Below are 72,089 nucleotides of genomic sequence, written 5' to 3'. Positions count from 1 at the left end.
ATTGGGATTGTTAGAGATGTTGAAGTCTTGTGTGGGAAAATTAAATATCCTACTGATTTTCTTGTTCTTGGTTCCCCACAAGTTAACTTTTGTCCCATTATATTTGGTAGACCTTCTTGAATACTGTTAATTCTAAGATAGATTGCGAAAAGGATATTGTTACTATTGGCTTATTAGCGGAGATTCACTGTAGCTTAGTTATCCGGGCGTCACACGCCTTTCTCACCACCACCGCCACCTACTCCGACCATGGCCGGAGCTGGCTGCAAAGGCAAGTGGGAGGCCTCCCGCGTGACGGAGAAGGAGATAACAAGCACCAGCTTACCCCTGAAGGTCAAGTCATTCCCACTCCGAAGCCCGGAGAATGGGTAATATTCCTTCTCCACCTCCTTAGAGGGTTAGGTTTTCCACTCCACCCATACGTCCGCGGACTCATGTACTACTATGAGTTAGATTTTCACGATCTAGCCCTGAACTCATTCCTCCACATATCAGCATTCATAGTTGTGTGTGAGGCTCTCCTCTGCGTCCACCCACACTTCGGCCTATGGCTCAATGTCTTCAATGTGAAGGCGAAGGTGGTCGATGGGCAACATGCGGACTACGGTGGAGCTATGATTAGCAAGTTTCCGAACACCACTTGGCTAAAGGGGGCCTTTGTGGAGACCGTGAAGATCAGGCAACAAAAGTGGTCCTGTATCACCAAGCCGCGCCGCCCTAATTGGGCGGCTATTTAGGAGTTCAGATCCGTACCCCCCATGAGGCTAACCTCCTGGAACGCGAAGGGCCTCGACTGGGGGTCCCACACGGAGGTGCTAGCGCTCCAGACGTGCATCACGAACTTGCTGGGGAAGAATGTTGGTCTAACCAACATAGTTCATATCATGCTCTTCAACCAAATTCTTCCCTGCCAGCGCTGGACTTCCCCCATGTGGGAATTCAAGTTGGAGGATTCGCAGACGCTACAACACTTACTCGGCACCACGCACGAGGGAATGTGGAAACTGCTTTCAAGGCGCAGAAGAGCAACTGGCCTATGGAGACCGAAGACATCAGCCTCAGCGTCACATATCTGGACTCTACAGTAAGTATTTGATACCTCCGAAGACATACCTTGTATATATATATATTCGATCTGTGCCGAACTTGTCAACCCATCTTACGTTACAGGGCTGGACCAAGAAGTCTGAAAGGATTAAGTGTCCGGCTCCACTGCCCGAAAACCCACTCACTCCTCAGCTGGAGGAGATGCTGGTCCCGACGCCTTATCAGCCGCTGGAGAAGAAGGCCAAGAAAATGAGCAAGGTGCCCAAGAACGGGCCCCGCTGCAAAGGCCCTCCGGAAGCAGTGTCCAGAGAGGCCGAGCTCGTCTCCTCCCGCGAGGAAGACAAGGACGAAGAAGAGGAGGAGGAGGAGGTTGATGAGGAGGCAGAGAGCGACTCCTCCCTCAAGACGAGGAGGGGAAAAAGGACATCCCCCAAGAATCTGGAGGGGGCGACGCCGAAGAAAGGGCAAGTGATCCTCTCGGACAGTTCGGTCACGGAGTCCGAACACAACCCGGGTCGGGTCCAAAGAGAGAAGCCCCTGGCCGAGACATAAGTATTAGAAACTGCCTTTGTCATGCTCAACTTCCTTTATGCTTTTTTAGCCCTCCGCGTGAGATCCCGATCCACTCTTCTTCGACGGGGAACTCTTTAGCACCTGGGGAGGCGGAGAGTGATGGCCCATCCAGCGCCCTCTCTCCCCCTACCATGGAGGATACCGGGGTGTTATCCCAAAGGCCATCTACTGGCCGGGGAGGGGTGGACAAGACAGTCCAGAAGGCGCCCGAGGACAACACCTCGGACGCTGTAGAGCGGGCCACGACGACCCCCACAACCATCAAGCATGGAGGACTTCAGCAGTCCGGCCCTCACCGAACACCGTCCCGGAGGCTCGTACGGCACCGGGTTTGGATCAACATCCCCCTTCGAAGGAGGGTGGAGGAGCACGAGCTCCGTCGGCGGCCTCTGTAAATCCGTAGGCCGCTGACGCTATGCGGGAGGCAGTGGAACGTGCCTCCATCATAGAGGAACAACGCACCCATAAGGGTGCGGTGGGTGCGGATATGGAGAAGGTTCAGTCCGCGAAGAGCGGACTGACCGAAGCCTTCCACAGCCTACTGCCAGGCTTCGAGGTAAGCGGCGTAATATTCTTCATAAATATTTTGTGTATATATGAATAAGGCGAAGCCCATGTGTAGATAGTAGCTCCTGAGACTCTGTCCGGATTAGAACAATCCGAACAGAGGTTCATCAACAAGTATATAATGCACTGTATTTTTTTTGACAGGCTTCAAAGCTGGCAGCTACTGCCCAGGCCGCAGAAATTGCCGAGCTCAATCGAAAGCTTGGGCTATCCGATGCGGAACTCGACCGTACCAACAAGCAGTTCGATGAAACCCAAGGTATGCGGTATTTCAGTATATCTGAAAATTATATTCATATGTAGTTGGTTTGAAACTGACTAAGAATGTTGTGAATATACTCGCAGTTGGCCCAGCCGAGGTCGAGTCCCTCAAGAGCGCCCATGCCAAAGCCAGAAGGAGGTAAAGGCGAGCAAGGTGGCCACAGACAAGGCGGCCAAGGCACTAGAGGAAGAGCAAACCACGGGCCGAAGACACGAGGGGCGGGTGGGAGAAGTAGAGCAGGAGCTCAAGTGCGCAATCGCAAGGTGCGAGTCCTTGGAGCAGAAGAGTTTGGAGCAGGCCTCTGAACTTGCCAAAGCTCTTGAGAACCTAAAGGAGGCCCGGGTTGATGCCCAGGGCGCTCACTAGGAGATACAGGAGGCGAAGCAGATTGCGGCTGGTAAGGCCTTTATCATGCAGAGTAGATATAGTGCACTAAAAAAAGACACATCTGTGACATTTTTGGCCAAATGAATTTTTTTTCTGTCATGCTTATGATACTTCTATGATGATAATTGTGACAAAACCCTGTATCATCATAGATGTGGTGGGCTCCTATTTCTATGGCAAAAAATCATGACAGAAAATGGGCTTTTTGTCCTGGGCGGGCCGGAGACGCACCTGCATGACATTCTTTTGGCCGTGCATGACGGAAAAAACCGTGGTAGAAGCGAGGGCGAGGAAAATATCAGGGAGTTCCCGATTACGGTGGGTGGTCGGGGCACGAGTGATGCGCATTTCTCCCGTACACGTAAGTGCGTAGGTGCGAGGCGTTGGGCTCTAACTGAACCCGAGCAAGGCGTCGCCTAACTGAACCCGAGCGATTGCACTGCAGGCTACGCGTTACTGAAACCGAGCAATCGATCGATGCTGTTAGCTGAACCCGATCGAGTGATTCCTTCGCTACTGCTTCTAACTGAAGCTGATCGATGCTACCTCTAGATGAACAGTCAGCCTTTTGGGGGGGGGGGGGTGATACGTCTCTGTCGTATCTATAATTTTTGATTTTTTCATGCCAATATTATTCAACTTTCATATACTTTTGGCAACTTTTTATACTATGTTTGGGACTAACATATTGATCTAGTGCCCAGTGCCAATTCTTGTTTGTTGCATGTTTTATGTTTCGCAGAAACCCAATATCAAACGGATTCCAAACGGGATAAAAATGGAAGGAGAATATTTTTGGAATATTTATGATTTTCCGGAGGAAGAATCAACGCGAGACGGTGCCCGAGGGTGCCACGAGGCAGGGGGCGCGCCCCTGACCCTCGTGGGCACCTCGTAAGGCGGTTGACGCTCTTCTTTTGCCGCAAGAAAGGTAATTTTTGGAGAAAAATCTGGGCGAAGGTCTCAATCCAATCGGAGCTACGCATCTCCGGATATATAAGAAACGGTGAAATGGCAGAATCTGGGAACGCAAAAATAGAGAGAGACAGAGAGACAGATCCAATCTTGGAGGGGCTCTCGCCCTTCCCAAGCCATGGAGGCCATGGACCAGAGGGGAAACCCTTCTCCCATCTAGGGAGAAGGTCAAGGAAGAAGTAGAAGAAGGGTCGGGGGCTCTCTCCCCCTTACTTCCGGTGGCGCCGGAACGCCGCCGGGGGCCATCATCATCACCGCGATCTACACCAACACCTCCATCATCTTCACGAACCTCTCCATCACCTTCCCACATTTTTATTCAGTGGTCCACTCTCCGGCACCCCGCTGTACCCTCTACTTGAACATGGTGCTTTATGCTTCATATTATTATCTAATGATGTGTTGCCATCCTATGATGTCTGAGTAGATTGTCGTTGTCCTACCGATGATTGATGAATTGCTATGATTAGTTTAATTTGCTTGTGGTTATGTTGTTGTCCTATGGTGCTCTCCATGTCGCGCAGGCGTGAGGGATTCCCGCTGTAGGGTGTTGTAATAAGTTCATGATTCACTTATAGTGGGTTGCTTGAGTGACAGAAGCATAAACCCGAGTAAGGGGGTTGTGGTGTATGGGATAAAGCGGACTTCATGCTTTAATGCTATGGTTGGGTTTTACCTTTATGATCTTTAGTAGTTGTGGATGCTTGCTAGAGTTCTAATCATAAGTGCATATGATCCAAGAAGAGAAAATATGTTAGCTTATGCCTCTCCCACATAAAACTTGCTATCAGTCTAGTAAAGTAGTCAATTGCTTAGGGACAATTTCACAACTCCTACCACCACTTTTCCACACTCTCTATATTTACTTTATTGCTTCTTTATTTAAACAGCCAATAGTTTATATTTATGTGCTCTTTATTATCTTGCAAACCTATCCAACAACACCTACAAAGTTCTTCTACTTTCATACTTGTTCTAGGTAAAGCGAACGTCAAGCGTGCGTAGAGTTGTATCGGTGGTCGATAGAACTTGAGGGAATATTTTTTTCCTACCTTTAGATCCTCGTTGGGTTCGACACTCTTACTTATCGAAAGAGGCTACAATTGATCCCCTACACTTGTGGGTTATCAAGACCTTTTTCTGGCGCCGTTGTCGGGGAGTCATCGCGTGGGGCGAATATTCTCGGGTGTGCTTGTTTGCTTTATCACTAATTAGTTTTTATTTGTTGTTCTTAGTTGTTTTCTATCTTTAGTTATGGGTAGGAAATGCAAAATACCAAAAAAATTAGTTGTACCTACTGAACCAATGGTTGAAGAACCACTCAAAATCTATCGTACTCCTGAAGCTTTTTACTTGGATCATCTTCGATCCCTTTGTGCTCGTGCTGAAACCCCCACTAGATTAGTTGAGGGCAAATCTTTAGATGAGCATGCTTGTTATGTGCGACACCGTATATCTGGAAAAGGGAAACTTTTACAGGATCAAATTCATCGTTTGCAATGCTATGCTTGGAATTTATGTGAAATATATGATATTACTTGTTGTTCTGAAAACCCTAAGAAACACCTTCCCTACCAATGTGAGTTTAGTGATAATGGAATTATATCTTCATATGCTAAGGGTGTTTATAATTACTATGATGTTCAACAAATTGAAGAATTTTTTTTCTGTTAAGGGTGCTTATGAAATTACTTCTTTGATTGAAACGTATGATGCTACTCTTTACAAACCTGAAAATTTTGCCACACTTAAATATTGTTATGATAATTATGCTTCTAATGCCTATGTTAAACCATATATTGAGGAATTCTCCGCTGTCCAAGAAGAGACTAATATTTTGCAGGAAACTATGGAAGAAGAAATTGAAGAACCTGGGAGCTCATTGGATGAAAAAGATGATGAGGAGAGCGAAGAACAAAAGGAGGAAGAGCGGATTAGCTACCCGTGCCCACCTTCTAATGAGAGTAACTCTTCAACTCATACATTGTTTAATTCCCCTTCGTGCTTACCGAAGGATGATTGCTATGATGATTGTTATGATCCCGTTGATTCTCTTGAAATATCCCTATTTTGATGAACTTGATGCTTGCTATGCTTATGGCCAAGATGCCAATATGAATTATGCTTATGGAGATGAACTTGCTATAGTTCCTTATGCTAAACATTAAATTGTTTCTATTGCACCCACGCATGATAGTCCTATTATCTTTTTTGAATTCTACAAATTACACTATATAGAAGAAGTTTGTGCTTCTTAAGGATTATATTGATGAGTTATGTTTTACTACTAAACATGATGATTTTGATAGATATAATATGCACGTGCTTGCTGCTCCTACTTGCAATTATCATGAGAGAGGAACTTTATGTTTCCAATATGATAAAATTGCAAGAAATTGCTTATACTATGCATTGGCCTTTACTACTTGTACATGAATTGTTCTTTTATGACATGCCGATGCATAGGAAGAGAGTTAGACTTCGTTTTTGCATCATATATATTACTTTGTGCTCACTACTAAATTACAAATCATTGTTAATTAAAATTGGCTTTGATATACCTTGGGATCCGGGTGGATCCATTACTTGAGCACTATATGCCTAGCTTAATGGCTTTAAAGAAAGCACTGCCAGGGAGACAACCCAAAAGTTTTAGAGAGTCATTTATTTCTTTTGAGTTCTTTTATATAGTTAAAAAAACAAAAAAATAAAGAGGGAACCCAAAACTTTTCAAAAAGGAAAATGAAAGTGAGAGAGACAAGCATTGTTGAAGTGGGAGAGCTCCTTGAACTTTGTTCATGCTCACGGAAAATTTGTGAATATTAATTACAGAAACGTTTCATAAAAAATAATTATCCCCTTTTACAATTCCATTGTATTATAAAAATAATGTGCCAAGGTTTGCCTTTAGGATGTTTACAATGCTTGTTGGTTTGTGCGGTGCAGGACAGATACTTTGGCTGTAGTGCGTGATTTTACATTTTTTTACTGGAACGTCAAACGGTTCTGAAACCTTTTGCACTGTCTTTCTGTACAAATTGTTTATTTTTCCAAATTTTGGTAGAATATTTGGCGTACCAGATGTATGGTGAATGTTCCGATTCTTACAGACTGTTCTGTTTTTGATGCATAGTTTGCTTGTTTTGATGAAAATATCAATTTCTATCAGTGGATTAAGCCATGGAAAAGTTATAGTACAGTAGATACAATGCAAAAACAAAATATGAATTGGTTTGCAACAGTACCTAGAGTAGTGATTTGCTTTATTATACTAACGGATCTTACCGAGTTTTCGGTTGAAGTTTTGTGTGGATGAAGTGTTTGATCGAAAAGGTCTCGATATGAGGAAAAGGAGGAGAGGCAAGAGCTCAAGCTTGGGGATGCCCAAGGCACCCCAAGTAAATATTCAAGGAGACTCAAGCGTCTAAGCTTGGGGATGCCCCGGAAGGCATCCCCTCTTTCTTCAACAATTATCGGTATGTTTTCAGATTCGTTTCGTTCATGCGATATGTGCAAGTCTTGGAGCGTCTTTTGCATTTAGTTTTCACTTTTATTTTATGCACCATGCTGGTATAAGGTAGCCCTTGGTTGATTTATAGAATGCTCATTGCACTTCACTTAAATCTTTTGAGTATGGTTTTATAGAATGCTTCATGTCCTTCACTTATATCATTTGAAGTTTGGAATGCCTATTTCTCTTCACATAGAAAACCGCCATTTGTAGAATGCTCTTTTGCTTCACTTATAATTGTTAGAGCATGGGCATATCTTTTGTAGAAAGAATTAAACTCTCTTGCTTCACTTATATCTATTTAGAGAGATGACAAGAATTGGTCATTCACATGGTTAGTCATAAAATCCTACATAAAACTTGTGGATCACTGAATATGATATGCTTGATTCCTTGAAATAGTTTTGCGATATAGAGGTGATAATATGTGGGAGGTTCTAGTATATGGTTGTGTTTAGTAAGGATATTGGTGTTAAGGTTTTTGATTCCCGAAGCATGCACGTATGGTCTACTAACTATGTAACCAAATTGGCGCGCATCGTATTTTGATTGTTTATCTTTGCGTGAAGGTCGGGGGCGTGCGATGGTTAACTCGTACCAACCCCCCCCCCCTAAGAGCATGCGTAATAGTACTTTGCTTCGAGGGCTAATGAAATTTTGCAATAAGTATATGAGTTCTTTATGACTAATGTGAGTCCATGGATTATATGCACTCTCACCCTTCCATCATTCCTAGCCTCTTTGCTACCGTGCATTGCCCTTTCTCACCTCAAGAGTTGGTGCAAACTTCACCGGTGCATCCAAACCCTGTGATATGATACGCTCTATCACACATAAGCCTCCTTATATCTTCCTCAAAACAGGCACCATACCTACCTATTATGGCATTTCCATAGCCATTCCGAGATATATTGCCATGCAACTTCCATCATCGTCATATACATGACTTGGGCATTCATTGTCGTATTGCCTTGCATGATCGTAGGATAGCTAGCATGATGTTTTCATGGCTTGTCCGTTTTTTGATGTCATTGCTACGCTAGATCATTACACATCCCGGTACACCGCCGGAGGCATTGATATAGAGTCATATCTTTATTATAGTATCGAGTTGTAATATTGAGTTGTAAGTAAATAAAAGTGTGATGATCATCATTAAAGAGCATTGCCCCATAATAAAATAAGAAAAAAAGGGGGCCAAAGAAGCCCGCCAAAAAAAAGAAAAACAAAGAGAAAAGGGGCAATGTTACTATCCTTTTACCACACTTGTGCTTTAGAGTAACACCATGTTCTTCATATAGAGAGTCTCCTATATTGTCACATTCATATACTAGTGGGAATTTTAATTATAGAACTTGGCTTGTATATTCCAACAATGGGCTTCCTCAAATGCCCTAGGTCTTCATGAGCAAGCAAGTTGGATGCACACCCACTTAGTTTCAGTTTGAGCTTTCATACACTTATAGCTCTAGTGCATCCGTTGCATGGCAATCCCTACTCCTCGCATTGACATCAATTGATGGGCATCTCCATAGCCTGTTGATTAGCCGCGTTGATGTGAGACTTTCTACCTTTTGTCTTCTCCACACAACCTCCACCGTCATACTCTATTCCACCTATAGTGCTATGTCCATGGCTTGCGCTCTTGTATTGCGTGAAGGTTGAAAAAGCTGAAGCGCGTTAAAAAGTATGAACCAATTGCTTGGCTGACACCAGGATGGGCATGAGAGGTACCTTGTGTTAAGAAAAGGGAGCATACAAGACTATATGATTTTGTAGGGATAACATTCTGAAGCATTGATATTTTGAAAGGCATGATTGTTTGTTGGGATGCCCTAAGTATTATTTTTTTATGTCAAATGATAGACTATTGCTTTGACTCACCCGTGTCTTAATATTCATGCCATGATTAGATTACATGATCAAGATTATGCTAGGTAGCATTCCACATCAAAAATTATCTTTTTTATCATTTACCTACTCGAGGACGACCAGGAATTAAGCTTGGGGATGCTAATATGTCTCCATCGTATCTATAATTTTTGATTGTTCCATGCCAATATTATTCAACTTTCAAATACGTTTGGCAACTTTTTATACTATTTTTGGGACTAACATATTGATGCAGTGCCCAGTGCCAGTTCATGTTTGTTGCATGTTTAATGTTTCGCAGAAACCCAATATCAAACAGAGTACAAACGGGATAAAAACGGATGGAGCATTTATGATTTTTTGTAGGAAGAATCAACGCGAGACGGTGCCCGAGGGGGCCACGAGGCAGGGGGGTGCCCCTGACCCTCGTGGGCACCTCGTAAGGTGCAAGAAAGCTAATTTTTGGAGAAAAATCTGGGCGAAGGTTTCAATGCAATCGGAGCTATGCATCTCCGGATATATAAGAAATGGTGAAAGGGCAGAATCTGGGAACGCATAAACACAGAGAGACAGAGAGACAGATCCAATCTCGGAGGGGCTCTCGCCCCTCCCAAGCCATGGAGGCCATGGACCAGAGGGTAAACCCTTCTCCCATCTAGGGAGAAGGTCAAGGAAGAAGAAGAAGAAGGGGGGCTCTCTCCCCCTTGCTTCTGGTGGTGCTGGAACGCCGCCGGGGGCCATCATCATCACCGCGATCTACACCAACACCTCCATCATCTTCACCAACCTCTCCATCACCTTCCCCCATCTTTATTCAGTGGTCCACTCTCCCGCACCCCGTTGTACCCTCTACTTGAACATGGTGCTTTACGCTTCATATTATTATCCAATGTGTTGCCATCCTATGATGTCTGAGTATATTTTCGTTGTCCTACCGGTGATTGATGAATTGCTACGATTGGTTTAATCTCCATGTCGCGCAAGCGTGAGGGATTCCCGCTGTAGGGTGTTGCAATACGTTCATGATCCGCTTATAGTGGGTTGCTTGAGTGATAGAAGCATAAACCCAAGTAAGGGGGTTGTGGCGTATGGGATAAAGGGGACTTCATGCTTTAATGCTATGGTTGGGTTTTACCTTAATGACCTTTAGTACTTGCGGATGCTTGCTAGAGTTCCAATCATAAGTGCATATGATCCAAGAAGAGAAAGTATGTTAGCTTATGCCTCTCCCACATAAAACTTGCTATCGGTCTAGTAAAGTAGTCAATTGCTTAGGGACAATGTCACAACTCCTACCACCACTTTTCCACACTCGCTATATTTACTTTATTGCTTCTTTATTTAAACAACCCCTAGTTTATATTTACGTGCTCTTTATTATCTTGCAAACCTAACCAACAACACCTACAAAGTACTTGTAGTTTCATACTTGTTCTAGGTAAAGCGAACGTCAAGCGTGCGTAGAGTTGTATCGGTGGTCGATAGAACTTGAGGGAATATTTGTTCTACCTTTAGCTCCTCGTTGGGTTCGACAATGTTACTTATGGAAGAGGCTACAATTGATCCCCTACACTTGTGGGTTATCAGGGGGTTGGATGAACAGTTCCCGGTGGGGGGTTGGATGAATAGGACCCCGTGGTAGTAGAGGTCATTGCCGCTAGATGAACAGGACCCCGATTGATCGAGCCGGTTGGGGGGTGGATGAACAAGACCCCGTGTAGGGCTGGATGAACAGGACCCCATGGAGAGCTGGTTGAACAGTAGCCGGTGGAGGGCTGGATGAATAGTAGCCCGTGGAGGGGTGGTTGAACATGACCCCGTGGAGAGGGGTGGTTGAACAGTAGCCGGTGGAGGAGCGCGCGGTGGAGGCTGGATGAACAGGAGCCCGTGGATGAACCGTCGCAGGTGGAGGCTGGAGGAGGTCGACGGTGGATGAACAGTAGCCCATGGAGGCTGGAGGAGGTCGACAGTGGAGATGAACAATATCCCGTGGTGTCCTGTTTTGCAGTACGCCACACCCCTCCTGATGAACAGGACTCCCGTTTCCACCATAGCACTCCAACACAAGTCCATTTCCTCCGTTTTGCGGTACGCCACACCCCTCCCAATCAACAGGATCCCGTTTCGACCGTAGGAGGTCCAACAGAAGTCCGTTTCCTCCGTTTTGCGGTACGCCAGACCCCTCCCGATGAAAGGATCTCGTTTCGACCGTGGCCGGTCGAACACAAGGACATTTCCTCCATTCTGCGGTACGCCAGGCCTCGTTTCCATCGGTTGTTCCATCCAAGATGGTTGGCTCCTGATGAACATGATGACGCATTCCGTTCCGACCCAGCCGATGGCTCCGCATGAACACGACGACGATGTAGTTTCTCCATTCCGACCCAGCCACGTACACGAGCCCTGGCCGTACGTATACGCAAGTAGGCATTCGAGACCCCGCCCGTATGTAAGTACGTGGCCGTACTTACTTTCTTGCACCCTGGCCGCTGTACGAACGTGTACATGCTACGTGCACGTGCCCTTCCTTGCACGGCCACGGTTCATCACTGCAGCCTGCAGACAGACCGATCGACCTGTATGTACGCACACGTTCGCGACCAGAATGACAACACTACGTACACTTCGACCAGGTGGGTCCTGACTGTCAGACACTTCCTTGCGTGCGAAGATGTAGCTGATGGGTCCCAGCAGTAAGGGGGCGAATCGTTTTTTGCCCGTAATATGGACGCACTTTCTTGCATGCGAAGATGTAGCTGGTGGGTCCCAGCAGTTAGGGGAAACGTTTTTTTCGCGAAATACGGTGGCTCATCCGATGGGTCCCTGTTGTCAGGTGAAGGAATAATTATTTTACATGTAATAAGGAGGCACTTCCTTGCGGCTGTCGTGGACCCAGCTGTCAGCCTCTTCACGTACAGTACTCTTTCAATGGAAGTCGTTCCTTGACCACGTTGAATACACCGCGCTGAGAGCACCTGGGCGGTGGATGACGGCAAGGCCTAGGAAGGGGATTAGGCGGAGCCGGGGAAGACGCGGCAGTGGAAGCCCACGCGGAGAGGAGTACGAGGGTTCACTGGTTCGGCTGTAGTGTGAGGCTGCCGTCGCCGCAGAATAACAGGAGTGTGGGCGAGTAGAGGGATGGTCTGGCCAGCGGTGGGAGTAGTAGGGGGCGGTGAGGCCTCCGCGGCATCACAACTGGCCACAGGAGGCAGGAGCACGCGACATGACCAGCGCTAGTTTGGCGGCTGGAGCAAGAAGACCAGAGGTAGAAGAAGCACTACGGCCGTTGGATGGACATCGTACGGTCACTGGAGCTAGAATCGTTCATAATGACTAAGTTGACAAAGCCCTCCATCCCCGTCAACTTAGTAGGCCCACAAGTTTCATTTTTTTGTGCGTAATAAGGAGGCACTTCCTTGCATGCGAAGATATAGCTGGTGGGTCCGACCTGTCAGCGGGGGGGGCATTTTTTGCAGAATATTGAGGCCCTTCTGTGGGTCCCAGATGTCAGGTGGAAGAATCATTATTTTGCGCATAATAAGGAGGCATTTCCTTGTGTGCGGTCGTGGACACACCTGTCAGCCTCTCCACGTACAGTCCACGTCTGATGGATGTCATTCATTAACCACGTTGACCAGGCCGCGCCAAGTGCACCAGGGCAGTGGACGACGGCGAGGCCTAGGAAGGGAACGACACGGAGCTGGGGAAGACTCGGTAGTGGTTGCCCATGCGGTGGGGAGTACGAGGGTTTACTGGTCCGGCTGCCGTCCCCGGAAAATAACAGGAGGTGTGGGTGAGTAGAGGAATGGCCTGGCCAGCGATGGAGTGGGGTGGGGCAGTCCGGCCTGTGCGGCAGTATAGCCGGCCACGGGAGGCGGGAGCATGCAGTCCCACCGGCGCTGGTTTGGGCGACTGGAGCAAGGAGATCAGATATTGAAGAAGCTGAACGGCCGTTGGATTAACATCCAACGGTCACTGCTGCTAGAATTGTTTGTGGACTAAGTTGACAAAGCCTTTCGTACACGTCAAGCTAGTAGACCCACAAGTCAACAGCATACAGCCCAAAATTTCTAACCAGATTCAAATTATTTTTAAAACTAAATATACGTTAATTTAAATCATATGAAATTTTACCCGCACAAAAACAATGAAATTAAAAATATCAAAATCTGAAAGAAAAAAGTATTTTGAAACTAATTGCCTATTTGCTGTATTTTTTCGTTTTACAGCCCATGTATTATTCCTTATAGCGCATTTCTTTTTACTTATAGCCCATTTTTTTGGGGAAAATGCATCCCTCCTCGTCTTGAAAGATTTCCGGCCCAGCAGGGCGTAGAAAAGCAAGTAGGCCTATGTTGGTTATTCTACAAAAAAATAGCTGGCTAGCCATTTTCAGAAAGGAAAAAACAAACTGGGTTGGTCATGTGCTAAACATATGAAATAAAAGTCTGGGCTTGACGGGCCACAACTCCCGCACAACCCAGTTCATAACCTTCTCCATCCCGAAAAAACAAAATTATTGCGTGCGCTACTGGGTCCCTAGTGTCATCCTCACCATATACAGTCATCTCCTTATTCCTCTCGCTTGTTGACCATGTTGAAAACACCGGAGGGCGGCGCCGCGGTGTGCGAACCAAGGCGGAGTACGATAGTGAGGCCTCTGACGGGAACAAACAGGAGCCGGGGAAGATGCGTAGAGTTTTAGGGTGCGATGTGGCCACGATGCATGCGCGACAGTACAGCCAGCCGTGGGAGCCGGGAGCAGGCGGTCACACCGGCGCTAGTTTGGCTTTGGTGGCTGGAGGAAGAAGAGACTGAAGAAACACGACAGACGTTGAATGTCAATCCAACGGTCAAGGTTGGCACAATTGTTTGTTGACTAAGCCGATACCAAGTATCATACTTTTTTATATATAGGAAGAAAAGAAAAACTGGGCTCGTTGGCCTGATAACATTCCCGAAGCTGTGAACGTTCGATCTTGTGTCGCAACTAAAACTGCAAGGAAAATGCGTTCGTCTGTCGTCCTCCTCCCAGGGAACGTTCGCAACACAAGTGACTAGCACTCTTGGTTTTCACTCGAGAGTTCTTTGGTTCGAGTCCTAGGAACTCTCAATTTTGTCCTCCTTCCTTCCTCACAAAAAACAGAAAGAAAATCAAAGACTTGAGAAGGCGTACAGAATAAGCTAGTGTACTAGTAAAGAGACGTTACTGAGTTATAGAAAGAAGAGAGACATGCTCCTGTAGCTGGTTTGACTCCAAACCTAGACTATGAATATATATGGTGCTATGCTACTCTACATGTAATGAAACTGACATATCCAACGTTTGCTTATCCTCTTCTCTATTACTCTGTCTAGCATCATAAGCTCTGGCTGCAGCAACCATGTCCGCTGGCTGCTCGTACACCTGCTCTTCAGCAGGCAACAACCACATATGCACCAAGTCGCCACCCGTACCATCGCCTGTGGGTCTCATCACACCCCCCGTCGGCACACGCACTGCAGCCGGTTGCTAATCGCAACTTGCTGGCATTAGTGTGGTGCCACTCCTGCAAATCACGCAGAGTCATCCGTCGCGTCTCAACCACAATCCTCAACCCTGGCCGAGTCTTCTACAAATGCCTGAATCATGGGATAATAATATGTTTAAGTACCGTTCTGCTGCTTTCATTTGCTGTTTTTTTAATAGTTTGGTTGATGATCTTCCAACGGATTCGTGCAGAAAAGGGAAGATTTGCGTGATTTATATTTCTGGGAAGTTGCTGATGTGGGGGAATGCAACTACGCTTATTATTTGGTTAGACGAGGCATCCCAATACTAGCATGTTGGGGCGTTGGACAAGTAACTAAAGGAACGGCAGAAGAGGAAGATGTAGAGCAGAAGGTTAAAGATGCAGTTCCTCTGATCATGGCCAAGCAACAGCTGCTAAACGGTCTTGACAGCAATGAGGAGATGAAAGAGCTTGTGAAGATAATGAGATAAATCGATGTGCTCTGTAGGATGATTGTCTCTTTATTTGTAGTGTATGTAGCACTCATGATGTATTTAGTGGCTATGACATGAGAACTTTGCTGAAACTAGTAATGAATGAAACATGTGTAGCAGGATGGACGTATTGTTGTGAACATCTAATGATTTCTATTAATGGAAATTGGGGGGTATCCCCTTTTGCTCATAAATAAATAAATAGCAGAGGCCCTTTTGGAAATAAATAAATAAATTAGAAGAGGCCCTGTCGGGTCAGCTTTGTTCCCATTCGAAGACGTCGAGCAAATTGCAGTCCAACAGCAAACTATGTCATCAAATTCAAGTTTCACAGCCAAATATGAGTACAACTAAGCAACAATGTCATCATGTTTTAGTCGTCATACAATCATCAAACACAAATCATCATACATAACAAATGATGTTCTCACAACAAAATACTAAACAACACGTTCATCAGTTTTCCGTTGTCATAGCAAAAACAATTTCACATGGTAGATAGAAAAACGTCTTCTAACAGGCAAATACGACAAAAGCAATCTAATCATCATCCGCAGCAGTAGCGTTAACATCTTTGCCATGTGTATCAGTCTGAATCGTAATTCCCCATAGTGTCATCTTCTTCTTATCCTCAATGTCCTCGAATGTTGGCTTCTTCTTGTATGTCCACAGCACGACAGACAATCTTTTCGCCAGCGTCATTGACGTGATGGTTCTCAAAGATATTCTTCTTATCCTCAATTTCCTCGAACATCTGTGGAATCTTGTACATCAGGAGCAGTGTAAGCATCATCGTGTTGTGCAACTTCATTAAATGAATTCCTCTGCTCAAACCTTGCAATACTCTCTAGTCATCGCTACGTGCAAATGTGTCTTCCAAGAAAAATATATGTGTTGCTTGATTTGCCAAAATAAAAGGCTCGTTGGTCTGGTACGCCGCCTTGACATTGATGGATTTGAAATAATCAACAGCTCTGGGTTTCACGATACTGGAAAACAGGTTATACCAACGACAACACAACAGAACCACACACCAATGATCCTCGAAACTAGAGATATACTGCAACTTAACAATGTCTGTTATGTTAGCATACATTTTAGTTGTCTCTCTGTCGTCCGTATCCATGATCATGATGGCACTGTTTTGTGTCTTCTTGCCTTCCTCGCGTGCAAGGGTGTTGTAGCGCACATCTCCAACAATGCAAGATTCATAATGTCTTACCCGAGTATCAGGACCCATTGCTAGTGTGTAAAGGTCATCATCAACTGCCTACCCATCCTCACGGATCTTCTTGACCTATGGTTAGAAAATAGACAAGTTGATCATCTTATGTACTCAATACATTTAAAAACTGATAGGGCAATTCAAAAGCTTACATGGCTCTTGAGCCATTTCGCAAATCCTGCCATAACCAGTTTGTCAATGTTTCCTGGATTTTGCGGCAGTAACTCCTTTTTGTAGATGCTTCTCAACATAGTGATCGCATCAAACATCTAAATATATAAGAATGTGCTGCAAATTTAGTAGATTAAGATGTATAAGCTGTAGTACTTAGCACTTACTTGATATAAGGTAGTATCTCACGACAGTTATTCAACACATACTAAACCATTTTGTCCAAATCTTTAGGTTTGTCCTCTTGTCGGCTCTTCCCTGTAACTAGAACATAATAATCGAAAACATTGAGACCAGGATTGTCTTCACCCATCTCTTTGCTAAGCTGATATGTCGTTTCAATGTATTTTGAGAAGAATATCAACGCTTTTGTAGGAACGTAGGACTCTGCAATGGAACCCTTGGGTCTAGCTCTGTTCCTAACATAGCCCTTGAAAGTGCCTAGCCGCCTTTCAATGGGTACATCCAGCCATACTGTACTGGACCTCTAAGTAGTGCCTCATCAGGTAGATGAACAGCTAAATGCACCATCACATCAAAGAAGGCTGGAGGATATATCTTCTCAAGGTTGCATAGGATAGTTGGTATCTTGTCTCTAAGACGCTCCAAAGCATCTATCCTGATATTTCTACTGCGGAGTTCCCTGAAGAATTGTCCCAACTCTGCAACTGCTCCATATAAGTCAGCGCAGCCCAACCCTCTAAGGATAACAGGTAAAACCCTTTGAAGTAGGACATGGCAGTCATGAGTTTTCAACCCTTGTACCTTGTTTCCATCTGCATTGACTCTCCTTTTAGGGTTGGAAGCAAATCCATGTGGGAATCTCACACGTGACAGGACCTCGCAAAATTCTTTTCTTTTTACCTTGTCCAAGACGTACACAGCTGGTGCCATATACCGTGGTTTACCTTCATCTTGCACCTGCAAATCCTGTCTGATACCCAAGTGTGTCAAATCAATCCTAGATTTTAATGTATCTTTCGTCTTGCCTTCAATATTAAGAAGTGTGCCGATAATGCTGTCACATATATTTTTTCCCGATGTGCATCACATCAAGATTATACACCAGATCCAAATATTTCCAATACTCCAATTCCCACAAAGTGGACCTATGGTGTAAACAATAATCTCTCTTCTTCCCTGCCATGCTTCCTTTTCCTGCTACCATTACCAGGATGGTTTCCTGGTGTAATATGCCTGACCTTCTCTAATTCCACTTGCAACTCATCGGCGGCGAGCCTCTTTGGAGCATCATGTTTTCATGCTTTGCATTGAACACATGCCTTCGACATTTTGTAGGATGCGACTTGTCATTTGCAAGGAAACGACGGTGTCCAATGTAACTGTTCTTGCTAAGTATTGCATATGACAGTGGATTCCTGTCACAGCGAACACATGCATTGTAACCATGTGTCATTCGCCCTGACATAGTGCCCAAAGCCGGATAATCATGGTTGCACCAAATTATAAAAGCACGCAGAAAGAAATCAGCTGGTGGGCTGCTATACAGGTCTCGAGTGAGAAAACCCCTCCATAGCTGTTGAAGTTCCTCCACAAGAGGATCCATGAATAAATCAAAATCCTTTCCAGGACTTTTTGGACCTGGGATGAGCAAGGCCATCATGTAGTTTGATTCTTTGGTGCAGACGTTTGCAGGCATGTTGTAAGGGATAACAAGCACTAGCCACATGCTATATGTGGCGTTCTGGTGGCCAAATGGGTTAAATCCATCTGAAGCTAAGCCAAGTCTAATGTTTCTCAGGTCAGCAGCATAGTTTTTGTGTTTCTGATTGAAGCTTTTCCACTCGCTACAATGAGATGGATGGCCCATCACTTAAGTTGGCATAATCCTTCCGGAACAGAACACAATTATTCTTACAAACATGGATCACATCATATCCAATTCCAACTACACAAAGGAAATTCTTCATTGTAATGTAGGTGTGTGGCAGCTCAGACGCATCTGAGAAAGATTTGCGGAAAACAGCCAACATTGCATCAAATGATTTGTTGGTCATCCGCTCAGATGTCTTCACCTGAAGATAGGTGGCCATAGCTGAGAATACTGACAGCTTATTTCCTGGGGTGGCAGCCACGTTGCATTGTTCCAACATGCGGGACCACCGTTTTTCTTTTGCAGGTGAAAGTTCACGAAATGCATGAGCATTTCGTAGAATTGTTTCAATGTTGGTCAAACTCACTGGCTCCGCCACTACCACCTCCTCCTCCTCTTCCACCTGAGCATCAGGCAGATCAAGATGGTGATCTACTGCTTCCACGTAGTCAATAACATTGACATTCACAGCTTCACCATGATGAACCCACCTAGTATATATGACCGACATTCCATACAAGTGTATATGATTTTGCACAGTTGACTAGGGTCTTGTAACAGAATTCATACAATTGCTACACGGGCGGAGCACATCTGATTTCGGACCACCGTACTCAACTCTGATAAAGTTCATGAAGTTTTCAAGCCCCTCGACATATGTAGTAGAGAATCTGCAAGCAGAAGTTATCCAAGTCCTGTCCATCTGTTAGACATACAAATTAGTTCTTCTACTAGATATTACAGGAAAAACATATATGCTTTTTTATGAAGTCCAGAAAAAAATACCTAGGTCGATGTCTAAAGCTATGGAAAGATATTTGGATGAGCAGATCTAAGTAACAAAATATATGTAAAGCTAATTCAGCAAACATATTTGAGTGCTAAATTATGGTAGTTTGTTTCAGCAGTCAATGAGGACGAGCACACATCCATCAAACTATCGAAGGCCATCGCAGCAACAAAGATCGAGTATAAAACGGTGTAGAGCTATTTCACCTAACAGATTGGCTACTAGACCATGGCAATCGACGTCACAATAAATATATGGCACGATATTTTAGCAACTAATCGGCCTTGGCATGCCATCTCAGCTAAGCAGATTGAGTGCGGGATAGAGAAAAGAAGCTTCTTAAGCAGAGCATATTGGCTGTAAACTACTTTGGCAAACAGTGAGATTAACAACGTCTATCAGCTAACATTCAGCGCTACACCAACATGCACGGGGCCTCAGTCTAGAATGCGCGAACCATGGGAGAAGCTGACCGCCGTGCGTCTCACACGAACATCGCCAGCAGTGGCGGCGCTGACCGCCGTGCGCCTCCACAAGAACATCACCAGCGGTGGCGGCGCGGCTAGAGGACGGCAGTCCACGAGAGCGTACTGTGGGAGCGAGAGGATCACCGTGTGTCCCCGTAACGAACCGCGATGCTGACGTATCGGCGCGACGGGGAGGGCGGCTTTGGCGGAGTGAATGGAGTGGAGGGGGACAGGGGGGAGGGGGTTTGGGGAATATTATTCGCTAGTTGGCCGAAGGGCGGTTGAATTTGGGATTTGGGGGGAATTTTTTCGGAGGGGTGGGGGGTGGGAGTGGGTGGGAGGATTTTCGCACGGTTGGCGGGGGGAGTTTGGCCCATGGTCGGTTTCTCCAAGTGCAGTACCACGTGTCAGTGAAGAGGTAAGCCGAAGAGCTTTCCGTTTGCGTGAGCTATGTGTAGGACCGAACGTGTGTGGGGTGCAATGCGATCACGGCAGGGGTGTTGTGAGTGTACCGCCTTTTTTCCTTTTAAACTAGGTGCTTCTCCCCCTCAAAAAAAACTTGGTGTTTCGCACGACCCATCAATACTACTACTAGTAATCTGGTAATCCCGATTAAAACGGCACGGCCGGGTCTTTTGCCGCGCGATATGCTCGGAGGTTGGCTTAGTTCGGTTTTTTAGGATGAGTAATGCTACACCTACGTAATCCCAGTTACGTAATTAACGTAATGTGACAAGTGTGAGCTGTTGATTGTAAATTGGGGGGAGGGAGGGCCCACCACCATGAAAATCAGGGAGGAGAGAGAGAGGCAATTAACGTTAACTCTTTAGTAGGTCCTCGTAGATGTCGAAAGATGTGAAATGCGTGAATGTGTAGTGGATGTACTATTGGAGTTCCTAAGATAAATTGTGTATGTAGACCCTATGTATTTATTTACTTCGCATGTTAGCTTTGTCTCGGTTCAATAAAAAGCAGAGTTGGTGATGATGGTGTGCCTGTCATCCTGCAATATAGGCAGTCCGATCTATATCTAACGGATCGGAAGGAAACTATGACAATTTACCCCCACTCCTCTCCACATTTGCAGATAAGGCCTTCCCTCGTTCATCCTTTTCTCCCACAAGATCTTGATGTTCTGTGCAACGCACGGGCATCTTGCTAGTACTCCTACAATATACTATATTATTGTGAAAGTTCATATACACCGGCCGAGACTAATGGAAACACGGCAGATTTTCATTACATTTCAAACTTTTATAGGACAGAAAAATAAAAGAAACCCAACCCTAAACCTATTCTATAGCGGCGACCGACGTCCTCCATCTGCGATCTCTATGTACGGGGGCGGGGTTCAAGACCCGTGAAGTGAAGGTGCGGTCTCTGGCGAGGAAGAGTAGAACACGGGATACGGACCGGCCAGTTGGCACACCATGCCCTGCCACCTCCCATGCCCGTGAAGTGAAGGTGTCGGACGTTGGACGACGGCAAGTAGGACGCATGGCTGATGGTGCACCCGTCGTCGGTTGCCAGCATGGCCACCGCTTGCATGGTCGCGTCCACGTCCGACTACGACGTTATTGTGTCGCGAGCGGCGACATGAGCGATGGCGGCGACCTCGAGCTTCATCCCCAAAGATAAGCTCTCCCACAGAGAGTTCGCGCTCGCGGTTATGGCGGATGTGGTGCCAGGTAGCAGGACGATGCGCTATGGTGTGGAGGTTAGCTAGGCGTTGCCGCTTTAAGTAGCGCATGCCGGTGAGGCCAAGCGTCCGGGTGCGTCATTAAGTCGCCGGAGTTGGTTCCTCGGGCACCCAGCCTCTTAACAACGGCATACGGACGGACGGCATGAATGCGGGCAGCTGGTGCCGGCTGGGAACGCACCGCGTGATGGCGCGAGGGACGAGGGTTTTCGGTGTGCCAGGGTAGTCAGCCGCGGTCCTAGCAACGTCGGAGATGCCCTTTGCTCACATGCGATCCCCACATGTCATTGAAAAAGCAAGATGACCTGGCATGGTCTCAGGTCCTGGGGATGCAGTTGGCCACGCTACACCACTCCACGGATGCGGCGCAACGCACACACACTTCGGCGCCCCGTGCATCCTCGACGAGTCGGTTGTTGATCTGCTGGTCGTGCCTGATACTTCTCCAACCTATCTATAATTTTTGATTGTTCCATGCTATTATATTATCTGTTTTGGATGTTTAATGGGCTTTAATATGTTGGCCCAGTGCCAGTTTCTTTTTTTGTGTGCCTATTTTTGAGTTTTGAAGAAAAGGAATACCAAACGGAGTCCAAATGAAATGAAACCTTCGGAATGATCTTTCTTGGACCGAAAGCAATCCAGAAGACTTGGAGTTGAAGTCTGGAATGCCACAAGGATGCCACGAGGCAGGAGGGCGTGCCCAGGGCGGTAGGCATGCCCCACACTCTCCTGGGCCCCTTGTAGCTCCACCGACGTACTGCTTTCGCCTATATATACTCTTATACCCTAAAAACATCAGGGGGAGCCCCGAAACCACTTTTCCACCGCCGCAACCTTCTGTACCCATGAGATCCCATCTTGGGCCTTTTCCGGCGATCTGTCGGAGGGGGAATCGATCATGAAGGGCTTCTACATCAACACCATTGCCTCTCCGATGAAGCGTGAGTATTTTACCACAAACCTTCGGGTCCATAGTTATTAGCTAGATGGCTTCTTCTCTCTCTTTGATTCTCCATACAAAGTTATCTTCGATGTTCTTGGAGATCTATTCGATGTAATATTCTTTTGCGGTGTGTTTGCCGAGATCCGATGAATTGTGTATTTATAAACAAGATTATCTATGAATTTTATTTGGTTCTTCTCTGAATTCTTATATGCAAGTCTCTTCGAATTCTCGGTTTAGTTTGGCCTACCAGATTGATCTTTCTTGCAATGGGAGAAGTACTTAGCTTTGGGTTCAATCTTGCGGTGTCCTTTCCCAGTGACAGTAGTGGCATCAAGGCACGTATTGTATTGTTGCCATCGAGGATAAAAATATGGGGTTTATATCATATTGCTTGAGTTTATCCCTCTACATCATGTCATCATGCTTAATGTGTTACTGCGTTCTTACGAACTTAATACTCTAGATGCATGCTGGATAGCGGTCGATGTGTGGATTAATAGTAGTAGATGCAGAATCGTTTTGGTCTACTTGACACGGACGTGATGCCTATGTTCCTGATCATTGCCTTAGATATCTTCATAACTATGCACTTTTCTATCAATTGCTTGGCAGTAATTTGTTCACCCACCGTAATACATGCTATCTTGAGAGAAGCCACTAGTGAAACCTATGGCCCCCGGGTCTCTTTCCTATTATATTACATCTCTTCTCCAATATATAGCATCTCGTTTACTATTTTGCAATCTTTACTTTCCAATCTATACAACAAAAATACCAAACATAGTTACTTTAATACCAAACAAAAATACCAAACATAGTGACCGTGAAGGGATTGACAACCCCTTTATCGTGTTGGTTGCAAGGCTCTTGATTGTTTGTGCAGGTACTAGGTGACTTTTGTGTCGTCTCCTACAGGATTGATACCTTGGTTGTCAAAACTGAGGGAAATACTTAAGCTACTTTGTTGCATCACCCTTTCCTCTTCAAGGGAAAAACCAACGCAAGCTAAAGAGGTAGCAAGAAGAATTTCTGGCGCCATTGCCGAGGAGATCTACACCAAGTCAAGCCATACGAAGTACCCATCATAAACTCTTCTCTCTCGCATTACATTATTTTCCATCCGCCTCTCGTTTTCCTCTCCCCCACTTCTAAAAAGATTTTCAAAAACGTTTGCCTTTTCTTCGCCCCTCTTCTGTTCGTCGCTTTTTGCTTGCTCCCTGAGTGTACATGTGTTAGATCGCTTGATTTTCCTTCATTGGTACTCCTATCATTATTAGTACTCCCGATAATGAAGTTCTCAATTTTAAACAAAGGGAGGGAGGAAATCTAAAAGACGCTTGGTATAGAATTTGTAATGCTCAAAATAGATCTACTACAAAGCAATCTACTTCCGTTCTTCTTTGCAATTTTTCTGTAGGCATTACTCCTTGGAATAGATATGTTCTTGACACCATTACTGGAGGGAATTTCTTGGGAAACCATACTTTTGATTCTTATAATGCCATGATATATTTGTTAGGCCCACCACCTCTTTTGATCAATGGAACTAGTTTAACCTTGGAACATGTGATGCAAAGGCTTGATATTATTGAAAACAAAATTGCTATTGTTGAATTAATTGAAAATTTGGATAAAAAGATCCATAACCAAATTACTCAACATGGATCTAAGCTGGGAGTTACTCTGAAAAATCTTAGGGAAAAGGAACCCATAGTTAATGAAAAGATAGATCAAGATTCTACTAGAATTGATAAACTCGAAGATATTATTACCAACTTGGGTTCCACTTTTTCTACTGTTAAAAACATCTGAAATCCTCCTCCTACCAAAGTCTCCAAGTTTATTTACGTTCCTAAGAATAAGGGTGAATCTTCTAGTAAGGAAAATGAAGATCTCAAATCAATAAGTGTTCACCAATTTTTTATATCATTAAATAACCTTAATTTTGCCACAAATGAATTTCTTGATTTCTTGCCTAGGATTTTGATCATTAACAAAACACCTCCCAAGGATTATGTGTTTTTAATTGAAGAATTGCATGCCAAAGATTGCAATACCTAGATCTAGTCTTGTTTTTATACCTAGCTAGGGGCGTTAAACGATAGCGCTTGTTGGGAAGCAACCCAATTTTATTTTTGTTCTTTGCTTTTTGCTCCTGTTTAGTAATAAATAATTCATCTAGCTTCTGTTTAGATGTGGTTTTATATTTAGTTAGTGTTTGTGCCAAGTAGAACCTTTGGGAACACTTGGGTGATGCCTTTGCGATCTTGCTGTAAAAAACAGAAACTTTTGCACTCACGAGAATAGCTGTCATTTTTTACTGGAGAGTCCTTTTATTTCAGAATTAATAGACAAATTCCTAACGTCCACCAATTTATTTCAGAATTTTTAGAGTTACAAAAGCATTATAAAGTTACAGATTACTACAAATTGTTCTGTTTTGGGGGGTATGAATCATAAAGAAGTTGGAATAAAGTAGGTTTAACACCAATATAAATAAAGAATGAATTCATTACAGTACCTTAAAGTGGTGGTTTATTTTCTTATGCTAACAGAGCTCATGAGATTTTCTGTTGAAGTTTTGTGTTGTGAAGTTTTCAAGTTTTTGGGTAAAGATTTGATGGATTTTGGAATATGGAGTGGCAAGAGCCTAATCTTGGGGATGCACAAGGTACCCCAAGGTAAAATTCAAGGACAACCAAAATCCTAAGCTTGGGGATGCCCCGGAAGGCATCCCCTCTTTCGTCTTCATCTATCGGTAACTTTACTTGAGGCTATATTTGTATTCACCACATGATATGTGTTTTGGTTGGAGCATCTTCTATGATTTGAATATTTTTTTTAGTTTACCACAATCATCCTTGCTGTACACACCTTTTGGGAGAGACACACATGTATCAGAATTTATTAGAATACTCTATGTGCTTCACTTATATCTTTTGAGCTAGATAATTTTGCTCTAGTGCTTCACTTATATCTTTTTAGAGCACGGTGGTGGTTTTATTTTATAGAAATTATTGATCTCTCATGATTCACTTATATTATTTTCATAGTCTTTTAGAACAGCATGGTAATTTGCTTTCGCTATAAAACTAGTCCTAATATGATGGGCATCCAAGATGGGTATAATAAAAACTTTCATACAAAGTCCGTTGAATACTATGAGAAGTTTGATTCTTAATGATTGTTTTGAGATATGAGGATGGTGATATTAGAGTCATGCTAGTAAGGTAATTGTGAATTTGAGAAATACTTGTGTTGAGGTTTGCATGTCCCATAGCATGCACGTATGGTAACCGTTGTGTAACAAATTTGAAGCATGAGGTGTTTCTTTGATTGTCTTCCTTATGTGTGGAGGTTAGGATCGCACGATTGTTAACTCCTAGCAACCCTTCCCCTAGGAGCATGCGCGTAGTGCTTGGCTTTGATGACTTGTAAATTTTTGCAATAAGTATCACTACAAGAAATACGTCAACTTGTATTTCCGTGCTAAGGTGCATACGATTGTATTTTCGTGAGGGGGTTATTTCATATCCCTTAATTTTAATACATTGGCATGATAACATGCTAGCTTTGGCAACGTTGAGACAATCAATTAATCTGCACCGAGCAAACATGAATAGGATCGAAGGAATAAATTTTGTTCAGATTCAATTATATATAACACATTCACAACAGATTTAATTGGATGCAACTTAAAGTGCTGCATGAAAGAAACGTCTGTGGACCGCTCCGCCATGTAAACAGATGAATTTTCCCGGTGTTGGTGTACTCTGGCGCCATGTACCTGCCAAACCAGTCAATGCAATTGTGTTTTATTCAGGTCTGGGATGGTTTAACGTAATGGGAATGAAATTGGAATGGTGGACTTCGTACCCGAAAGTCCCCATCACCCGCGTAGACACATGGCTGTGTCGTCTTCGTGCTGGATCTTGGCCAGACCAAAGTCAGCAACCTGCACAAGACAGAAAAAGGCCCATCACGCTCTGAGATGAACATTCAGAATATATCTTCCAAGCACATGTACGCATGCATGTCCCAGTTGAATAAAAGACTTCATTTTAATAGTTGGATTCCAGAGACAATTCTTAGTGCTTCAAATCGTTCAGTTATCTGAGTTAAAAGTACAGAAAAGAATTGAAGATCTCAATGACAGTAGTAACTGGAGGGATAAATCAACACTTGTTCTAAGGACAATAAGATGATTGGTGCCACGCAATGTGGGGTCTCATCAGTCACCAAGATGAACATGAGTGTTTAAATTTGCCAACTAGCACTAACCAAAGTACCAAACAGAGCTTTTCAGGCTACAGCAGCAACATACTAAACTAGCCATGGACCTACCTAACTCCCAAAGCACTAATCCATCCCAATTAGTTAAAACAAAAAAATCCCACATGGCTAAATGGGCATGCACCTCTCTGTACTTCTGGAGATAAACCTTGAGGTGCTCAATGTACTCCTGAAAGCCTAGCGTGGCCATCGCCCAGAGCAGGTCGTCGACGTTGATGGTCTTGCGCTTCTCCCTCTGGCACTTGTCGCTCTCCCAGCAGTACAGACAAGACAAAACGGCGACATCTCAGCTCCAGACCACAAAACATAATTTGAACCATGTGAATCAATACGGCTATGCTATGCTGAAACAAAGCATCAGATCTAAAACTCTGTAAAATGGGAAGAACGGAAGTATACCTTGCTCTTGGTGACGTTGATGGCGTGGAACAGGAGAGTGCCGGACTCCTGCATCTGCTTGACGCTGGAGGTGGTCTCCTCGGAGACGCCGACGAGCCTCTCCTCCATCTTGCGGTACTTGTGCGGACGATGGCGAGCACAACGGGGTTGTCGGTGGACTCCGGGTCGGCGACCTTGCCGGACTCCTCGTCGGCCTTGACGCCTTGGTGGATGAGCAGCGTGGGGTCATCGACGATGAGGTTAGGGCCACCGCCGATGCCCCAGTCGAGGCAGTGCTCGGTGCACCAACAGCACTCCTCGAGTGTCATGGCTAGGGTTCCGGGCGCACGCGAGGAAGGAGAGAAGATTGGAGGGCGCGGTGGCGGCGGGAGGAGGCGCCTCCTCCTCCTCTGCCGACGGATCTGGAGGACGCGGCCAGCCTAGGTCGAGTCGGTCTGGAGGGGAGGGGAGGGGAGGGGAGGAGCAGATGGTGGGGGGAGCCGGCAGCGAGGTAGAGGGCGGAGTTGCCGGTGGCGAGGCAGATGTGCTCGGCGGCGGGGCTGGATTTGGGGGCACAGGAGGAGGAAGAGGGGATACCAAGAAGGTGGAGAAGCGCGTGGATGCGGCGGCGGTGGCCGCCTTTTCCTCCTGGAGGCCCCGCGACATGCGGCTGCGCCACATCTCGCAGATCGGGGCGGCCCCTGGCGCGTGCACATGTGTAGGGTTCGGCTGTGGAGCGCGGGTGGGATTGGAGAGGAGGGGATCTCCAGCCAGGAAGGGGAGGGGAGGGGAGGAAAGGTGGCGCCGGTGGCAGAGTGGATGCAGTCGCAAGCGGCTGGTTCGTGGGGAATGAGGTTAGGGTGTGTGGTGGGCTGGTTGGTTCGGTTGGGTGGTGAGGGAAGGGGAGGGGCGAGAGGAGGGGGCGTGGGGAGGCCATGAACGACGGCGAGCTCCGTTGGAGGGAGGTGGCGGCGGCGGCAGCGATGGGTCTGGAAGGGAGGAGGCGAGCTCTCTCCATCGGGCGAGACAGCGAGGAGATGGGGGATCTGGAATGGGATCGATGGATGGATGTGGAAACTGGAAAGAAAGGAGGTAGGGGGTGGATGCAAAATGACCATCTAGGGTTTCGGGGTTGGTGTGGAAGGGTTGAGGATGGTCGTTGGATCCGCGAGCATCCGACGATGTTTGATGCACGATCCGCGTGATACGTCCACAGACCAATCAGAATGCAGTACGACATTATGACCATCTAAATATGTCATAGTTGACTAAAAATAATTTGTAAGTGTCCAAAATGAGTTTTTTTTGTGAAGTACCTACCATATATTTGTTGTAAAATTGGACCAAATCAATTTTCTAAAATACTAGGCCATATTTAATGCATAATAGACCACATGGTTGGGTGTCAAAAACTTTTATCCATCTCTCATAAAAAAGTCAAATTTCTGCCGATTCAGCAGGAAGCGGGTCAAATTTGAACTACGGCTGCCTCATAGTTTGCTATTTATTTTTCCAAAAAATCGTTCTAGGTACAAAAGTATCTATTGAATTAGAGAAACACCAAAAGTTTTCCAAGAGTCAACCACTCGCTAGGAACGGTCATGCCCGCCGTTTTGACCGCATTTTGAAACGGGCATGAAAAATTCAAAATAAAAAGATGGAAAACCTTCACGTTTTGTTATTATATGTGGCCAAGTTACCAGGAAAAATAATACGATAAATTTTTTAAAGAGTGTTCTCATAAACGAGCTATCATGTGTGGAGATCAATGGCATTCAAGCCAAATGATCAATCTTATGGCCACATTCATGACATAGTTTGTTAAAATGATCTCATATAGTGCACAAGGGTGCATATTGGAATGGTAAACAATGTTTCCTAAGGAAGTTTTCATTTTCTTTGAACGAAAAAATCATTTTCCATTTTTCGAGAGCCCAAAATGAGGTTTTTTGGGAAGGACCTACCATATATTTGTTGTAAAATTGGACCAAATCAATTTTATAAAATATTAGGCCATATTTAATGCATAAATGACCAAATGGTTGGGTGTCAAAAGATTTGACCAACCTATGGTGAAAAAGACAAAATTCTGTCGATTCAGCAGGAAGCGGGTCAAATTTGAACTACAGTTGCCTCATAGTTTGCTCTTTATTTTTTCCAAAAATCATTTCTAGGTACATAAGTATCTATTTGATCAGGAAAAATAATATGATAATTATTTTTAAAAAGTGTTCTCATAAACGAGCTATCATGTGTGGAGATCAATGACATTCAAGCCAAATGATCAATCTTATGGCCACATTCATGACATAGTTTGTTAAAATGATCTCATATCGTGCACAAGGGTGCATATTGGAATGGCAAACAATGTTGCCTAAGGAAGTTTTCATTTTCTTTGAACAAAAGAATCATTTTCCATTTTTTCAGAGCCCAAAATGAGGTTTTTTGTGAAGGACCTACCATATATTTGTTGCAAAATTGGACCTAATGAATTTTATAAAATACTAGGCCATATTTAATGCGCAATTGACAAAATGGTTGGGTGTCAAAAGTCTTGATCCATCTCCGGTGAAAAAGACAAATTACCGCCGATTCAGCAGGAAGCGGGTCAAATTTGAACTGCAGCTGCCTCATTGTTTGCTCTTTATTTTTTCCAATAATCATTTCTAGGTACATAATTATCTATTTAATCAGAGAAACATCAAATGTTTTGCAAGATTCAACCACTACGGTCATTCCCGCTGTTTTGATCGCATTTTGAAACGGGCATAAAAAATGGAAAACCTTCGCATTGTGTCATTATATGTGACCAAGTTTCCAGGAAAAATAATAAACTTGTAATACGGAAATTATTTTAAAAAAGTGTTCTCAGAAATGAGCTATCAAGCATGAAGATTCATGGCTTTCAAGCCAAATGATCAATCTTATGGCCACATTCATGGCATAGTTTGTTCAAATGATGTCATATTGTGCACAAGGGTGCATCTTGGAATTCGAAACAATGTTGCCTAAGGGAGTTTTCATTTTCTTTACACGGCAAATACAAATCGTTGCTCAAAAATCAAACCAAAGATAAAATACTCTTTCGTTACAACTTCAAGTGAGTGTTACACTGTCTTGTGCATATTCAGTTTCCCTTATTACTCGAGGTTATAATCATGTAACTGATGAGTTGTGCATGCGTGTGCAGCTTCCACTTTATTCTCCTAGTGATTAAGCTTGAGAAGGGAGAAGTACCGTATTAGACTCGAGACGAAAAGATATCCCAAGGACAATGCGGACATGACTGGGATGCTCCAGAAGTAAGTTCAATCGATCATTATCGCACCATATCGGCAACCTTTTTTCATTTCCTGATATCAAGTAATTATTTTCTTTGTCTAGCAGAGTTTGGAAAAAGTTCATCGCAATTTCTCCAGGACTGCCGACCGAGCTGACATTTAAACAACCGAAAGTAAGTACTATACCTAGTTCCGCGCATCTCCCATTGATTGTAGCTAGTTTCATCAATACCATTTAGCATGCTTGCTTATCAGTTTGATTGACCTCTATTTCTCATAAAGTGCTTGTGGCAGGAACAAGGAAATTATTTATGTGGATACTACATTTGCGAGTTCATCTACAACAAGACGGCCAAGAATAAGCGGGGGCTACACTAAAAAATAATATCATGTGCGTAAGCCAAAATATTCACAATTGTATTTTATTACCATCATTTGTGTTGAGTTTCATTCATACACATGTATTGACCCTCTTCTTCGATTTAGATCTGGCAGCTGCGGGGTGAGCTATTGGGGAATGTAGTAATTTCAAAAAAAATCCTACACACACGCAAGATCATGGTGATGCATAGCAACGAGGGGGGAGAGTGTTGTCCATGTACCCTCGTAGACCGAAAGAGGAAGCGTTAGCACAACGCGGTTGATGTAGTCGTACGTCTTCACGGCCCGACCGATCAAGCACAGAAAGCACGGCACCTTCGAGTTCTTGCACACGTTCAGCTCGATGATGTCCCTCGAACTCCGATCCAGCCGAGTGTCGAGGGAGAGTTCCATCAGCACGACGGCGTGGTGACGATGATGATGTTATACCGACGCAGGGCTTCACCTAAGAACCGCTACGATATTATTGAGGAGGACTATGGTGGAGGGGGGCACTACACACGGCTAAGAGATCAATGATCAATTGTTATATCTATGGGGTGTCCCCCTCCTCCGTATATAAAGGAGTGGAGGAGGGGGCCGGCCAAGGGGAGGAGGCGCTCCCAAGGGGTGGAGTCCTACAACCACCGGGAGTAGGACTCCGACCTTTCCTATTTGGAGAGGGAGAGGGAAGGAAGAGGAAGGAGGGAGGAAGGAAAGGGGGGCCAGCCCCCCTCCCAATTCGGATTGGGCTTGGGGAGGGCGCGCCCCCTCCCTTGCTCCTTTCCCCTCCTTCCCACTAAAGCCAATTAAGGCCCATATACCTCCTGGGGGGTTCCGATAACCTCCCGGAGCTCCAGTATTGTCCCAATCTCACCCGGAACCTTTCAGGTGTCCAAATATAGTCGTCCAATATATCGATCTTCATGTCTCGACCATTTCGAGACTCCTCGTCATGTCCGTGATCACATCCAGGACTCCGAACAACCTTCGGTACATCAAAACACATAAACTCATAGTATAAATGTCATCTAACTTTAAGCGTGCGGACCCTACGGGTTCGAGAACTATGTAGACATGACCGAGACACGTCTCTGGTCAATAACCAATAGCGGAACCTGGATGCTCATATTGGCTCCTACATATTCTATGAAGATCTTTATCGGTCAAACCGCATAACAACATACGTTGTTCCCTTTGTCATCGGTATGTTACTTGCCCGAGATTCGATCGTCGGTATCTCAATACCTAGTTCCATCTCGTTACCGACAAGTCTCTTTACTCGTTATGCAATGCGCCATCCTGTAACTAACTCATTAGCTACATTGCTTGCAAGGCTTATAGTGATGTGCATTACCGAGAGGGCCCAGAGATACCTCTCCGACAATTGGAGTGACAAATCCTAATCTCAAAATACGTCAACTCAACAAGTACCTTTGGATACACCTGTAGAGCACCTTTATAATCACCCAGTTATGTTGTGACGTTTGGTAGCACACAAAGTGTTCCTCCGGTAAGCGGGAGTTACATAATCTCATAGTCATAGGAACATGTATAAGTCATGAAGAAAGCAATAGCAACATACTAAACGATCAAGTGATAAGCTAACGGAATGGGTCAAGTCAATCACATCATTCTCCTAATGATGTGATCCCGTTAGTCAAATGAAAACTCATGTCTATGGTTAGGAAACTTAACCATCTTTGATTCACGAGGTAGTCAAGTAGAGGCATACTAGTGACACTATGTTTGTCTATGTATTCACACATGTATTGTGTTTCCGGGTATTATAATTCTAGCATGAATAATAAACATTTATCATGATATGAGGAAATAAATAATAACTTTATTATTGCCTCTAGGTCATATTTCCTTCCTGAGCTCCTACCACATGATCACATAAAAGCAATTCAAGAGGAATTGGCGTGATTCTTTCTTGACCATGCATCAACAAATCCGGAGAATACCTTGTGGCACTTGACTTCAGACATTAAGAATTGTAATAGACCTTATATTGTATATATGTAGCTAGTAGCGTCAGATAGATATACAAAAACTTGTTGTTCGACCAATCTCTCGGAGAAGGAGAGGTGATCACTTCTCTCTGTATATGTTCATGATGATCTTCTGTACTTAATGGTTTCCTTCATTTTCTTACTAGCTAGCGTGTCGAGTCCTCTATACGTATAGTACGTAGCGTCGACCAAGCACGGAGATAAGAGAGGTCTCTTCTCTCCATTAGCTAGCTAACACACAATATATGAAACCCCTAATTAAATTAACCCTCCAACCCCCCCCCCCCCTAAAAAACAAAAACCCCAGCCACTGAACTGCTACCGCGTGGATGCTTTTTGGTCCCAGTTGTTGTTACCAACCGGGACTAAAGGCCCTCCTGCCTGGGCAAGCCGCAGCGACCACGTGGAGCCCCATCTGTCCCGGTTCGCGAGCGAACCGGGACTAAAGGTCATGGGCTTTAGTACCGACCCTTTAGTCCCGGTTTCAGAACCGGGACAAATGGGCATCTGGAACCGGGACAGATGAGGCTTTTTCTACTAGTGTGGGTTGCTAGAGTTACAGAAACTTAAACCCTAGTTTATGCGCTATTCAATAAGGGGCTGATTTGCATCCATATGTTTAATGCTATTATTAGATTTTTTCTTAATTCTTCTTTCGTAGTTGCGGATGCTTGCGAGAGGTGGTAATCATAAGTGGGAGGTTTGTTCAAGTAAGAACAACACCCAAGCACCGGTTCATGCACATATCATATTATCAAAGTAGCGAACGCGAATCAAACAAACATGATGAAACTGACTAGATGAAATTCCCGGCTTGTCCTTTTCTACAAAAAGGATTGGGTACCTTCCTGCACATTTGTTACCGTTACTATTACTTGCTCGCTACAAATTATTTTGCTCTCAAATTATCTATTACCAACAATTTTAGTGCCTACAGAAAATACCTTGCTGAAAACCACTTGTCATTTTTTCTGTTTCTCGTTGGGTTTGACACACTAACTTACCGAAAGGACTATGATTGATTGTCTATACTTGTGGGTCATCACGGCCTTTGCGTTTCCCGTCGAGGTGAAGATACCCCCGAACAAACCCCTCAAAGGATTACTTTTCATAGTAACAAGTTGTAGAACGTCCTGCCCACGCGCATCTACACTGCAGCGTCGCATGCCTTACACCGAACTCCCATGCATCAGGGAACTGCACGTCGTCATGCCCTCATGTGCCTGCGAATGACACCGGTGACCACAACTATCCTGCAACGAGATTTATCTGCCATGCTCGCTGTCAGTGGGAGGACAACACTAAGGGAAGCAGAGGGAGAGTGGTTGCTAGGCCGGTGCGGTGGTCTCCACCTGTGAAGGGATCTGGATGGCTCACTGGAGGGATCTCGCCTGCGGAAGCCCGATGGAGCACCTCCTCCCCCATCTGAACTACCAAAGTGAACTGGGTCGCCTACAACAAACTAATTAATAGCGAAAATGAACTGCAAGCATGGGAGTCATCGGATCCGAGGTTCATGGGATGCAGTATCGCTCACATGCACTTCAAAAGGGAGAGAGAGAGAGAGTTGTCGTGCGCGTCTCTGCAACATGGAGATCGGCCAGCCAGCGGCAGAGGAGGCAGGGGGAGAAGAGGGCCAACAAGTTTGAAAGGAGACGAGGTTGGAGGCTGGGACGGTTGACGGGGGAGCCACTCCTTTGTGTCTTTGGCACGCTAGAGGAGCAAGGTGCGGCAGGTCCCGGCGTGGCCAGCAACACTGAGGAACTCGCATGTAGATGGCCGGCGTAACGGCGGTCGAATCTATTATTGATGGTGGCGGCGGCCGGATGTGGTGCTGGGTATTTGACACCAGAAATAATAAAAACAACGTATGGTTATCATGTTATTATCTCTATACGTGCTAGGTGAAATAAACATTGCGGGCATGCTAGTGTACTATGTACACAAAGAAACATAGGGAAACTTGTATTTTATTAATACGTCACTGGAGAAACAAATTACATGATCCCTTTACATAAGTGCTCCATGCACTATGGGAAAAAACTTATAAGCCGTGTAAAAGACTATACACCGAGATCTATTTTTCGGGTACCCGGCTTACGTTACACTAAGCCGAGTCAAGAAAGAAAAACACGCGGCAACTGCAAAACACCCGGCTTCTAACAACCTATAAGCCGAGCTGCACAAAATAGCTCACGGTTTAAAGTAAGCACACGGTATCTACTGGAAAAGGCACTCGGCTTACAGCTCGCGGTCGGCAAAGATGCCAGCCACGGGTCGATAATAGAGACAGTGGACGGCGCCGTCACGGAGCATCCAATAAGCCGTGTGCCAGATGGATGCACTTGGCTTATAGGCTATATAAGCCGAGTGCCTACGGGTACACTCGGCTTATAGGCTATATAAGTCGTGCGCTAGACCACGGTACTCGGCTTATATTGTATATAAGCCGTGTGGCAGCTGAAAGCACTAAGGTTATATTTATGCAAAATTTGTTTAACGATTTTCCATTGTATTTATTATTTCTGTTTAATTATTATTTCTCCCTCACCCACTTTTCCCTAAATAGTTTTCATGGGTCATATCTTCGATGCCCTCGATTTACTGGTGGTTGGGCATGCCTCTCCGTCGTCTGCCTCCTTTGAGAGCACGAGAAGTTTCAAGGACAACGTAGCAGTACCAGTGGTTGGGCCATTCAATGATGCCGTGATAGCACCCGAGGATTTTCGGCATCATATGACTTTCCGAGGATTCAAACGGTTGGATCAGGCATGCCGCCGAGGTAATTTCGCACTACCAATGGCTGGGCACACCCCTTTCTCGACTGTACATGGCATATGCATGTTGCAAATACATCACATATGATTTTCCATGCCGCTTCTGGGAATGATGTCATGTGCCGCCTTGCGGATCTGCAATTTCCGGCGCTGAAACCCTAGAAGTGCAATAAATGTCTCAAATATTGGAGGCGCGTCCGAAAAATGCGGGGGCCTGACACGTGTCATACGATGGCCTCCTTTGAGAGCACGAGTAGTTTCAAGGCCAACGGAGAAACATCTCCCGCAATTCCCTCACAAACCCGATACGTTCTCTCTCGATACTGAGAGACTACCTCGGAGATGGTGCAGTTTACAAGCGGCCTCAGGTGAGGTCTATAAGAAACGCGCCCAAACTTTTACCACACCCTACATGGACCATTCAATGACTCCGTGACAACTCCCGAGGATTTCTGGCATCATACGACTTTCCAAGGATTCAAACGGTTGGATCAGTCATGCCGCCGAGGTAATGTCACACTACCAATGACTGGGCATGCCCCTCTATCGTCTGCACATGGCATGCGCATGTCGCAAATACATCACATGTGATTTCCCATGCCGCTTCTGGGCATGATTTCCTGTGCCGCCTTGCAGATCTGCAATTTCCGGCGCTGAAACCCTAGAAGTGCAATAAATATCTCAAATATTGCAGGCGCGTCCAAAAAATGCGGGGGCCTGGCACGTGCCATTCGATGGCCTCCTTTGAGAGCACGAGAAGTTTTGAGGCCAACGGAGTAACATGTCCTGCAATTCCTTCACAAACCCGAGACGTTCTCTCTCGATACCGAGAGACTACATTGAAGATGGTGCAGTTTACAAGCGGCCTCAGGTGAGGCCTATAAGAAACGCGCCCAAACTTTTACCACACCATACACAGACCATTTGATGACACCGTGACAGCTCCCGAGGATTTCCGGCATCATACGATTTTTCGAGGATTCAAACGGTTGGATCTGGCATGCCACCGAGGTAATTTCGCACTACCTATGGTGGGCAAGCCCATCTCTCGTTTGCACATGGCATACACATGTCGCAACTACATAACATATGATTTTCCATGCCGCTTCTGGGCATGATTTCATGTGTCCCCTTGTAGATCTGCAATTTCCGGCGCTGAAACTCTAGAAGTGCAATAAATGTCTCAAATATTGCAGGCGGGTCCGAAAAATGCGGGGGCCTGGCACGTGTTATTGGATGGCCTCCTTTGAGAGCACGAGAGGTTTCGAGGCCAACAGAGCAACATGGCCCGCAATTCCTTCACAAACCCGAGACGTTCTCTCTCGATACCGAGAGACTACCTCGAAGATGGTGTAGTTTACAAGCGGCCTCAGGTGAGACCTACAAGAAACGCGCCCAAACTTTTACCACACCCTACATGGACCATTCGATGACTCCGTGACAGCTCCTGAGGATTTCCGGCATCATACGATTTTCCGAGGATTCAAACAGTTGGATCAGACATGCCGCCAAGGTAATTTCAGACCACTGATGGCTAGGCATGCCCCTCTCTCATCTGCACGTGGCATACGAATGTCGCAAATACATCACATAGGATCGTGGGCAGTTTACGTTCAAACCTATTCCGAGTCCGGTCGAACACATAGATCATGCGGGCCTTACTGATGGGTGAAATCTCCAAAAACATAGAGCCAATGAAATAAAAATACAATAAAAATTTAAGTATAATAAAATACAATTAAATAAAACACAGAGAATTTTAGAAGTAAAGTGATAAAATTTTTGTATTGAAATAAAAAAACAAAAAATATAGTAGTGTAAACCATGTAATCTGTTGTGACACTCGGCTTACCCTCTGCTCTAGGCTTAGCTATGAGCGCGGGACTTCGCCAAAAAAGACGCGCGTAGAGCTGATTTTGCCCCAAATCGACCGCGCACACGCTCTGTTTTCCCCCTCCTCTGACTCCTCCCAGCACCGCCCCCATCTCTCCTCGCCCCGCCGCCGCCCCCTGAACCCTCCGCCGCGCCGCCACCCACCTCGCGCCGCCGCCCATCCTCCACCCACCGGCGGCATCGCTATCACCCACCGGCGCCGCGCCCTCCTCCACTTCAGCAGAGTTGCCCCAGATCCGCCCCGACCATGAGCGCCGCTGAGCTGGCCCTCCCATCAGCGCCGCCGCCCCTCCCCGACCGCTAGGGTTGAGGTCTCCACGCCATCTTCCCTCCGCCGGCAGGTACCCCGTCCCTCCCCCTCCTCTCTCTCTCTCTCTCTCTCTCTCTCTCTCTCTTTGACTGTCCTATTTCTTCTCTCTTCAGCAGGTCCGGCTGCTCTGGCGGCAAGGTGTCCCCTCCTCGTTTGCGAGAACAACTGCAGGCAGGTCTTGGTTCCGTCCCTCCCCCAATTGCATCTTCAGGGAGTCGAGAAGAAACAACAACAGGTCTTGGTTCCCCCTCTCCCCCAACAACAGCAGGCAGATCGATTTTTCTTCTCTGAACCTTCTCGAATGATGGAATCTCAGATTCATATATCCCTACAAATTACAAACCTTCTCATCTTGCCAAAAAAAATTGTATGCATGTCCACTGATTAAAACAAGCACTTCGATAGTTTGCAAATTTATTTGAATGCAATCGTGATGGACACAGCAAAGTGTATGAGATGCAGCATGTAATCCCTTGTGAAGAGCTTTCATGATAAAAGAAGCATTTTTGTTTTATATTTGAAAGCTTTAACATGGTATATTAGAAAGGAGTGGCCAGAGCACATATTTGTTTTTGTTACGGAAATACAAGTGTTGTCACTGTAAATACAAAAGGAGTGGGTAGAGCACCTATTCTGCATGTGAATTATATTTAGTCCCAATTTGCAAGTTTGCATGTGGATTATGTTTGATCCCAATTTTCACTTTATTGCAGGACATGCATTAGTTTGACGTCGAGACCGTTGTCGCAGAGCTTCTTGCTGGACGGACGACCGGCACCGAACACGCTTCGAGGGTAAGAATCATTCGCCTCGTAGGATTTATGTATATGTAAATCATGTAGCTAGCTAGTCGCGTTACCTGTGCGTCTCCCGTTCGAAAGAGTTACATTATTTATAAATATGCAATCTTTGTATATTTATAATAGTAACTCTTTCGAATTGTCCAGCGTTTTCCACGGACAGCCCGAGGATGTGTAGGCTGGCTTCATTTTTATGCTCTACCCCGATCCGATACAGGATTTCGGCAGCGTCTTCCCATTGTTCTTTGAATGCACATTCTCTCGGCTTGTTGCCGAGACGTGTATTTGGAGAACAGCGGGGAGGTGCTGCCGAAATTCTGTGTGGATCGGAGTAGTGCATGAAAACGAAGCCACCTACACATCCTCGGGTGGGATTAGGACCTATCCTTACCTATTAGATAGTTTGAGTTCATGCCGTAAAACATGAATAATTGTAATTAATTGAACTAATACTGGATGAAACTACTTGGTCAATGAAAATACATCAGATGGAGGATCGTGAGTGGATGTATAGTGGCGGGCTGAGTGGGGGGAAGGTGTGCTTCCAGAATGGATTACAAAGACGAATCAGTTCTTGGAAGCAGCATTTGCCAGGCACACAAGGTGTGGTGTAGTGTGGTGCCCCTGCACTATCTGCGGCAACAAGAAGGAAAAACAAAGGATGAAATGGGTCGACACCTTCTCAAGAATGGGTTTATGCTAGACTACCACCGGTGGGTCGCACATGGTGAGTCTGAGCCCCAACGTGCGAGAAAGGAGGTGGTACGGCAACGCACAAGCTCACCCGAATATGTTACTCATGTTGAATTCATGCTAGAAGACCTAGAAAATGCTGCAGCGCCTGAAAATCCAGTCGTAGGTGAAGGGGGACAGGGGGAGGAGGATGAAGAGCAAAGGACTAAGAAGTTCTATGAAACTTTGAATGGGGCACAAAGACCACTACACGGGCATACAGAGGTCACTCAACTGGATGGCATTGCACACCTTCTTGCTGTGAAGTCACAGTTTGGTTGGAGTAAATCATCCTTCGATACACTTCTGACCGTTATTCGCACTATATTGCCAAAAGACAACATTCTGCCAAAGAACATGTACGAGTCGAACAAAATCTTCCGTGAACTTAAGCTGCCATATGAGCGAATACATGTTTGTCCAAACACATGCATCTTATTTAGGAAAGAACATGTGAATGCAAATTACTGTCCAAAGTGCAAATCATCTAGGTATATTGAGGTCAAAGGTGATGATGGTCAGAAGCGGCAGCTCACAATCCCCCAGAAGGTCCTTCGGTATCTTGATCCCATACCAAGGATCCAACGTCTCTTTATGTCCGCCGAATCTGCCCGAAACATGAGGTGGGAAGCAGAAGGGACTAGATACCGGCCTAAGATAGTGATACACCCGTCTGATGCTGCAGCATGGAAGGAGTTCGTTAAGCGATACCCAAACAAAGCTGGCAAATAGGACAGTGTAGCAATTGCGGTTACAACCGATGGGTTCAATCCATTTGGCATGACTAACGCCACATACAGCTGTTGGCCCGTGTTTGTTATTCCGATGAATCTCCCCCCCCCCCCCCCCCGGCTTCTGCATGAAACGACAATACATGTTCTTGTCGCTCGTAATTCCAGGTCCTGGATATCCGGGGAAGAAGATGAGTCTGTACTTGGAGCCGCTTGTGGATGACTTGATGGTTGCTTGGGATAAAGGAATACGGACATACAACGCCCTAACAAAGAAGCACTTCGATATGTATGTTTGGTACTTCACATCCCTGCATGACCTACCGGCACGTGCGATTTTCTGCGGCTGGTGTGTACATGGGAAATGGCCTTGCCCGGTGTGTATGCAGAATTTGATGTTCTATTGGCTGAAGAAAGGTGGGAAGTATACCTGCTTTGACAAGCACCGTCCGTTCCTTCGTCCTGATCATCCATTCAGACAAGACAAAAAGAACTTTGAGAAAGGTAAAGTTACCAATGCTCCACCCCCACCTGTGATGACCGGTCACATGATCAAGGCTCAGTTAGATGGTCTCCAGCCCAATGCTACGGGGTCAGGTTTTGTCGGATATGGAGAGACACACAACTGGACTCACATACCAAGCTTGTGGAGGCTCCCTTACTTTCAGGATATCCTCCTTCCACATAACATTGATGTAATGCACACTGAGAAGAATATCGCTGAGGCCCTTTTTGGCACAATCTTCGACACTGAGAAGACGGAAGACAACGTCAAGGCCAGACTTGATCAAGAGAAACTCTGTGATAGGCCACATTTAAATATGATCGAACCTGGACCCAAAAGAAAAGGGTGGGGCAAGCCACCGGCCCCATTCTGCCCTGCAAGGAAGCATAGGAAGGTAATGATGCAGTGGGTCTTGGACAAATTGCGGTTCTCTGATGGGTACGCAGGAAATATAATGAAGGGAGTGAATATGAATACATTGCGAATAGGGGGGCTCAAGAGCCATGACTATCATGTCTGGCTTGAGCGAGTAATGCCGGTGATGATTCGAGGCTATGTCTCCGAGGAGATTTGGCGAGTGCTGGCGGAGTTGAGCTATTTCTTTCGTCAGCTTTGTGCTAAAGAGTTAGACCCAAAAGTTATTGAGAAGCTGGAGAAACAGGCACCAGAGTTGGTGTGCAAGCTTGAGATGATCTTTCCACCAAGCTTCTTTAATCCGATGCAGCATATGATCTTGCATCTTCCGTCTGAGGCACGATTGGGCGGGCCTGTGCAGTACCGTTGGATGTATGCACCTGAGAGAGAAAATAAGAATCTTCGTGCCAAGTGCAAGAATAAATGCGGTATTGAAGCATCCATAGTCGAGGCCTACCTCAATGAGGAGGTGTCAAACAACACAACAAAGTACTATGATCCCAATATTCCCACTCAGCATAATCCAGTCCTTCGTTACAATGTCATCACCCCAGACGATCTGCCCCCACTTAGCATCTTCGCAGGGGTAGGTGGCAGAGCAAGTGCTAGAAGGCCTAGGCACATCAAACATCCAAAGTGGACAACCATTATGTCGTATGTGTTGACAAACATGCCGGAAGTACAACCGTACATCGAGTAAGTGCTCCTATATTTTTTTGCAAATAATCACAATTAAGTTTGTGACTAACTTAGCTTCTTTCTCACTACTATAGCGAATTCACACTTGAATGTTGGAACCTAGAAAGGCCCCCTACCGAGGAGGAGAGGGAACATATCTTTAAAAGAGGCGGTAAAGGAAATGGCGGCTTCATTCCTTGGTACGCGGCAAAAGTATGGCAATCTGTCCAACTTTCTTTTTGTGTCAACATTTCAAATTGGTCTTACTTCCAACTCACACAGCAAACCTTTCTTATGAAACTTGTAGGCAAAAAGGGACCCTATGAGAGCCGATTTGAAAGATTTTGCTAGAGGCTTCACATCTTCCGCTAAGAAATTAAATGCTTACGATGTGAATGGGTATCGCTTCCATACCCATTCTTATGATACAAATCGGCCCGGTCAAAAGACTATAAATAGTGGGGTCATAACACCAGGGACAGATGGACTTCAATACTATGGAAGAATCGAGGAAATGATCGAGCTGGATTACGGTTTGGGCGACCGGGTGAACCCCGTTGTATTCAGATGCCATTGGTTTGACCCAATTAGAGTCAGGTGGTACCCAGACATTGGGTGGGTCGAAATTCAGCGAGCATACAAGTATGACGGAGATGATGTCTATATTTTGGCTAACCAGGCCAAGTCGGTGTTCTATCTATTGTACGCGTGCCAAACCGCGAAGAACCTGAAGGGCTGGGATGTTGTGATCAATGTACCCACACATAGTAAACCAGCTGCTCCAACCGATGAAGATTACCAACGCATAAACCCCAACACATATGAGGGTGAGTTCTACCAGGAAGATGGGCTCACAGGAGAATTTAGTATTCACTTGCCCACTGACGACGATGACATGGAGCTAGACGATGATCAAGATGAAGATGAGGGCATTGAAGCAGGGGAAGAGCCAGACGATGATGAAATCATTGAAGACCCGATGGACCTGAATTTACTTGAGCGAGCCCGTCTAGGTGAAGACGATGAGCCAGATGGTCCACCTGCAGACTATGCTCCAGAATGGTGGGACGACATGCGCGACAATGATGATGAAACTCTCGGGCTAACTAATGATCCAAACGATGAGGACTATGACTTTTGGAACTTGTAATAATTCTATGTACTATGACCTTGTACCAATGAGACGCGTGCGATAGTGATGATGTACTTTTGGATGAAAACCAAGTCTATGTACTATGAACTTGTACTCCTGAATGTAAACTTTGTCGAGCTACCTACTTGATGTACTTCTAACTGTAAGACAACTCTATGCACTATGAACTTGTTCTTCCTGCCAAGTTCTCGCCCTATGATTTTGAACTTATGCATATGATTTTTTTATGATAACATATGAACTTTTAAACATGGACTTCCGAATTGCTCTACTTTTGTTTTGCATATGAAGTTTTCAACATGAACTAATTGAACTACTCTTTCTCATAGCAGGTGACTGAAAGATGCCAGGCAACAAAAGGAACAAAGGGAACAAAGTTGCAAGCATTGGCAATGTGATTGAAAGGTTAGGCAAGGTGAGGAGGGTCATAAAGAAGGGCACCGGTGCGGCAACTTCCATACAGGCAGGCAGGGCCAAACCTACACAGCGAGCCACGATGGATGGTACCCAAGGTAGACGACGTGCTCATACCACTGTATCCCGTGTTGCTAGCCCTATCCCCTCCGTCCATTCCGAGGAGGAATCGAGGAGGAAGCGGAGGAGGAGAGGGAGGATGAGCTAGTTGTGGAGGAGGATGAGAGGGAGGAGTCGGAGGAGAGGGAGGAGTCAGAGGAGGAGAGGGAGGAGGAGCCGGTTGTGGAGGAGTTAGAGGAGAGAGAGTATGAGGTGGAGACATCGGCAGAGAATATGGAATGGCCGGTTCCTAAGGAGAGCAAAATCTGGTTGCGTGGGGTGTCCATGCTCCCTTCGAGACCATATGCACATAAGGGCCTCATTGTCAAACCAGCCGGTCTGAGGTAAGTGTTTGTGTGGACTCTTACTTGCGTCTTTACTTTTAAGATTTTGCAGATACTAACTTACTTGCCTTTTCATTGTGCAGGGCCTTGGTGGTTGATGGAGAAGACATAAAAGTGCCACGCCAGCCAAGTAGCATCATTGGATGTCTTTGCAGGCATTATTACCCTGGCCTGGTCCCCATAGGAGACGGTGAGGAGGAGCCAGCTTGGTCTTGGGAGCATTGGAAACGAGCTCCAGATACCAAAGACAAGTGGGGCAGGGTGTATGGTAGTGCCGCCGAGCGGGTGGTCAATGATTTTTGGGTAAAATTCTTTGTCAATTTTCATAGTTATTTCTTTGCCAATCTTTAAAATCATTGCACTAATAAATGTTTTATCCTCTTATGCTCTTTGGCAGGACTTCTTTACTTGCGCCGAGGGTATGAAGGATGAAGCTAATGAGGTTGTGGAGGCGATTTCCAAGAAGATTGTCCAAGACATGCCCTATGAGGCGCGCGTTGATGCTGTGGTGAAGTATTTCGCGCACGAACGCAAAATGCTTCTATGAGGCGCGCGTTGATGCTGTGGTGAAGTATTTCGCGCACGAACGCAAAATGCTTCTCAAAAAGTCTCTAGCCCGGAGAGTGCATCTCACCCGTTCCATGTACATGAAGGTAGTTTCCTTTTACTTATGATTGCCTGGATCAAAACAACTTACTTTCATTCCTAAGTTGGATGTATTTGGCATACTTCAGGCGGTTCCCTCATGGTGCAACAACAATGTTCCTTGCTACCAGCAAATCATATGCAAATGGATAGACCCGGAGTGGAGGGCCCAACATCGAATGGCTTCGGAGCGGCATGCCTTGATGGGTGGTCCGGTACACCTTCAAGGCAACCTCAACCTCCACGCTTACGTGCAGAAGAAGGTAATAATATCATTCGGCTTCTCAACTTCTAAACTTGTGCTCTTATGGATGTTATTGCTTCTATTGCAGAATAGGGAGAGAGGTGAGGGCCAAGAGAAGCTCAATACCTTCACGGGATTATGTCTCCCGCAAGTCAAAGAAACCGGAAGGGGGGTGGGTCAACCCAGGCGCTGGATTGAGGATTGATGCATACAGTGGGAAGTTCAAGGAGCACAACGGGCCTGACTCTGATCCGGCCTCACATGACATTGACGCTACAATTTCCCTCCAGTCGGGAGATGGCAAGAAGGGTGGTCGGTTATATGTTGGCGACGGTGCCATCCGTAAGAAGGACATCCCAAAACACTCTCACCTCCGTGCTACCACGTCGAGCTCAGGTCCTGCTATAGAGCATCGCCCACAGCCTGGGCTGCACGTGCTCCATCAACTCGAGGTATCTTTTGCTTCATCGACCTTCCTTGTGATTTCTTCTTTGTATTGCAACGATGGTGAACTTGTTGTGATGGCATATTGTAGGCCAATGCCAGGCTTCGAGAGGAGGAAGCCATGAAAATGCAGCAGGCCCTGTTTCAACAGCAAGAATTCATGGTTAAACAATAGGCAATCCTGCAGGAGACATTTGCTCAACTCAGAAATAATATGCAGGGTTCCACTTTGCCCGTTCTTCCTCCTCTTCCGACTCTTCCTAATTTCAACTTTGTAAGTCTCTGAACTTTTCAATCATGCATCTTACCTTCATGCTTGAAGATCATGAATCTTACCATCTCATCCTCTCGTGCTTCAAGTTTTCTCAGTCGGGACAAGGCTCCAATAACTGTGTGGTAGGTGGATCTTCACCTGGCCAAGCAAGTCCAGTGACACCCACTACGGTTCATGTCGCTTCGACCTCCCCGCAACAATGATCACTTGAGGTAGTCGTCCATGTTTGTCCATTGTTGATGCTTGCGTCTTCTCGTTGCTTGTGCTTCTCAACTTAAAACTTGTGCATTGTTGATGGTAGAGTCCACAAGCGTCGATGCTTATATTGTACATACTTCCTAGCTTCTATTTGAGCCTCATATGTTGATGCTTGTTGACTCTTTTTCCTTATCCATCTTTGCAACTTATCTTTAGAAACTCATGCGTGTGATAATGGACTTATAGGTTTGCATTGTGGATGGCGTTGACGGTGGGCATATATGCTGCGGTGGAGCTCATTGGTTCATGCTTGGTGTGAACTTGGAACTCATGATCCTTTAATTTGTGAACCTCTGGTTGCATATGTATGTATGTTGTTGTGAACCTTCGTTGGATATGTATGCACTGTGTGGACCTGAAACTTACGGTCCTTTCGTTTGTGATCTTCTGTTGCATACCTATGCATATGTGGACTCTGCACTCATGTACGGCTGGATATATGTATTACTTGATATATGTTTGTTGGTCATGGTCATGTACTGCTGGATACATATATTTGTTGGATATATGTGCTGCTGGATAGATGTACTACTGTATATATGTTGTTGCTGCTCCCTGAAGTGATATATGTGCTGCTGGATAGATGTATTTGTGTATATATGTTGTTGCTGCTCCCTGAAGCGCCTGTATATATGTTATATGGCCTAAAAGCCGTGTAGCCCAGCACCTGGCACCCGGCTTATGGCCTATAAGCCGTGTATCCCAGCACCTGGCACCCGGCTTATAAGCCATATGGCTGTGGCCAACACATAAGCCGTGTATCCCAGCACCTGGCACCCGGTTTATAGACCATCTGGACACATGAGCAGGCTATATAAACCGTGTACCTCAGTTAACCGGTACCTGGCTTATATATGTATATAAAAACCGCGCTGTTGTCGGCGGAACTCGGCTTATATAGTAACCGTGCGGTTTGCGGTTGCACCCGGCTTATATATAAACCGTGTGTTCACGGTCGCACCCGGCTTATATATAAACCATGTGTTCGCGGTCGCACCCGGCTTATATATAAACCGTGCGTTCACGGTCGTACCCGGCTTATATATAAACCGTGCGTTCGCGGTCGCACCCAGCTTATATATAAACCGTGCGTCGGCAGTTGCACCCGGCTTATATATAAACCGTGCCCTGACAACGGCACTCGACTTATATAGACGGTGACACATGGCCGTTAACATCAGGCTACCGTCAGGTTACTTTATTAAACCGGGAGCCCTATGAAAATACTCGGTTTATACATAAGCCGGGCTTTTTCGGTTCGGCTCTCGGCTTATATAGTATAAGCCGGTCGACTGTAAACCGAGTGCTATAAGCCGGGAGTTTTACTCGGCTTATATATAAACCAAGTTTATATCAATGTAAGCCGAGTGTATTTGCTACACGGCTTATAAGTTTTTCCCTGTAGTGATGGCCTGCTAGCATGGCCGATATGACTTTGGCGATTGTGAAGTTCTAGTTCACGGGGCCTCGGAAGGCTGCCGATTAATTACGTCCGTGATTCGAAGTCGCAAACCATGTCGGATTAAGCTATTGCAATGATCGTCGTCTTCAAGTCTCATCTTCTCCAAGTGCTCGGTGTGGACGATGATGATGATGTTAGGGAATAGAAGGGTGGAGCGGTGCATCTGTCACTCTGGCGATTCTTGGTAGTATATCTCCGGCTTGTGGATGTCCAATGATGAAGATGTCTGGCCTCGTCAGCTCAGACAGATGGGTGGCCCTCGCCCCGTCTTATCGATGTCCGATGATGAAGAAGTCTGGCTTCGTCAGCTCAGACAGATGGGTGGCTCTCGCCTTGTCGGTGCCCGGCCTGGTGGTGTCTGCATCGTCGGTGTCGGACTGGGTGTCTTGCCTTCGCCTCGTTGGTGTCAGGCAAGATAGGGGTAGCTTCATCGAAAAAGGACATGTCGGTGAACTGGCTTCGCATGGTCGAAGCTCGGACGATGTTGGGGAACAGTCATGATGTAGAAGTCGGGGTAGACTTGAGTGTTTCCGCGTAGCATGCGGCGTCGCTTTAAGATGACGAGCTCGTCGATGTTGACCTCGGGGCGTCGCAGTTACGGGGACGACCTCTGCTCGGTTTAGACGGTTGGTGTCGTAGAATGGCGACATGTCGGTGCACTCGGGATCCTCGCCTGGCGATAAGTGCAATATGATAGCGACATCATGTGGATGTACGGTGGAGACGATGTAGATCCTCGCCAGATGATGAGCTGATGAGGTTTGCGACGCCGTGTCGATGTAGTCCGTCGACTTGTCGTGGCAATTGGCGTCCTCACCGGGAGAGAGGTTGATGAATATGGCGACGTCATGTTGATGTAGTAGCCTTCCACGTTGAGCCGGAGGTTGGTGATGACGGCACTGGCGCGGTTGATGAAGATGTGAAGACGATGCAGGGCAGGTTGTACATCTACGAAGTCCACGGCGAAGCCAGATTGCTCGCCGGCAACGCCATCGCATGATCTTCATATTTGGTCATGTCGTGTGGGGCAGAGCTAGCAACCAGTTGCACGTGGACTAGCTCCAGTCTTCCCTCCGTTGTGATTCACATCGCCCACTCGCTCGACGCCCTGAAATGGGAGAGGTGGATAAAGAGAGAAAGAGGTAGATGGAAGATGAAGTACTTAGGCATGCCACCAGAGAAGTTGGACTTCGTGACTTCACTTTTCAAGTAGTTGAGGTAGATAGTGATGAAGCCTTGGACGTCGGCCGCCTCCTCCTCGCGTGCACATGGCTTCCGTTGGCGCGCATAGTCGCGCGCTGCTTTGGTTGCTTCTGTCTCTCTGGGTGGGTGCCTACCTTTGGTGTGCGCTCTGACTCGCCGCTCACGAATGTCCATTAGTGCAGAATTAGCCTTTAGTTCCTGTTCGTAAGGTCCTTTAGTCTCGGTTCACTAACCGAGACTAAATGGTGGGGACTAAAGCTCCCCCCTCCTTCCCTCCCTAGTCCCGATTCGTCATGGCCGGGACCAAAGGCCGGGGGCTAGGGGACCTTTAGTCCCGGTTGGTGACACCAACCAGGACTAGAGATTTAGGGTAGGGTTTTTTATTTATGAATCATGGTTTATTTTTCCTTTCCATTTTGTGTTTTCCATTTAATTGTTTATCATTTCAAACATATTTTACACTATTGCAGTTTTCAAGTGCCATTGCTATCACATACTGTACACGTCATATATAATAGAATTTCTCATACGACCACACACACACATACATATATAATTTCTCCTATAATTTGCAGACCATTACATGCAGGCATTAGGTGTAACGGTATTCTCCTTCGGGAGCTATGACCTGGTCAAGCAAAAATCCCACAATTTCCTCTTGAAGTGCTCATATGCGGTCCGTTGGTAGGAGCTTATCCTGCATCTCTTGCATCTTTATTAAAGAAGGAGATCAATATGAATATATTAGTTGTGTGTATATAGATTGGATCATTGAGAAAAACACCTTTCAATTGTGTTTACGTACCCAAAGTTGTCTTGCAGATGTGCTTCTTTCAGACGTCATCGTGCGAATGTTCTCGCAAATGTAGTGCGCACATAAATTATTCCCCGACGCCCGTCTCATGCACTTTACGAGAATAGAATTCAATCAGATAATAATTAATCAAGCACGATAATGATATTTAAACTAGAATTAAAGAGATGCGCGGACGTGGGTCGCACCCATTTTAGCTCTTGTTTCCATTGGCCTCTAACCTTTTTGATGAACTTATGTCAAACCCTGCCCGTCGGCAACGAGAATGAATACAAGAGTTATTAATTAGTTGATATCAGGAAACAAACTAAAGAGGCCGACATAGTGCGATAATGATTGAAATTACCTGTCAGGCATGTCCTTCACAATTGAGTATTCTTGAGGTTCTTTAAGTAGTGAGTCCAGTACGTAAACTTTTCTCTCGTCAACTTTAATGATTAACAGGATCCAGTGAAAACTGCATGCACACATGTTTGTATAATTAAGCAGGCATGTGCATAACTCATCAACTACACTTATTAACATCTAGTAAGCAAAACATAATTTGTAGTACAAGACAGTAATACTCACCCGAAGTTGTAAGAAAGTAGTATTTCTGGTTGGGTATTTAGTCGCTTCAAAAACTGTAGCAAGTTTTGCTCTGTTTCATTTTAGAGATGTGACCACATCTCTTCATTAACGGTATTTGGGTCAATGAACCTAATGCCATAGCATGCATCTCTTTTCATTTCATAAGTCTTCATTCTACATAATACCATAGAAAATAATATAGTGAGGATAATTACAGGTAATGAACGAGCACATAGAGACTTAAATTACAGAAAGAAATCACGTACAAACAATAGTAACCGACGAACGATTTGTCGAGTGCGTCTTGATTGAATAACTGTAATATTTCTTGAAACTCAACCCACAAATCTTTTGCATTGAAGTAATGCTCTACCTTGACTTTCACCACGAGGGCATCTCGCCTGTTCTTTATTTCTCTCATGTACCACTCATGCAATCTATGCATTTTAGTTGATAGAAGCGGGACCTCCTCAGGCCTGACCAGAGGTTGACCAGGGACATACTTCTATGCTACTTCGCCATCTTTAATCCCGGCGATAGGCTCGATCTCTAGGAGTTGATAAACAGTGACACCGGCCTCTTTAGCCATCCTTCTATGACCGTGGTTATTAGCAGCTTATCGGCGGTACTCACATATGTGGTTGTACAATGAGCAGGGGATCGATTGCACTGCTTGTTCTCCCGGCTGGGGAATAGTTTTCCTGCATTTTTTACCTGCTTGGCTCAAGCTCGAGCTCGACTCCTTGTTTTTTTGTGCATGATATAACTTCTTAATAAAGCGCTCATAGTCTGAGTTCGTTCTCTTCGCAGCCGGTTGAGAATTATCAATAGTGTGTTGTACGAATCCCTCAGGTATTTTCTCCTTTGGTGGTGGCGGCGGTTTCGTTGCAAAATGGGCCTTCACTTGCGCAGCCACTTCGGCGTTGTTTTCCTTCATAGTCATCTCGTAAGCCAACTTTGTTTTGGCAGGAGGAGAGGCTTTCTTGCTTGGTGATCTCTTCCGTTTTGGAGAAGGCTGACACACCGAGATCGATATGGCTGACTCGCGCTGGTGGGCTCCGTCTCGGGGTGGAGTGCTGGAGTTGGCTGACGCGGTGGTGGACTAGCGCCGTGCTCTGTCTCGGGCAGGGTTGGAGTTGGCTGATGCGGTGGCCGACTTGGAGGAGGAGTCGGCTGACGCGGTGGCGCACTTGGAGGAGGAGTTGGCTGACGCGGTGGTGGAGTTGGAGGAGCAGGAGTTGGCTGACGCGGTGGCGCACTTGGAGGAGGAGCCAGCTGATGCGATGGACTTGGAGGAGGAGGCAGCTGACGCGGCGGACATGGAGGAGCAGTCGGTGGCCTTGGAAAGACAATGCAATCATTTCTCCATAGAATGATGTGGTGTATGGCGTCTCCTAGTGTGCACTCCTGTCACCTCCAGGAATGTCAAGCTCTAGCCCATCATATACCGACATTACTTCATCCACCCCAACATGAGCATAGCGACCTGGAATCAGATTGCCGTGGAAGGTTGCTTTAGGGGGTTTTGCTAAAGCATAGCCATCCGCCACCTTCATGGATATGTTCTTCACTTTCATGTGTGTAGCTCACAAGGTGTCGTACCTTTGATATCATCCATGAGGTATGTAGCCAGCAGTGCATCATCGGCCTGGGTGGAACCCACACTTCTTTTCACCATAGATGAGACGGTGCTATCCAATGTTGGATCTTCATGTTGCTGCCGCGCTGAGATGCCCTTTCCTAGCTAAGTGAGTCGATCTGCTCTTGCTAGCGCATGAAAGCGCATTCCAACTCCGTGTGCTTTGATTCTACCAGTTGAAGGCGAACTGCTTCCTCCTTCCTCTACTCCTCCTCCAACTTCCTCTTCTCCTCCTCCTGCTGCTTCTTTCTCACACGGCTTCTGTATGTGGCGTTCCAATCCACAAACCCGTCTAACCATGGAACGACGCCTTTACCTTGTGTTCGTCCCGGGTGTTTAGGATTCTTCAGGGCGCGCTTAACCTCGTCATTCTCTCTCCTGGGCTTGAACGCCCCTGTTCGAGCCTCTTGTATTGCAAGGAGTAAAACGTCGGTGGCTTCTTTAAGACTTGCCCGCTTCATAACCAGCCCTGTATTTGTGTCAAACTTCCCCCCATGCACATAAAACTAAATCCGGCACCTGTCGGGCAAACTCAATGCAACTGGAGTGACCCTTGCAACAACCATCTGTTCCTCAGCTTGATCCCACTTAGGCTGGCCGACCTGGTAGCTACCTGGTCCCAGAGTATGGTGCCACTTTTTTTCGCAGCATTAATCTTGTTTATTCTCGACCATTCGAGAGCTGCTTCCGATTCCTTGAACTTCACGAAAGAGACCCAGAGATCTCTTGCCTTCACGAAAAACACCGATCAAGATGACCAGCTTGAGAGAGAAAAATCCGGAGCAATGGCTCGGGAAAAGGACTCTTTACGGCAGCCGATCAACATGACCGACGGACAAACCCTAGATACAGGCGGCGCGGCCCTCAGCGGCAGTCATGGAGGCCGGCCGCCCCGGTGGCGGCGCGCAGGGCGGAAGCGGTGGGCGGCGGCTTGGGTTGGATCGGTTAGGCTAGTACCATGTTAGAGGGATTGGTAAAACCATTGATTATTGCTTGAGCTTCGTCGGCATATATATAGGAATACAATGAGCAACTTGAAGTATAATACAAGGCAGGACCAAATCCTAGTCTATCCTATATTTTCTAATATTCAAAATACTCAACAAGCAGAATAAGAGTTTGTTATCAGAATATATTATGTATGTATGTATGTATGTATGTATGTACATGGTATATTAGTGATATATAGGCAAGGCAAGGCACAGAGAAGCAGAGTGGATCGAAAAATGGATTATTTGCTCAAAGTCATGGTAGCAGTAGCACTCGTCTTGGTCACGGCCTCGGCCATAGCCATCCACCTCCTGACCACCAGATCCAAGAAGAAATCGAAGGTGCCCCCTGGCTCCCTTGGCTTACCGGTGATCGGTCACACCCTTGGCTTCCTCCGTTCCCTCCGCGGCAACACCTCCGACCGGTGGATACAGGACCGGATCAACAGGTATGGGCCGGTTTCCAAGCTATCGCTCTTCTGCACGCCGACGGTTCTCCTGGCGGGGGGGCCGGCGGCCAACAAGATGCTCTTCTTCAGCGGCATGCTTCGGCAGAGGCAGGCCCGGTCCGTCCACCGTATTATCGGGGAGAAGAGCATCCTCGACCTGCACGGCGACGAGCACTGCCGCATCCGCGGGGCACTAATGGAGTTCCTCAAGCCCGACATGCTCAGGGAGTATGTCGGGAGGGTTGACGCCAAGGTGAGGCAGCACCTAGAGGAGAAGTGGTACGGCCGCTCCACCGTGACGGTGCAGCCACTCATGAGGCAGCTCACGTTCGAGGTCATAACCTCGCTGCTCTTCGGCCTCGAGGCCGGGGCCGAGCGGGACGCCCTGGCAGAGGACTTGGTGCGCATGCTGGAGGGCATGTTCTCCATCGCCGTGAACCTGCCCTTGACGCGCTTCAGCCGGAGCCTCAAGGCCAGCCGAAGGGTTCGGCAGCTGCTGGAGGGGATCACCGTCGACAAGCAGGCTAAGCTGCGACACGGCAAGGCCTCGCCCAACAACGACCTCATCACCCGCCTGCTCAGCCTCACGGACCAACAGGGCAACCAGCTGCTGACCAACCAGGAGATCGTCGAAAACAGCATGGTCGCCCTGATTGCCGGCCATGACTCCACCTCTGTACTCATCACTTTCATGGTCCGGCAACTTGCCAATGATCCGGTCAACCTCGCCCGGATGGTGCAAGGTATATACGCATGCTTTAATTAATTAACTATTACCTTTTCCTCCTTCTTAATGTTTGTGTGTGTTTCGTTTGCGCCATGGTTTCCAATTATAGTTTCGGAAAAATTTCTCCGCCAGCCGAGCTCACCAAAATTCAGTGAATTTCACCGATTTCAGCTTTTTGCATTTTAAGCCAAATGACCGAATATTCACTTGATTTCAATTGAAAAATTTTAAAAATATTTGAATTCTTGTGCAGTACTGAAATTACTGAAATATTTTGGCCATAACGTAATTATTTTAGTGTCTATTGAAATTGCGGAAATTCAATGAATATCATTAAAATCTCACTACCATGATTACCACGTGCGTCTTGGTATGTACGTATGTATGCGTGTTTCTATATGTATATTGTGTGTAAGCCCTGAGAACATCCACACTCAGAGCAACAAGAGATTGCAAAGAACAAAGCTCATGGAGAGCCCCTGGCCTGGGAAGACCTCACAAAGATGAAGTTCACATGGCGGGTCGCACAGGAGACACTTCGCCTCGTCCCTCCACTATTCGGCAGCTTCAGAACAGCAATCCAAGACATGGAGTTCAAAGGCTACTGCATCCCAAAAGGATGGCAGGTCTGTCCACTTCTCACGTACCAATATAAGTAGTAGTAGTAGTAGTAGTAGTAGTAGTAGTAGTAGTAGTAGTAGTAGTAGTAGTAGTAGTAGTAGTATATAGCTAGTTGCACGTACCAACAATAATATAGATACAAATTAATGCAAAAATTTATAGTTGATCCTCTTTAACTATCAGGTGTATTTGTCGTCGACCGGAACGCACATGGACCCGACCATCTTCCATGAGCCTGCCAAGTTCGACCCCTCCCGGTTCGAGTCCGCCATGCCACCATGCTCCTTCATGGCGTTCGGTGGCGGCCCCACAATATGCCCTGGTATGGAGTTTGCCAAGATGGGAACATTGGTGACCATGCACCACCTGGTGACACACTTCAAATGGAAGCTTTGCTGCAAGGAGAACACTTACGCCAGGGACCCCTTCCCCGCGGCATTGCATGGGCTGCCCATAAAACTCGAGCAGTACATGTGACCTCTCTTTAATTGAATGCCACCAGAGTAACCATCAATCCTATAGGGTTTGCAAAATAAGGAGCTAGGCTGCTGCTACAACACAAAAGATGCCTATTGGAGGACTCTTGTAATATGATGTTTGAATTTTAGCATGCATGTATGGGTGGCTTGCCACCTACTCTCTCTCTCTCTCTCTCTCTCTCTCTCTCTCCCGGTTTATCTCAAAAATTTCGTTTTTCCCTTTGGTAAAGTCTCAATTCTATTTCTCCACATCACATGTTCAAATTTCAAGGTGTATTAAATTGTTGCATGTATGGATTAAGAGAAAACTCATCAATGCATGTAAATATTTTTGGCCATTTATTGGTCACGCATGCATGCATTGCAAGTAATGCATTTACAAACACAATTTTTTGAGGAAATTGAGTGCATTAATGGAGTACTTTTGCAAAATACAAAAACTATTCCTCCGCTCCCTATCTACCTTGGTTGATGAGATTTTTGAATCAAGACCTGTAAACCGGAAGGGAGGGAATAGTTTTTATGACAATCGTTTGCTTCACCTTTGTGATAATTAGGGCTACCTGCATCTTGTATGCACACGCCATGAGTAATGAACTAATATATTTTCAAAACCAAAACTTATCATAAGATTGCCTGTATCTTGGTAAAAATTGTCATGGATTTCAATGGGTCATATCTCACATCCCAAATGTTTTCCAAATCTGAAATGTTTAAAATTTCACAGGGAATTAATTTTTTTTCCTTGAAATGTTTGAGCTTCCTTGCTATTTAATTAGCTAGAATTTCCAATGATTCTTTGAGCATGCTAAAAGAAACCCGAAGAGCCACAAATTAAGGAGGAAACACAAAAGGGGTAAAAAAGAAAGTAAGTTAAATCTAAGAGAATTTGACAAAATAAATATTCAAAACAGAAGATAAATAAAATCGATGGAATCCAAATAGTAAAAAAAGAAACTAATTTCAACATAGGGAATCATACAATGGAATAATAAAATTTTAAGACCTGGAAATTACTTGAAGGAAATAAATGACCAAAAGGCCCAATAAGATGCTCATATTTTACGAATATAACAAAATAAATATAGGTCAAGTTTGCAATTGAAAGAAAACCAAATTCGAAACAGATTTTTAATTTAGAAAGAAACAAAAAAGGGAAAGGAAAGAAAAAACGAAACTAATGTACATGCACGTCACAGCTAGCATAGCCCAGCCCAACCACCTAGATCGAAGCAGTATGCCCGCGTTAAGTCATAGGCGTTCGATCAAGATCCAATGATGCACAACACACCCAAGCTCTCTCTCTCTCTCTCTCTCTCTCTCTCTCTCTCTCTCTCTCTCTAACGCCGACAGGTTGGACCCCCACATGAGCACATCCATCGTCAACCTCCTGCAAAGCCCGCCGTGCACAACCTCCCACGCCCGCTGCCCTCCCGTGCACGCTAGCGCCCATGGAGCTGACCTGTAAGACCTTGTCTTTTTTTTGCCCCAAGAACCTGACCACATTGCCGGCAGGCTGCTCGGTGACGAGACCCCATTACCCGACTATGCCCTAGTCAAATGCCGGCCAAATCCTAGCGGCGCAACCCCTGCCTCGATGAATCACTACCACATCCGCACCCCCCGATGACGTGTGCACCTCTTAGATATTCTCTGCTCGCCCAAAGCACCCTGCAACCCCAACCTTGCCATAGACCGACCCCCCCCCCCATAGCAACTCCGGCGAGCCCCGTAAACTTTTTTGAAACTTTAGTGCAGTCTCCCTGTACGTTAGTTGGGGCAGTGGAGATGGGATATTGTTTATGGTGTACAGGAAGGTGACGAAGGAGATGGAACATTGTACAGAGAGGAGAGAGGGGCAGATGGGAATGTGTGCATGAAAAATGCTTTGTGGTAGAATGATTTTGTTTTCTGCACAGATCACAGGATCTAATGAAAGGTGAACATACAGCACCCACTCTCTCTTCTCGAGCAGGACACAAACCCTAACAAAACTAGAAGAAACATCTGAAAATAGGGCCCTCCCCCAGGTAAGGGCCTGGATCCACCGCGCCGCCATGGCCCTAAGGCCACTAGAGACGAGGCGGACCGGCGGCGGCGGCGGCGGGGGAAGAGGAACCCTAGGATTTTCTTAGGGGATGAGGTGACTATGTACCCCCTTTCTCTTTCTAATACATATGAATAAAAATATATTTTCACATATATAAATTGCTAAAATAATATAACACTATTATTTGCAATTTTGAATAATGAATACTTTTTAGTCTGGGAGGAAAAAAAAGAGAAACCTAAAATAGTGTGAGGGTGTAGGTGAGTAGCTGCTCTGCCACAACAGAAGAGTGCAAAGATTTAATAAGGGATTTTGCTAAAGTTAATTTCACACATTGCTTCCGAGAAGCAAATACTGCAGCAGACGGATTAGCTAAACATCGCTATAGTTCTAGATCTCAAAGCTTTTGGGATGTGTCTATGCGTGATTTTATGTCCCACCTTCATGTAAATGACCTATCTATTATCTGAGAAGTAAAGTAATTTTACTGTCAAAAGAAAAGAAAGGAGTACCTTCTTTAATTTGCCGCAACTCCTCGATTGATAAGTTCTAATTATTTTGGTAATACATAATAGATAATTATACTGAATAATTACTTTGTGATTCTAAAAATTGAATGGGTTACGATCCACGAAAGCGATTGACCCGAAGACCTTTCAGAAAAAAATGAAATCATCTACAAAAGATATTTTCTGAAATTAAACAAAAATGAAATCAGTGCCAACACATCGAACTACAAACCACCTTCTAATAAAATGTTAAAACAGAAATGGCAAAAGTCAATGAATTAGCAAGTTACTTCTGATAAAGCATTCATTGGCAAGATGAGATTGTAACATTCATTAATTCTGAAAACAACAATTCTGAATTTTATTAGACAGTCACATAGTACTCCCTCCGTCCCATAACATAGAGCGTTTTTTACACTAGAAGGAGTACATTTTAGGTAGCATGAAAAAAATTTACTGGTTGGTGCGTAGTATATCCTGGGCGAGCCTGCCCAGTGCAGTGTAGGAGGAGCCTCCCCCGTCGTGGACGGCCTTCCTGCATACGGCCTTCATCTCGGCGGCCTTAGCCCTTGCCTTGCTCCCGTCGTGGGAGTCGGCGTCCATGAGCGCCTTGACGGCGCGTTCCAGCTCCGACGCCTCAACGAAGTTGTTCCTGTTCCTGTCCACCTCCATGGCCACGGCCACGCCCGTGTAGGCCACCAGCGTGAAGGCGTTGAGGTGCTGCTCGGCGTAGAGCGGCCACGGCACCATGGGCACGCCGAACCACAGGCTCTCGAGGGTGGAGTTCCACCCGCAGTGCGTCACGAAGCCTCCTACGGCGGCGTGCCCGAGTATCTCCTTCTGCGGCGCCTTGGTCGGCCACACCAGGCCCTTCCCCTTGGTCCTCTCCAAGAAGCCCTCTGGCAGCAGCTCCCCGAGGTCCGCGTCCGTGGGTTGTAGCGGCGTGTCGGGTGCCGGCGGGCCACGCAGCACCCACAGGAACCTGTGCCCGCTGCGCTCCAGCCCGTGTGCCACCTCGTGTGCCTGCGCCGCCGTGGAGAACCCTGCGCTCCCGAAGCACAGGAACACTACCGAGGCCAGAGGCTGCGCCTCCAGCCACAGCTCGCACGCATGCGCCTGCTCGGCCTGCGCCGGGAAAGAGAGCACTGGGCCTACTGGATACAGCGTCGGGCCATTGCCGGCGATGGCAGCAACGACGCTCTGCTCCAGCTCGGCCGCCGTGTTAATGATGACGCCGTTGGCTTTCCAGGAAACGCCTGCCATGGTACATGAACCATGTGTAGTTGGGGTTCTTCTTGTCCATCAACCCCACCGGGAGGCACAAGGGCGGCACCGGAGGCAGCCCAGGCAGGGACAACATGCCTTGCATCTCCCCGAACTCCACGGTCACCTCCTCGTGGAGCGCCGGCAAGCGGACCAAGAGTGCATAGAAGGCGGCATGGGCGGTGAAGTAGACGTAGGCCGGCACGGAGAGCTCGCGGCTCACATCCAGCAGCGTCGTGCCGAAGAAGTCGATGAGTAGCGCGGCCACCGGGCAAGTCATCGCGGACATGGCCGCCTTCACGTGCTCTGCGTGCAGCTCAACAAATCGGGAGACGAACTCCTCGATGCCCACGGAGTCCGTCGGGGGCTCCACGGCCGGGAGCTGGTGGAAGCGAATGTCCAGGCCGGAAGCTTCCTCCCGGGCTACGTGACCGGCCACCTCGGACCTGTCACTCTCGGACGGCGCCTGCATCACTAGCACCGTCAGCGACAGGGCCCCGCCACAGCGGGCAAGCAGCCGCTTGCCGACATCGAGCATGGACAGAAGGTGGCCGGCGGGCCAGATGGGCACCAAAACCACGGTCTGGGTTGCCATCGACAATCTAACTAGCTATTGGCCGGTGATGAACCTAGTCCTTGCTTGGGAAGAAGTTGATGCTCGGCAAATATTTATGGACGTTGCTAACTTCCAAACGATCGGAATATTGCAACAGATCCGACTGATGCTTTCTCTTTTCTTTAGGCTCCAACGCTGACTTCTAAACCTCCCGCATCCGTTCGGACCATGTTGTACCGACACGATCCGAACAGCGGAAGCCACCCAAAGTGGGTCTATATTGATCTGCGCGGCGGTCCGGACGCGTTTTCTCTCGTAAATCAGAGACAAACATTAGGGGGCTTTGTGGGAGTCTGGACCGCTCCCAAGCCCGCTTCTGACCACACTGGCCAACCCAAACCCTTAACCCGCGCCTCCCTGTTTTTCATCCCACGGTCCGTGTCGCATTCAAGCCGGCCCAAGGCATGCAGCGGCTGGCATTGATGTCGCGATTTGACCGGACGAGAAGGCGGCGCAGACGGACGCGACCTCTCTGGCGTCGCCGCTGCTTCAGTGCGGACACCGCGTCCCTAGGAACCAACTCGATCCGGACGCTACGCCGCAATGAAGCGGGCTGACCGCCCCCCCCCCCCCCCCCCCCCCCCCCCCGCCGGTCTGGCATGGTCATGACAATTTAAGCCGTGCTCCGGCACCGTTCAGATCTGCACCCTCCGGAGCACGGCACCATCCTCCTCTCCGAGCCCGCGGCGATACCGAAGTCCTGGTTCTCTGTGGCGGTAGGCGGCACCGATGGAAGTTCCTCGTCAAACGAATCGTGGCGTAGCTGCCCTCGCTCACCTAGACCATTTGCATCCATGGTGGCAGGCTTCTCCGGTGACGAGGAGGAGCAGTCACAGCAATGGCCCCATATCCTCTTGGAGGCGGCTCTGATGGACGAAGAATTTGCCCCTCGGATGTAGATCATGACGTAGCGTTTGCAACTTCAGATGGACCCGACACCTCCTTCAAAATCGCGCGTGAGGGAGGAGCCACCGGCCATGCCGCAGGTCCGCGTTAAGTTGAGCCGGCATCCCCACTCTGACTGGTAAAGAACGAGCCGGTGTCCCCGCGGTGTCTAGATATATCCATACCTAAACAAATTTAAGACATGTAATTCAGGTCAAAGGAACTACTATATAGAAAAGGGTAGCCAATTGCATACAATACAATCAACATGATTGATCGAACCAAGTATGACAACATGCCAGAAATTAAGTATGACTAGCGTAGTCGTGTAGTACTATGTAAACCATGAGCAACGAATTAAGTTTGGTGCCATATGGTGTAACATGCATTATTCTGCACCGCTATATGTCAAAACTGCATCATGACAATTGACACACAACACTTGTGATTTCATAACTTATCTGTAATGGGACAAATGCTAGGGTGTGGATGGGAGCAGGCCGCTCAAACATTTGTTTATCTATATAAATGAGTTATTTGAACATATGCATGTCCGGATAATTTCAAGAAGACCCAGAATAAGACAATATATCTAAGTAATATAAACATTATGAATGAAGATTTTCCATACATAAAAAATAATATAACAATGATTTCACATAAAGAAAGTATTTTTTTGTTGCAAAATGTAACAAGCACATACTACCGAGGTAGGATGATTAGCCAATATAACTTCTCCACAAGTCTTCCGAGATAGTAGATGCCGAGTCATCATGCAATATTTTGTAGACCAAAACTAGTTGCTTCAGAATATTTTCAATTGGAATCAAAATCTAAAGTTGGATCGCTACCGTGTGCATGTGGGGAGGTTTGATATAATACAAAACACACATGTTATTTGATGTAGGGTTCATCTGTTTGTTCACCATAGGAGGGCTCACTGGAATAGTATCTAGCAAATTGTGGGCTAGAAATTGCTCAGATGATACTTATTATGTGTTTCCACATTTCCATTATGTACTTTCTACGGGAGACGTTTTTGCTTTAATTGCTGGATTTTACTATTCGATGAGTAACACTTCCTTTTGTAAATCTTTCATTAATTCTTCAATTGCTCTTTTTTTTCTTTAATAAATTTGGGAATCCAATATGGATTTTGACGTGGATTATACTGATTTGTTTTTGAATTTCTATATTTTTAATTACTTCATAACTAGGGCTGCAAACGAGTCGAGCTCGAGCGAGTTGGACTAGGCTCAACTCAACTCATACTAAAATTTGAGCGGGCTCAAATTGGGTGAAGCTCAAGGTCGAGCGGTAGAAAGTGGCTCGTGCTCAGCTTGTACCGATCTCGAGTCAATCTCGAGCTAGTTTTGAACTAAATAAGATGATATTATTTTTAACAATCTAAGTCAAATTTTCAAACAAGATCAGCCACAACACAACATCAGAATCCATTATAGAATATTATTTTAATCAAAACTGTGATAATATATCTTTTTCAAGGTAGTTTGGCGTATTCTCTCTCAATGAACTCAAGCTTTTTTTTGGAGTGTATCTCAATGAACACAAGTAACTAATAGTAAGGGATCCTAGATGAATTGCCAAGAGAACAAAACGTAGTAGCGTCTACTCCCAAAAGTTGACAAAATAGCAAGATATTTAACACGCGGCTGACCATGTACCAAATTAAGGCCTAAATTTTCTCTGTGCTTAATTAAGCTTCCTTGTTTGCTAGAAGATAAAATAGAGAAAAACCGTACACAACATATATGATAGTAAATCATCCTATTTCTTTTAATATATATAAGGATTATGTAATATAATTATATTATATCGAGCTATAAAGCTGAAATCGAGCGATCCATGGTTGGCTCAAGATCAACTCGTTTCTTGATCGAGCTACAAAAATGTGCTCGTACTCGACTTATTTCTTATTGAGTCGATCTCGAGTCGAGCCAAAATACGAGTCGATCTTGAGCGACTCATGAGCTTCGAGCTTTTCTTGCAGGCCTATTCATAACTAGAACCTGGGTCCACTTTTCTGTTATGTGTAATTACTTCGGAACTTAAGTCTGGTTCTATTTTTCTATTCGAGCCTACAAAATAGAAAGACTTTATGTAGGATATAACATACCAAGTCTTCTATCAACTATGTCCATATCATGCATGTCGTCATTGTGCACACGCTGGCAGCCTTTGTTTTTGCAGGCAACTAACAAGCTAGTTGTTATTTTCATGATTTTTGGAAGAAGTGCGCCTGGTTCAGCTAATCAGAATACAATTTTGAACAACGCTAGGTCTCTTTTGACATATTGGACATTTAAAAAGAAACAATTTGTATAACTGGTTGTGACCAAGTCTTGCTCTTTCATCCTATGGTTATGACATACGACAAAGTTTTCGGTTAACCGATACTCTTTAAAAAATGTAACCAATTGCGAACTAAGTCAACTATTATTATCGAATCAAGAACGGTAGTTGGCGGCTCAAAGAAGGAACGGTAGTTGATGACACCTGTGCTTGGATGGTTAGGTGTACGGTGACATCACCAGCCCAACAGGGTTCAAGTCTTGATGCTCGCATTTCGTCCTGAATTTATTTCAAATTTGCGGCGATGCGCGTTCAGTGCGAGGAGACGTTCCCGTCGACTAGGAGACGTCTTTGGTGACTTCTTCAATCTCAAGATGATATGCCGACTCAGTCTATCGGAGGTGCTCATAAGGGTAGGTGTGTGTATTCATAGGAATGAGTGTATGCACATTTAACGAGCGTCTGCATCTATACTATGTTAAAAAAAGACATTATTAGTCTCTGTGCATATGATTAATTAAGTTGAGTGTCACATGGTGTAACACACATTATTTTTCCTTGCTAAATGTGAAAAATACTGGATGACGCGCCGTATAATTTGTCCTGGGACACAACTATGGTGTAGCAAGCATACGACGATCTATATTACTTTATAACGCACAACTGTCGACAACCGCTAGTTGTCTACTGATAATCTAACTCTGGTTTATCAGTATACATAATCTAACGCTGGTTATCGGTCCTAAATTATTGACTTCTATCCATACTATGGCCATACCATGTAGGATGCAATCATGCAGCCGCTGACGCTCGCGAGCTTTGTTTTGTACGCAACTAATAGACTGGCGCATCTTTTTGGATGTTATGATTGTCCTAGCGCACCTTGGCGCGAGAGTGCCGGTCTTAATGTTTTGGTCAAGCCGGTAATGTTAAGCCAGTAGTAATCCAGGTTTAACATATGCTATTAAATTATGATCACTGAAAATCTTGTTAATACAAATAAATAATTTTAATCTGGACTTTTCCATGATCAAACTTTAGTTTCTTTGTGCGTTCCTATAACAAAATGCAATTTACATGAAAATAATTTTAAACTGACTGAATATTATTTCATAAAAACAAATGGTTAAAGCAGTGAAGCTTCAAAATAGGCACTTTCCCTAAACGTGTGCATATTCTAATTCTGATACAGCCAAGTGCAAACCTGAACTTACGAAAATAATATCAGTTTGAAAACATCCAGGAATCTAAGTTGACTAAAACGAATGTCAGGGTAGCTCAAAGCTACAAATTGTAGAATTCACAAAAAAAAAACTAAGCACAAAAAGATATCTAATGCAGGAAATTGCTGAGGAAAAATATTTTAAGCCAGATAAATTAACTGAAAATTTTGTTTTGACCTAGGAACCGAATATGTCAACGACCTGGACTGACTGCAAGTTATGTGGCGAACGGGCTGGTGACCTCGTCATGCTCCACGACGCCGGTGACCTGCAAGCCATCCTTTTAGTTTTCGAATTTCAAACATTCATATCTTTTCAACCAAAATTTAAATTATGATTCATTTCTAGTTTTGTATTGCTTCTGACGAGGGCTTTCAAATAAGATCTATTTGAATATGTTTTGATGATTTTTGTTAGAAATATGTTAGGCTTCAATCATTGAACCTTAGTGTGATCGAACGATAGAATTGTAAATTTTAGAAACGCGGACATCAAAATTTAAATCTTAGTGCGAACAATAAATCACAAGTTTTCAGAAACTATGAGCGTTGTAAAACATAAGTTTTAGATAGTTAAAACTTGGTGTGCCGTCGTGTGAGATCCAACAAATTTGTGGATCGCGAGATGATGAGGCAGCCGTCTAGGGCTGAGCAGGTGCATAATGTTGGACGCGTTCAGCACCACCTCGTTGGTATGGTCGTGGATATACAAAAAGTTCACGTGTACTTGAAATTTCTTTATGCATGTGTTGAAAATATTCACCATATTAAAAAATTATCGCGTATTTAGAAACAATTATAATGTATTTTAAAGTGTGTGGAAGTGTTCATTGAGTACTAGAAAATATTTATTGGAAAACTATTTTTTTGCATCCGTACTAAAAAATATTTGTGTTTTTTTAAATTTATTCTTAGTGTAATTTGAAACCTCTTACCGTACACTACTAGGAAAAAGGCTATAGATGAAATGGACACTAACAGCGCATCAGACATGTGGTGCGCCACTACTATATACTAATGGCGCACCATGTGTTGATGCGTCATTAGTGTCCAAATACTAATGGCACACCACATCCACGGTGCGCCATTAGTAACAAATTTTTTTTATTTTATTTTTCAAAACTACTAATGGCGCACCAGGGGATAGTGCGCCATTACTAGTTAAACTAGTAATGGCGCATCACATCCACGGTGCGCCATTAGTAAAACAAAATTCAAAAAAAAATTCAATTTTTTTTAAAACTAGTAATGGCGCACCAGGGGATAGTAATTTTTTTCATATTTTTTTTATTTTTTTTTTCAAAACTAGTAATGGCGCACCGTGGGAGTGGTGCGCCATTATTAGGTGAACTAGTAATGGCGCACCACTCCCACGGTGCGCCATTACTAACTTGGCCCAAAAATTGCACCGAATGCACCCCCCTGGACCGCCTTTTCAGTTTTAAAAAAATAAAAGAAAATGATGAAAATGTCAAAAAAATAAAAGAAAATAAGTTTCCCATGTGATATGTGGTCTAGTTGTTGGAAAAATCTACAAATATGAATTTTGACTTTATTTGCAAAATCTCTCTGGAATTTGTAAAATGGGCACAACTTTTACATACGAACTCGGATTAAAAAGTTTTCTATATGAAAAATCATCTACTCGAAAAGTTACATCCAAATTTAATCGGGGGAACCCCGTTAAACATTTTCAAAATCCTCAAAAACCTAACAGATAAAAGTTACGGGGCTTTTAAGATCTGAAGGCAAAAAAATTCAAAAAAATTCAAACTCACTAGTGGCGCACCGTTTGCTAGGTGCGCCACTAGTAACAGAAAAAAAAATAGTTTTTATTTTTTTGGGATTTTTTAAAAAAATATGATACGTAATATGAATGGAAATTTGAAATGTTTTTTTAAAATTTCATCACACTCATGAACATGAACAAAGTCCTAAACATCAACAAGGTTTAATAGGATTGATATGCTAGATATATCAACAAGTGCCTGTGAAGTGAGCTGGTGTTGGAGTTGAATAGAACTCTGAAGTTAAGCGTGCTTGGGCTGGAGTAGTGTGAGAATGGGTGACCTTTGGGAAGTTTGACCACGGAGTGCGATTTGACTTGAGATTAAGCATATTGACCCGAGATTAAGAAAAAAAATTTAAAAAAATAAAAAAAATTGTAAAAAAATTATTACTAATGACGCACTTCTATGTGATGCGGCATTACTAAGTCAGATAGTAATAGCGCACCTCTAGGCATACTAATAGCGCACCAGTGGTGCGCCATTAGTAAAAAATACTAGTGGCGTGGTACTAATAGCGCACCAGTAGTGCGCCATTAGTAGGCCTTTTCCTAGTAGTGGTATATTGAGAATTATTCATTTTGTATTAAAGTAATATTCAGCATGTCAATAAATTGATTCCCAGTGTATTAAAAAATATGCTTGACATATCTTTAAAAAAACATCATTAAAAGTATAATTCTGCATTTAAAAAAAAGAATCATGTATTGTAATGTGCTCATGTATGTGTCGGAACTCGGGACTTTTTTATTTATATTTTGCGAACGGGAAATCAGCAATTGGTTTGTGTTCTGACACATTTTCATGCCAACCATATGATAAAAGGCTATGTGCCAGCTAACTGCCCCATGCATGTGTTTGTCCAACGGTACATGGGATAGCTGTTGGACCGGGAGGCGAGCGAGAACTACACAAAGAGGCGAACAGAAATACTGTCACAGGCCAGAGGCGGACCACAAACAAAAATTAAGGTGGGGCGAAGTCTCACTAAGATTTTTCTTTATGCAAATCAAAGGAGTCAATACACACTAACAGTGCACACTACAAACGAATAACCAAATACAACGAAATTGCAGAATGTTTCAATAGAAAAACAACTTAAAACATACCGATAATGAAGCATGTAGTGGCATGTAGAAGACCCAAGCAATGGTAGTGCCCTACCTTTCTTCTGAAAATCTTCTTTAATTTTATTGAGATCAATACTTTTGAATATCTCTCGCTCAATGTAGCACACCATCAAGTCATTTAGCCAGCCATCACACATCTTGCTGCGCAACTCAGTCTTGATGATTTTCATTGATGAGAAGGCTCTTTCAACTGTTGCCGTCGCTACCGGTAGTAGCAGTGCCAACTCAATGAGGCGATAAACAGCAGGAAACATGACATGCCTTTCAAGTTCAACCATCTTTTTTGCTAGACTTGCAATATCATGACAAGTTATAAAGTCTTCAATTCTTCTCATATGGATAATGAATAGCTCTAGGTTATCAACTATATGTTCACGTTCATAATCTGAGAAATCCTCATGATAAATCTCCGTGAGTCTAGCAAGCTTATTCACATTGAACCTAGAAAAGGAGTTTCTAGGGTCAAGACAAGAGAAGTTCTGGAGCAGCTCTGAAGATACCTCATTAAAACGATGATCAAACTCTGTGGTGATGGAGTCTATGGCAGCATAGAAGGTGTCCACGCGGAAAAAATTGGTCAGTCGTGACATTGTTTTGTCCACCTTTTCTTGATTTCCCCCACTTTGTGAAGATGTCATCCATATTTGGTATGGGAATGTCGTTTTTGGCGCAAAAGGCTTTGACATCTTCCAAGAGTGGCTCCGACTTCCGGCCGCGCCATCCACATCGGCGCCGACTTACGCGCCACCGTCCAGGGCAACATGACAATCGTCCAGTACTGCCGTCGTCTCCAACAACTCGCCGCGGCCATGGCCGATGTAGGGGAACCGGTCACGGACCGTTCTCTCACGCTGCAGCTGATCCGCGGCCTGAGCCGCCGTTTCCACGTGATGGCCACTCTCCTCCCCATGCAGCAGCCCTTCCCGACCTTTTTGTAGGCTCGATCGCGGCTGCTCCTGGAGGAGATCGCCGTCCTCGAGCGGGAGCGCGCCACCGGAGCCACCGCTCTCTCCATCGGCCACACCGGGTCCTCGTCTTCCGGCGGCGGGCCTCCCTCCGGCGGTGATCGCCAGTCATCGTCCGCGCCCACGGACAAGGGCAAGGCGCCGGCCCCCAGCGGCCCCTCTCCTGATCGCTAGCGTGGTGGCCGCGGCCGCGGTCGCGGACGCGGGCGTGGTCACCCAGGCGCGTCCTCCTCCACCGGCAACGCCGGACGCGGCGCGACGGGGCAGCAGCAGCAGCCCTGGCTGGGCTATTTCGTGCCCTTCGGGGCGCCCCTCCCGACTGTGCAGCAGTGGCGCGCCAACTGGGCGCCGCCCAACGCCGCGGGCGTCCTCGGCCCGCGCCCTGCCGCTCCTCACCAGGCGTACCCCGTCGTCGGCTCTTCCTCCTCGGCGCCCCAGTGGGATCAGCAGGCCATGATGGCCCACGCCTTCGCCAACATGCAGATGCAGCAGCCGCCCTCCGGGTCCGACTGGTACATGGACACCGGGGCCACCTCCCACATTGCCGGCTCGTCAGGTAACCTCGACCTGTCCTCCCATTCACCGCATTCTCCTTCAAGCATTACTGTAGGCAATGGCTTTGTTCTTCCCGTAGTTGCTACCGGTTCTGCCACCCTCCCCCCGTTCCATCTCAACAACATCCTAGTCTCTCCCAACATCATCCAACATCTTATTTCTGTACGTCGTTTTACTCGCGACAATTGGTGTATTGTGTCTTTTGACCCGTTCGGTTTCTCTGTGAAGGACATGGCAACGGGGAAACTCATCATGAGGTCCAGTAGCACTGGCGATCTGTACCCGTTCCTCCCGAATAAAGATGGCGTCTTCGCTCTTTCCGTTTCAAGCTCCGGTGATTTGTGGCACCTGCGGCTCGGCCACCCTAGTCGTGCATCTCTTTCCGTTTTAGCAAACAATTTCCTAGATTCATGTAATAAAAACTCTAGTTCCCTTGTATGTGAATCTTGTAAGATGGGCAAGCAGCCGCGGTTGCCGTTTTCTGATTCTCAAACACGTACTACAGTACCTTTACAGATTATTCACTGTGATTTGTGGACCTCCCCGGTGTGTAGTTTTTCTGGCTACCAGTACTACCTTATCATACTCGACGACTACACGCACTACTCATGGGCCTTTCCCCTTCGCCACAAATCTGACACAGCCGCCACTCTTCAACGATTCTTCGCTTACGTGCATACCCAATACAACCTTCCCATTATGTGTGTGCAATGCGACAACGGAGGGGAATTCCTTTCTCACACCCTCCGCGACTACCTCCCTCATCTTGGCGTTTCCTTTCCCCTCTCCTGCCCACACACATCCCCGCAGAACGGCAAGGCTGAACGCCTTCTCCTCACGACTAACGACGTTCTCCGCACGCTCCTCGTTCATGCCCACATGCCACCCGAATATTGGGTAGAAGCACTTCATGTCGCCAACCATCTCATCAACCGGAGACCCTCCTCTGCCGTCAACCATCTCACCCCATACTTCCTTCTCCACGGCCGCCACCCAACCTACGATCACCTTCGCGTCTTCGGCTGTTTGTGCTTTCCCAATCTCACTCATTCTGCCCCTCACAAACTTGCCCCGCGCTCCACTCCTTGCGTTTTTCTAGGATATCCCCTTGAGCATAAAGGCTATCGTTGCCTTGACCTACGCTCGCGGCGCGTTTACATCTCTCGCCATGTGATTTTTAACGAGTGTGTCTTCCCGTTTGCTGCGCCTCCCACACCACCCGCTACGCCCCAACGTGCCACAAACGATCCCGTTCCCCACCTCATGCATCCCCAGATCCTACCTACCTCGGATTGGGCGGCACCTGCGGCCCCGGGATCCGCGCGTATCCAGCCGATCCTTCCTCCCGCGCACCGGCCCACCACTCGCCAGCCTGCGCCCCAGCTGGCACCCGCGCCCCGCACGCCCGTCTCCCGCGTACGCCGCCACCCGTCCCACCTAACCCCATCGCGGGCCCCGCTCCTGCCTCCCCCGCACCAGCCGACACCGCGGGTCCCCCGCCTGCCGCCAGTCCCATCCATGCAGCCCCCTCCCCTGGTTCCGCGCCCCCCACTCGCCCGCAGCCAACCCCACGTCGCCTGCCCGCCCGCGCGATTCCAGTACGCCCACCCGAGAATTTGCACCCCATGCATACACGTGCCAAGTCTGGTTTCTTTCTTCCAAAGCAACACGCCAACCTCACCGTTGCCAAACCCATCAGCCCCATCCCCTCCTCTTACCGTGTAGCACTCAAGGACCCGAACTGGGCTGCTGCCATGCTCGAGGAATATAATGCGTTGTTGCGGAATGACACTTGGTCGTTGGTTTCCCGTCCTGCAGGTGCAAATGTGGTGAGCGGCAAATGGATCTTCCGGCACAAATTCAACATCGATGGGACGTTGGTGCGGTACAAGGCCCGGTGGGTGCTCCGTGGCTTCACACAACAGGCCGGGGTGGACTACGGCGAGACTTTCAGTCCCGTTGTCAAACCCGCCACGATCCGCGTCGTCCTCAGTCTTGCCGCCGGCAGCTCGTGGCCCATCCACCAGCTCGACGTCAAGAATGCCTTCCTCCATGGGCACCTCGCTGAGACGGTCTACAACATTCAACCAGCCGGCTTCGTCAACATTGCGCGGCCGCGGGACGTGTGTCGTCTCAACCGCTCTCTGTACGGCCTCAAGCAGGCCCCGCGTGCCTGGTTTGCCCGCTTCACCTCGTACCTTCTCAGCCTCGGTTTCGCGGCGTCCAAGGCGGATTCCTCCCTGTTCTCTCTCCACCGCGGCAATGACACGGCGTACTTACTCATGTATGTCGACGACATAATTCTCACTGCCAGCACCGCCACGTTCCTCGAGTCCATCATCTCCGCGCTCCATCGCGAGTTCTCCATGACAGACATGGGCTCTCTCCACCACTTCCTGGGGATTAATGTCCACCACACCACCGACGGCCTCCACCTCTCCCAGGAGCAATATGCCCTGGAAATACTTGAGTGCGCCGGGATGCTAAACTGCAAACCCGTCTCCACTCCAGTAGACACCACTTCCAAGCTCTCCGCTGCCGCTGGCCCCGCTTTCCATGACCCGTCGCTCTATCGCAGCCTCGCGGGCGCGCTCCAGTACCTTACTCTCACACGCCCGGACTTGTCCTACGCCGTCCAACAGTGCTGCTTATTCATGCACGATCCGCGGGAGGCTCACTACCAGATGGTCAAGCGGATCCTCCGCTATGTCCGTGGGACTGCTCACCTCGGCCTGCACTTCTTCCGCTCCGCCAACAGCGACCTGACGGCTTATTCGGACGCCGACTGGGCGGGGTGCCCTGACACCCGCAAGTCTACGTCCGGCTTCGCGGTCTACCTCGGCAACAACCTCGTCAGCTGGTCCTCCAAGCGGCAGAACACAGTCTCCCGCTCGAGCGCGGAGGCTGAGTACCGGGGCATTGCCAACGCAGTTGCCGAAGCTTGTTGGTTGCGGCAGTTGCTCACCGAGCGGCGCCGTCCGCCGACGCGCACCACCGTGGTCTACTGCGACAACATCAGCGCCATGTTCATGTCCAGCAACCCCGTCCAGCACCAGCGCACAAAGCACGTGGAGATCGACCTTCATTTCATCCGGGAGCGTGCCTCTCTCGGCGAGGTGCGCGTGCTGCATGTGCCGACCTCCTCCCAGTTCGCCGACATCTTCACGAAGGGACTCCCTACGCGTGTGTTCATGGACTTTCATTCCAGCCTCAACGTTGGCGAGCACGGCTGGGGGGGGGGGGGGGGGGGGGGGGTTGGAAACATGGTACAACCCCACGTTTAGATGATGGATAACTACAGGAGCGAGTCTCCAGGCGCCCACGCTCCCACGCACGTCGGCTTCGCCCTCGCTCGCACGTACGGCGTGATCGCCACGTTCTGTTGTAACGATAACTCTCTCCTCCCTCTGTACTCCTCGTGTATATAAACACGCCCCCTGTACCTGAGTTGAATATAGACAGAGTTTATCCATCTTACTCTCCCTTCCCTCTAGCAAGTCACGGTTTTCCTTTGGCATTGGCTTGAGGAAGGCAGCTCTTCATATAAGTGCGGGTATGAAGCAGATGTTGCGCTGAGGCGTGCAACGGACACCCATCCCAACCGCCCCACTCTTCAGACCTGTTGTGAGTCCTTTCTTTCTTTCGGGTTTCTTGTGTAGATTTGGCTTAATTCTATTTCTACAAACAGTACACATGCTCATTCCTTCTTTTTTTCTCAGCTGATTATTCCCCATGCTGTCCTGTGGGTTCGCTGTGTGTTAAAGGCCCAGACTGTTTCAGATCGTCCAGCAGAAGCACCAGCGATAGGGGCAGTGGCAGGCGGTGGCTGCCATTGACAGGAACTTCCTGAACCACGTTGCAGCTCCACGACTACTCTGCTGCTGCTGCCTCACACTTGCACCTCCATGACTTTCTAGCATTTCATCATGCACGATTAGCTAATAATAATTCAGTACAGATAGTAGAGCCTAGATGACCGACGTCCATGTGTTTATGTACCTGTTTGTGTTGCACCCGATTGACACCTGTACCTAGCAGAGTATGTTTACAGCAGACTATACTCTGTTTTACTTACTGAATTTGTCAACAGCTGACCCTGATTTCTTCTAGCTCGATATGGATTGCAGGTAAGCACTACATACAGTACTAAACATCACAGCAACATAGTAGACCAGCTAGCTAGCAGCTCTGTGAAATAGTACGTACACGCTGACACTAGTTGCGTTACTCGTCTGACATGCTCTGCTGGACATATCCATTGGAGTTAACCTTGTAATTTTGTATACTAGATTAGCATTCATATTTGGATGCTCCAAAATAGTTTGCACTTTGTTTATCAGTTTCTCTGTTGGGGTTTCCTGATATGTTAGTCAGGTGGTCATTCATATGCAAAGTTATTTGCTGGAGAAATAGCACTACCAGAGTTGAGTTAACTGACGAAACTGAACTAACTAACGATACTGTCGAAGCTGAACCTTGATGAG

General features: G+C 46.2%; 3 protein-coding genes and 2 pseudogenes across 3 annotated transcripts; 3 read left to right on the top strand and 2 right to left on the bottom strand.

Annotated features, from left to right (window-relative positions):
• Window positions 1–40,844: 40,844 nt before the first annotated feature.
• LOC147988165 (uncharacterized) lies at window positions 40,845–42,632 on the top strand. Its single transcript, XM_087534107.1, has 3 exons — window positions 40,845–41,500; window positions 41,578–41,695; window positions 41,790–42,632. Exons 1-3 carry the CDS (start codon window positions 40,845–40,847, stop codon window positions 42,630–42,632), a joined length of 1,617 nt encoding a protein of 538 aa, XP_087390233.1.
• A 750-nt stretch (window positions 42,633–43,382) lies between these two features.
• Window positions 43,383–46,698, top strand: LOC125539167 (uncharacterized). Its single transcript, XM_087546403.1, has 4 exons — window positions 43,383–43,492; window positions 43,576–43,795; window positions 43,890–44,035; window positions 46,650–46,698. The coding sequence occupies exons 1-4, from the start codon at window positions 43,383–43,385 to the stop codon at window positions 46,696–46,698; spliced, it is 525 nt and encodes a 174-aa protein (XP_087402529.1).
• A 5,573-nt stretch (window positions 46,699–52,271) lies between these two features.
• Window positions 52,272–54,403, top strand: LOC125540828 (cytochrome P450 716B1-like). The gene is made up of 3 exons (XM_048704376.2): window positions 52,272–53,226; window positions 53,649–53,836; window positions 54,015–54,403. Exons 1-3 carry the CDS (start codon window positions 52,272–52,274, stop codon window positions 54,306–54,308), a joined length of 1,437 nt encoding a protein of 478 aa, XP_048560333.2. The 3' UTR covers window positions 54,309–54,403.
• Window positions 54,404–57,267: 2,864 nt separating this feature from the next.
• LOC125537748 (malvidin galactosylase UGT88C3 pseudogene) lies at window positions 57,268–58,733 on the bottom strand (annotated as a pseudogene).
• Window positions 58,172–58,727, bottom strand: LOC147988164 (malvidin galactosylase UGT88C3 pseudogene; annotated as a pseudogene).
• Window positions 58,734–72,089: the final 13,356 nt, after the last annotated feature.

This window comes from Triticum urartu, chromosome 1A (genome assembly GCF_056163025.1).
Source record: "Triticum urartu cultivar PI428250 chromosome 1A, HENAU_Tu73, whole genome shotgun sequence".
NCBI classification, from domain to species: Eukaryota; Viridiplantae; Streptophyta; class Magnoliopsida; order Poales; family Poaceae; genus Triticum; species Triticum urartu.
This window is presented reverse-complemented; position numbering and strand designations above follow the sequence as displayed.

What these genes read in the sequence shown, in the direction of transcription:
- LOC147988165 (XM_087534107.1), top strand. Translation starts at nt 40,845, where the DNA reads ATGAAGGGAGTGAATATGAATACATTGCGAATAGGGGGGCTCAAGAGC. An exon ending in GAAGTACAACCGTACATCGA is followed by an intron (nt 41,501 to 41,577) that starts GTAAGTGCTCCT and finishes TCACTACTATAG; the next exon opens with CGAATTCACACTTGAATGTT. An exon ending in TTCCTTGGTACGCGGCAAAA is followed by an intron (nt 41,696 to 41,789) that starts GTATGGCAATCT and finishes TGAAACTTGTAG; the next exon opens with GCAAAAAGGGACCCTATGAG.
- LOC125539167 (XM_087546403.1), top strand. Translation starts at nt 43,383, where the DNA reads ATGGAATGGCCGGTTCCTAAGGAGAGCAAAATCTGGTTGCGTGGGGTG. An exon ending in GTCAAACCAGCCGGTCTGAG is followed by an intron (nt 43,493 to 43,575) that starts GTAAGTGTTTGT and finishes TTCATTGTGCAG; the next exon opens with GGCCTTGGTGGTTGATGGAG. An exon ending in GGGTGGTCAATGATTTTTGG is followed by an intron (nt 43,796 to 43,889) that starts GTAAAATTCTTT and finishes GCTCTTTGGCAG; the next exon opens with GACTTCTTTACTTGCGCCGA.
- LOC125540828 (XM_048704376.2), top strand. Translation starts at nt 52,272, where the DNA reads ATGGATTATTTGCTCAAAGTCATGGTAGCAGTAGCACTCGTCTTGGTC. An exon ending in CCTCGCCCGGATGGTGCAAG is followed by an intron (nt 53,227 to 53,648) that starts GTATATACGCAT and finishes ATCCACACTCAG; the next exon opens with AGCAACAAGAGATTGCAAAG. An exon ending in GCATCCCAAAAGGATGGCAG is followed by an intron (nt 53,837 to 54,014) that starts GTCTGTCCACTT and finishes TTTAACTATCAG; the next exon opens with GTGTATTTGTCGTCGACCGG.